Here is a 72,089-nt window from a genome sequence, read left to right as displayed (position 1 = left end):
CTCACTTGTCTATGCCAAACAAAATTTGGAAGACAGCGACCTGGCCAACCAACTGGAAGAGATCTATATTTGTGCCTCTTCCCAAGAAAGTTGATCCCACCAAATATGAAAATTATTGAACAGTATCATTAACATCACAGGAAAGTAAAATTTTGCTGAAGATCATTCAGAAGAGGCTGCAGCTGTATATCGACAGGGAACTGCCAGAAATTCAAGGTGGATTCAGAAGAGGACATGGAACCAGGGATATCATTGCTGATGTCAGATGGATCTTGGCTGAAAGCAGAGAATACCAGAAAAATGTTTACCTGTGTTTTATTGACTATGCTAAGGCATTTGACTGTGTGGATCATAAAAAATTATGGATAACATTGAGAAAAATGGGAATTCCAGGACACTTAATTATGCTCATGAGGAACCTGTATGTGGATCAAGAGGCAGTCATTTAAAGAGAACAAGGGGATACTGCGTGTTTTAAAGTCAGGAAAAGTGTGGGTCAGGGCTGTATCCTTTCACCTTACATATTCAGTCTGTATGCTGAGCAAATAACCCTAGAAGCTGGACTATATGAAGAAGAACAGCTCATCAAGATTGGAGGAAGACTTATTAACAACCTGCTATATACTCGACAGCACTGGGGTTATATGCAGATGACACAGCCTTGCTTGCCAAAAGTGAAGAGCACTTGAAACACATACTGATGAAGATCAAAGACCACAGCCTTCAGTATGGATTGCACCTCAACATAAAGAAAACAAAAATTCTCACGACTGGACCAATAAGCAACAGCATGATAAATGGAGAAAAGATTGAAGTTGTCAAGGATTTCATTTTACTTGTTGATTTCAATCAACACCCATGGAAACAGCAGTTAAGAAATCAAAAGATGCATTGCATTGGGCAAATCTGCTGCAAAAGACCTCTTTAAAGTGTTGAAAAGCAAAGATACCACCTTGAAGACTAAGGTGCGCCTGACCCAAGCCATGGTGTTTTCAATCACCTTCTATGCATGTGAAAGCTGGAGGATGAATAAAGAAGATCAAAGAAGAATTGACACCTTTAAATTGTGGTGTTGGCGAAGAATATTCAGTATACCACGGACTGCCAAAAGAATGAACAAATCTGTCTTGGAAGAAGTACAACCAGAATGCTCCTTAGAAGCAAGGATGGCGAGACTGTGTCTTACATACTTTGGACATGTTGTCAGGAGGGATCAGTCTCTGGAGAAGGACATCATGCTTGGCAAAGTACAGGGTCAGCGGAAAAGAGGAAGACCCTCAATGAGGTGAATTGACAGCGGCTGCAACAATGGGCTCAAGCATAACAATGATTGTGAGAATGGTGCATGACCAGGCAGTGTTTCTTTCTGTTGTACATCGAGTCACTATGAGTCGTAACTGACTTGATGGCACCTAACGACAAGAGAGTTCTGACAATAGGCGTGGTGCGAACAGCATTCAAAAATCAACTGAGATGCATCTGGATAAATGTCCTGGAATCATTGCTACATTGGGAAGGGAAGGGCCATCTCTGCTCTCTAGAAGTCCTGTGGAAAAGAATGGAAAAGCATATTGGATCCCAGGCTTTCTTGCTCCTGGTGTCTTCTGTCTTTGCAGGGGCCACCAGTGTCCTGGAGTAGGTCCAACTGGCAGTCAGGAGATCCTCCGAAGCTATCCTGGGCTTATCTTCTTCTTGGCTGCAGATCTCCCAGCTCCTGCCAGACTTGCATCAGGAGCTGTGGGGAAGTGTCCAAGCTGTTGGATTCCACTCATCAATAGACTACACACCACTGGTAACATCCAACCAGGAAGCAATGAGCTTCTAGGCAATTCTTTCAAGAGACTAGATAGATACCTGGAGCTAAAGTTTTTCAGACTTACTGAAGTCTGACCTGTCAACAGTTCAGTTTTCCAGAATCTTCTGGCTTGTGCTTGCTTAAAAGTAAGACTGCCAAGTCCTGAGTCCAGCTTGGAAATGTTTATCCTCCACCACCTGCTCCAGAACACGAGATGTGTAAGTGACCAAGCCTCCTGGGTATGTGTGGGACTGCCTGACACCCCAGAGTCACGTGACCACACAGGTGGCCATCAGCTCTGCTTTTGGGCTCTTAACTCCTGACAGGCTCCTCTGTCAGGGCTGTGGCTTTGGATGGTTTTGGGGGGCTGTGTGTTTCTTGCACCTGTTGCTACCAGGAAAACCCTATACATTTTGTGCCTACATAATATTGAATTTCCTGGGGCTAAAGTGTATTTACAACGATAAAACCAACTTGAAGTGTGAACAGTTCACCTAAACTCTAAAAAAAAAAAAACTAGTCGACAAAAAATTACTAATGCCTTCTGAATGCAAGTACAGTGGGAAAAGAAAATACAAAGTAGTAAAAGTATATGGTTCCCTCTTTCAGTAGGGGGGGAAAGCGGGGGCGGCAAGACTTGAACATGAACTTCCTGTGTTTCACCTCATCTATGAAGTCCGATGACAACCCTCAATCCGGTCCAAGATATTTAGGGGAATCACAATTTGAGGTGACTTATACAAAATCGCTGTTTTTGCCAGTGAAAAAATGGGTCTTAGTTTCCTAGTGCTACAGTAATAGAAATACCACAAGTGGGTGGCTTTACAGAACAGAAATTTATTTTCTCACAGTTTAGTGGGCTAGAAGTTCAAGTTCAGAGCAATGACTAGAGAGGAAGTCTCTCTGTCAGCTCTGGGGGAAGAGCCAGGTGCCTCAGCTTCTGTAGCCCTGGTGTTCCTCGGTTCCTTGAGGATCTTGTTCCCTCCATTTGTGTTTGCTTTTGTGTCTCATCTGCTCTTTTTATAACTCAGAAGTGATTGGGTTTACGACACACCCTGTGTTGATCTGGCTTTATTAAGATAACAAAGAAAACAAAAAAAGGCAACAGATGCCTCTTAACCCAATGTGGTGGCTCAGAGACATCTTTCCAGAAAGGATGACATGTGGCGTAAGTCTTGAATGATGAAGTGAGGTAAAGCAGAGTTCGCTGCACAAGCAAAGATGTGACAGCTTTACTTGAACTTTACCTTGACTGGACACAGGAATGACCCACATGTAAGTGAAAAGGCAATGACTTCGGACAAAAAATCAGCGTACATATTTGTTCTTAAAAAGTAGATCGTGCCAAGTCTTGATTTCTGATATAACTGTCTTCCCATGAATTCCTCCAACTTCAGCAACACTTATCTCAAACGTTGTGGTTAGATGCCATCAAATCCACTCCATAATGACCCCATGTGACAGAATAGAATTACCCCATAGGATTTTCTTGGCTGTAATCTTGACAGAAGCAGATTGCCAGGTCTTTCCCCTGCCAAGCAGCTGGATGGGTTCGAACCACCAACCTTTTGGTTAGCAGCTGAGGTCTCCTTGGCTCAAACATAGGATCTTTATGAATTGAGATTACTCAGACCAGTTTTATTTCTGGCGCAGAAGGAACAACAGAATTATGGTAAAAAATGTTTCCCTTTGACAAGATATTTTCTTAAAAAATGAATTCTTAAAAATTGTTTCAATTATATATTGCACATACACAAAAGTATTTAACATACAGGCATACAGAGAACAATAAAGTATGTAACCCCCACACGGTCTAATACAAAGAATATAGAATATCCCTGCCACCCTGAAGCCCAAGCACCCTTTCCTGATCCCATTCCCCTCTCTACCCCTAGGGGAGCTTGCTTTTTGTGTTTACACTTATTCATTCAACAAACATGGTACTGGACGCCCCACTATACTCTGGACCAGGCTCTATCCTATAGAGAACAAAACAAAAGCTTTCTCTTCTCTTAAAACACTTTCACATTAGCTACTTCAATTTTATTTGCTGTTCTCCATACCCCAATGAATACACATACTATCATTCTCCCCCACCTTTGCGCAGATGAGGAAGTGGAGGCTCAAAAATGTTGACTTGTCTCAGGTCACATGGCTAAGTGGCAGAACTGGAGCAAGAAGCCAAGCAATTGCCTCCCTTGCAGCTCCTTCTATTGCACCACAGTACTCCTCCCCTCCCTGCCCAGCTGCATGCCAGGGGCTAGATTCACTGCTACCAAACGCCAAGCTTTGCAGCTAAAGCAACTGCGGTGAGAGGGGTGGACCTGAGACTCTAACAGCCCTGCTAGATTCAAGATTAAACCAGCGTGGACAGCTGCAGGGCTCGGGGTGGGTAGGTAGGAGGGTATAGGGTTCTCTGCAGTGAAACAGCAGCTGGACAAGGCACCCTTAACCCCAGACATCTATGTGGGCTCATCTCAAACCCCCATGTTAATGTGTCAGCATATCATACAAACAAAGCCATTTTTTTTTTGCATTTTCCATGATTGAAAAAAAAAATTTTTTTTTATGGATTCTGAAAAATGTTTATTGTATTTTTGGTGAAAATATACGCAGTAAAATATGCTCTCATTCAACAATTTCTACACACAGTGTTCAGTGATACTGGTTACATTCTTCACATTGTGTCAACATTCTCATCATTTCCATTCTAGTTGTTTTATTCCCATTAACTTAGACTCAGTGCCCCCCAAACTTCTCACCTCTGCTTTACAGTAACTGTTGTCTATCTGGTTTCATACAGATAATTTTTTCAAAGAGCACAGGACTCAAGGGTGATGTTTAAAAAAATTATTTTTTGTGGTTGGTTTATTGGTTACTGAAGTTGGATAGACTTGATGCTATTTATTTATGACTCAATTTCTGCTCCACTTGCAGAATTCTTTGGTAAAGATCTCCCCGTAAATAAAAATACTGATGCCTCCGATGGCCCAGATGACAGTAAGACAGCTCTCAAGGCTGCCCACGGGTGAAAAATGGTTTCATTAGCATGGCAGCTCTGATCCTTTTGTGGTGGCTACCTGTAGTGTTGTCTTGAGAAGGCCTGAGTGCCATAGTAGTTTAGCAATCATGGGTACTGAAGAATGAAGTAGGGGCTCTTGTGTCACATATTTATCAGCTGTGACACCCATAGCCTATGATCAACCAACACTGACAAAGCACAGTGGGGGCCTCAGACCAGTCAGGTCCGCGGTGGCCACCAGTGCCTGTCCACAGCCACCTCTCTCAGAGCGTGTGTACTACTGACCGTTGCCTCCAAGAGATGTAAAGATTTGGTCCCTGGTTCTAGACCCATTCAGATGAAGACAGAGCCTGATGAAGGAGTCCCAGTTCCAGAACCGGATGTGACCTCTGCATGGTTCACACACTAACTCCACAAACATTTACTGCATGCTCCTCTGTGCCAGGTGCAGTGCTGGACAGTGGGGATCCAAAGGTGACCACATCAGAGATCCTTTACCCAGGTGCTCACTGTCTACGGGCAAGACAGATATCCAATAAACAGTAACCCTATAATTTAATAGGGGTCTTGGTGGTACAGTGGTTAAGCACTTGGCTGCTAATCGAAAGGTTGGTAGTTAGAACCCACTAGCCAGTCCACGGGATAAAGATGTGACGGTCTGCTTCAGTAAAGATGTACAGCCTTGGAAACCCTGTGGGGCAGTTCTACTCTGTCCTATAGGGTGGCTATGAGTTAGAATTGACTCGATGGCAACAGTGTTTTTTGTTTTGTTTTTAATGACAAGGGAGACATCCCTGGGTGCTGCAAACAGTTAAGTTTTGGTTGCTAACCAAAAGGTTGGCAGTTCAAATATACCCAGAGGTGCCTCAGAAGAAAGGCCTGGAGATCTACTTCCAAAAAGTCAGCCACTGAAAACCCTATGGAGCAGAGTTCTACTCTGATACATGTGGGGTCATGATGAGTTGGAATCTGCTTGACAGCAACTGCTATGATAGGGCAAGTACAGGACCCTTCCAGAGCTTGTTCACATGGGTAATCAGGAAAAATGGCTGCCGTTGGTGTTGGGGGCAGGTACAATTGTACAATGAGCCAAAGAATTCTTATCCCTCCCTAGAATGTTTTGGTGGAGCTGTTTTGTGGCTTCTCTCTACTTGATGATGCTAGGAAAACAGAGGTTGGACTCAGAACCCCTTTGCAATAAGGGGTGAATAGGTACCCCAGGAAGTCACATAAGTTGTGCAGATCATGGCCTACAAAAAGACACAAGATTAAGAGGAAAGGGAAAGACTACTTTTACTAATTTTGTCAAAAACAGAAACCAAACCCATAGCCATTGAGAAGACTCTGACTCATAGGGACCCTATAGGACAGAGCAGAACTGACCCATAAGTCTTCCAAGGAGCAGCTGGTGGATTTGAATTGTCCACCTTTTGGTTAGCAGCCGTGCTCTTAACCGCCGCTCCAATTCTGCCAAAGGGGACATCTTTTTCTAACTTGCCCAAGGTGCTGTATGTGCCAAAAGAGAACCTGGGAGTATTTTACTTTTTCGATTACCCAATGATCATGGAATGCAGGACTGATGGGTTACCTTTCAGCTGCCTTCATGGTGATTACATATCTTGGTATCCCTTTGGATCTAAATGGAGGGCTAATTCTCAAGTCTTCCTTTATTTTGGACATGGAAGTGCTTCCTAATTCATCAGTCTAAGTTGAGTCAGGGAAGCAGAACCAACTGCCTCCTTTGCCATGAGACCAGAACTGGATGGCGCCTGGCTACAATTACCCAAGGTTTTGATCAAAGATTTTAGAGAAGAAACTGATCAAAAGGGGGAGAATGAGGAACAAAGTTTCAAATTTTCATGGAATCCAGACTTTCTGGAACCACTGAGGCTGAAAAAGTGCTCAAAAATATTGCGCTAAGATAATCCTTAAACCTCGAACCTTAAACCAAAAGTGTCCCCTGAAGTCTTCTTTAAGCCAAACAATAGTTTAGCTTAAATAGTGAGGAATATCTGCCTTGAGCACCATACTTATTTATTTATTTATTTATTTTTATTGTACTTTAGGTGAAGGTTTACAGAACAAACTAGTTTCTCATCAAAGAGTTAGTACACACATTTTTCTATGACATTAGTTAACAATCCCATAACATGTCAACACTCTCCCTTCTCAACCTTATTACAAGCTTTCCTGTTCCCTCCTGCCTTCCAGTCCCTGCCCCAGGGGTGGTGCACCCCTTTAGTCTTGTTTTGTTCCATGGGCATGTTCAATCTTTGGCTGAAGGGTGAACCTCAGGAGTGACCTCATTACTGAGCTGAAAGGGTGTCCAGGGTCCATACTCTCATAGTATCTCCAGTGTCTGTCAGACCAGCAAGCCTGATCTTTCTTTTTGAGTTAGAACTTTGTTCTACATTTTTCTCCAGCTCCATCTAGGACCCTCTATTGTGATCCTTGTCAGAGCTGTCAGTGGTGGCAGCCAGGCACCTTCTTGTATTGGACTTAGTCTGGTGGAGGCTGTGGTAGATGTGGTCCATTAGTCCTTTGGACGAATCTTTCCCTTGTATCTTTAGTTTTCTTCATTCTTCCTTGCTCCCGAAGGGGTGAGACCAGTGGAGTATCCTAGATGGCTGCTCACAGGCTTTTAAGACCCCAGATGCTACTCACCAAAGTAGGACGTAGAACATATTCTTTATAAACTATGTTATGCCAATTGAGCTAGATATTCCCCGAGATCATGGTCCCCACAGCCCTCATCCCAGCAATTCGGTCCCTCAGGGAGTTTGGATGTGCCTATGGAGCTACCACGACCTTGCCTTGTACAGGTTGTGAAGGCTTCCCCAGTGTTGTGTACTGTCTTACCCTTCACAAAAGTTTCCACTTATCTATTGTCTATTAAGTGTTTTTCCATCCCCACCCTTCCCCTTCCTCGTAACCATCAAAGATTGTTTCTTTTTGTATGTAAACCTTTTCATCAGTATTTATGATACTGGTCTCATACAATATTTGTCCTTTTGTGATTGACTTATTTCAGTCAGCATAATGCCCTCCAGATTCATCCGTGTTATGAGAGAGCATTGTGCTCTTTTAAAGGACTATCTATATGGAATCAAATAGACAACAGCAACTCGAAAGGTTAGATAAGAAGCTTAGAGGGCAATGAATTTAATGTTAATGAGGGAAGAAGAATTCAGAAAGGGAGGGTGAAAATGGTTGCGGAGCTTGAAGAATATAATCAATGTCACTGAATTGTACATGTAGAAATTGTTGGATTGGTGTATGTTTTGTTGTGTTTATTTTCAACGACAACAAAAATAATAAATTCTTAAAAAAAAAAAAAAAGTATTATAGGAATTAGACCTTACAAAACGGTGGCAGAAACCAGGGCAGTGAAGGACTGGAGGACCAGGAGGAGGCACCAAGCAGTCAGTCTGAGATGCCAAGCTTGCTTGCCACTGTGGAGGGACCATGAAGAGGAAGCTTGTGGGGAGTTTTTCGGGATGCTTTGTCCCTGGGTGGTTCCCTCCTCCATGGATCCCCACCAAGCCTCTGGAGGGAGGGCCTGGGACTGCTGTAAGGCCCAGTGTCAGCAGCAGGAAGAGGAGTGAGAAGAACGAGGTGAGGAGTAGCTGGCACCCACCGGCACCTCTGTGTCCGTCCAACTCTGACCCTGACCGCACCTAACCCTGACCACCTTCAGGGAGTGATGGCTGCTGCTTCACTTTCACTCTTCCAAATCTTGCACAAACTCCTCTTTTGGCCACATCTAACTCAGACCCACACAGGGAAGGGGACCTGGGAAACGATGTTCCATCTTAGCCAAGTTGACAGTGTACAAACCACCACACTTGAAGGAAAGGCAGTGGGGGTGATGGGGTGGGGCACAGAATATTCTGGCTTCAGTAAAGAAACAAACACTTCAGAAATTTTGTGTTCAGAGCACCAGTGGTTCTCAGGCCCATGTGTGTATCTGAATTGCTTGGGGAGCTTGTTGAAAATACAAATTCCCGGGCCTCATCTCTCAAGATTCTAGAGCAGGGTCTGGGTATTTGTTCACTGGTAGGATTCTCACTTGCCATGCGGGAGACCCAGGTTTGATTCCCGGCCAATGCTCCTCATGCACGGCCACCACCTATCTGTCAGTGGAGGTTTGTGTGTTGCTATGATTCTGAATAGGTTTCAGTGGAGCCTCCAGACTAAGACAGACTAAGAGGAAAGTAGGCAATCTACTTCTGAAAAAAAATCAGCCAATGAATGAAAACCCTACGAATGACTGTGGTCCAATCCACAGCTTATCTTGGGGATGGTGCAGGACCAGACAACATTTCTTTCTGCTGTGCACGAGGTCTGTTGTCCAATGGCAGCTAACAACAATAGGTAATACTGATACACATGAAAGTTTGAGAATCACTGTCCACAACCTTACAAGAGAATAAATGGGCTGTCAATCAGTTGGACTTTAATGGTCTGCTCTTGAAAGCCATCTATCAATAACCTACCACTTAGGAACACAGTGACCTCCTCCTGAGCTAGACCTTGGATCCTCCTCCTCCCGGATCCCCTCATGGGCTGTCCTCTCAGGGAACTGGGTGTGGATGGACACCAAGAAGAATCTCACACTGACACTGCCAAGTGGCTAATGAACTGGGAAAGCTGAAGGTATGCCCCACCTTGCAAACTGGGCTTACTGGTAACACACGAAATTGATTTATCTCATTCAGATGATCACTACTAATCAGTACACCTCTAACACCCCAATGTGCGTGGGCATCGGTGTGGTGCACCATATAAAGCAAGTGAAAATGATAGGTACCTGTTGTAGATGACCAGACTTATAGACCCTCTCGAGTTCCTTGTTTGCCTTGCCACTCTCAGGCCCACCCCCTCCCCACCCACCTACCTCCTACCCAGCACCACAAAAACTTTTGACCTAGCAGCCAAAGCTATTCACAGTGCCAGCCTCAAGCTCCTTGGGGAGGCAGGGCAGGAAACTCGGGAAGCCTCAGAGGAGGTGGGGACAGGGCTTGGAGTGGCCCAGTTGAGGTACAAGCCCGAGCCAAGGACAGATCTTCCTGCAGACCTCACAGTGCTGGAATGAAGACCAGCACACACCCTTCTAGATGGTCCTCTTCCCATGCCTTCCTTTGCAAACCACATCGCTGAGGAACTGAAGGACATTAGAATGCCCTTCTCCCTGCCACCTTCTAACATTGGTTAGTTTTAGCAACATTGACCGAGCAAATCAGTAAGCCAGAGGTCCTCACACATTAGTGTGCCTCAATTTGAGAGGCAGAACTGGGCTGAGAGGTACACACCCAGGGAGCTTGTGGGAGATGCAGACTCCTGAGTCCCACCCTCAAAGAATCTGACTCAATAGGTTTGAGTCCCTGGGATTCAGAAAATTTGCATTTTAAACAAGTGCCACCAGGGATTCCCACACAAATGGTCAGGGATAATGTTCTGGAAAACATTGTTCTAAGCAGAATGCTCAGGGCAGGAAGAGGAGGAAAAGAGACAAGAATGAGAAGATGTTCACAGTCTAGCTGGGAAGGCAGATTTCACACAAATGAAAAAGACGTAAGGATAGGCAACATGCATATATCCCTGCAAAGATCCTGGGAGGGGTGAGATTTTACCTAGATCCATTGATTCTGTCTGCTTTGTTCACGGTTGTATCCCCACCACCTAGCAGGGCCAGGACTAGGGGTTAAAATTTTTGTTATGTTTTAATAATTTATTTTATTTTTGTTGTTGTTGATTGAAAATCTACCCAGCAAAACATACACCAATTCAACAATTTCTGCATGTACACTTCAATGACATTGATTACATTCACATTGTGCAATCATTCTCACCTTCCACTTTTAACATGAACTCAGTGCCCCCTAAGCTTGCTCTCTAACCTTTGAAATTGTTGTCATCGATATGATCCCATGTAGATAATTCTTTAAACAAGCACGGTGTTCAAGGCAGACAATTGTTACTAGTTAAACTAAATTATCATTTGACTTAAAGAAGACTTCGGGGGACACTTTTCGTTTAAAGTTTAAATTATCTCTGGACAATAGTGTCAGGGGCTTATCCAGCCTCTATGGCTCCATAAAATCTGTATTCCAAGATAATTAGAAATTCTGTTCTGCATCCCTCCCCCCTCCACCCCTTTTGGTCAGGATTCTTCTACATTTTATCAGAACGTTCAGTAATAGTTGGCACAGTTCGGTTCTTCTGATCTCATGGCAAAGGAGGCAGCTGTTCATGGAGGCAATTAGCCACACATTGCCTAGTGAGTAGTATTTAAGAAGGCACTCACTCTCAGCACCATGCAAGTCCTGGACCAGGACCCGAGGGTGAGAGCCTCCTCCAGTTTTGCCCCCTAGACAGAGTAGCTAGGGCTGGGGTCTACAGACCACGGTTTCAGAGGTCATCTAGGTGAGTTGGCATAACAAGGTTTATTAAGAAAATGTTCCACATTCCACTTTGGTGAGTGGTGTCTGGGATCTTAAAAGCCTGCCAGTGGCCATCTAAGATGTATCAATTGATTCCAACACACTAGGAGCAAAGGAGAATGAAGAACACCGAAGGCACAGTGAAAATATTAGCCCGAGAGACAAAAGGGCCACATAAACCAGAGACTCCGTCAGCCTGAGACCAGAAGAACTAGATGGTGCCTGGCTACCAACAATGACTGCCCTGATAGGGAATAAAACAGGGAGTCCCTGACGGAATAGGAGAAAATTGTGGAGCAGAACTCAAATTCGTGTAAAAAGACTAGACTTAATGGCCTGAATGAGACTGGAGGAACCCCCGAAGCCATGGAGTGGGCATCGGGAATGGTTTTAGTTCTGGTCAACAAAGTGTCTGGGGGCCAGGGTATTCTTTGCTTTCAGCCAGGATCCATCTGACATCAGCAACGATATCCCTGGTTCCATGTCCTTTTCTAAATCCGGCTTGAATTTCTGGCAGTTCCCCGTTGATGTACTGCTGCAGGTGCTTGTGAATGATCTTCATCAAAATTTTACTTGCATGTGATATTAATGATATTGTTCGATAATTACCACATTCAGTTGGATCACCTTTCTTGGGAACAGGCATAAATATGGTTGGCCAGGTGGCTGTCTTCCAAATTTCTTGGCATACACGAGTAAGCACTTCCAGGGCTGCATCCGTTTGTTGAAACATCTCATTTGGTATTCCATCAATTCCTGGAGCCTTGTTTTTCACCAATGCCTTCAGTGCAGCTTGGACTTCTTCCTTCAGTGCCACTGATTCCTGATCATATGTTACCTCCTGAAATGGTTGAACGTTGACCACTTCTTTTTGGTATAGTGACTCTGTGTATTCCTTCCATCTTCTTTTGATGCTTCTTGTGTTGTTTAATATTTTTCCCATAGAAACCTTCAGTGTTGCAACTCAAGGTTTGAATTTTTTCTTCAGTTCTTTCAGGTTGAGAAACGCTGAGTGTGTTCTTCCCTTTTGGTTTTCTATCTCCAGATCTTTGCACACATCATAGTACTTTACTTTGTCTTCTTGAGCTTCCCTTTGAAATCTTCTGTTCATCTCTTTTACTTCATCATTTTTTCCTTTTGCTTCAGCTACTTGATGTTCAAGAGCAAGTTTCAGAGTCTCTTCTGACATCCATTTAGGTCTTTTCTTCTCTCCTGTTTTTTTAATGACCACTTGCTTTCTTCATGTAAGATGTCCTTGATGTCATTCCACAACTCCTCTGGTCTTCGGTCATTAGTGCTCAATGTGTCAAATCTATTCTTGAGATGGTCTCTGAATTTAGGTGGGATATGCTCAAGGTTGTACTTTGGCTCTCATCAACTTTTTCTAATTTTCTTCAGTTCCTATTTGAACTTGCATATGAGTAATTGATGGTCTGATGCTCAGTCGGCCCCTGGCCTTTTTCTGACTGATGATATTGAGCTTTTCAATTGTCTCTTTCCACAGATATAGTCAATTTGATTCCTGTGTATTTCATCTGATGAGGTCCACGGGATAGTTGCCATTTATGTTGGTGAAAAAAGGTATTTGCAATGAAGAAGTCGTTGGCCTTGCAAAATTCAATCATGTGATCTCCAGCATCATTTCTACCACCAAGGCCTTATTTTCCAACTACCGATCCTTCTTCTTTGTTTCTGACTTTCGCATTCCAGTAATCAGTAATTATCAGTGCATACTGATTGTTTGTTCAATCAATTTCAGACTGCAGAAGTTGGTAAAAATCTTCAATTTCTTCATCTTTGGCCTTAATGGTTGGTGCATAAGTTTGAATAATAGTTGTATTAACTGGTCTTCCTTGTAGGCGTATGGATGTTATCCTATCACTGACAGTGTTGTACTTCAGGATAGATTTGAAGTGTTCTTTCTGATGATGAATGCAACGCCATTTCTCTTCAAGTTGTTATTCCCAGTGTAGTAGATGATATGATTTTCAGATTCAAAATGACCAATATCAGTCCATTTCAGCTCACTAATGCCTAGGATATTGATCTTTATGCATTCCATTTCATTTTTGAGGATTTCCAATTTTCCTAGACCATACTTCATACATTCCAGGTTCTGATTATTAATGGATGTTTGCAGCTGTTTCTTCTCATTTGGAGTCATGCCACATCAGCAAATGAAGGTCCCGAAAGCTTGACTCCATCCACGTCCTTACGGTTGACTCTACTTTGAGGAGGCAGCTCTTCCCCAGTTGTATTTTGAGTGCCTTCCAAGCTGAGAGGCTCATCTTCCAGCACTATGTCAGACAAGGTTCTGCTGCTATTTGTAAGGTTTTTGCTGGCTAATTCTTTTCAGAAGTAGACTGCCAGATCCTTCTTCCTGGTCTGTCTTCACCTGGAAGCTCAGCTGAAGCCTGTCTGTCACGGTGACCCTGCTGGTATTTGATCAATATCCCAGGCATTAGTGAGCTGAATTGGACTGGCATTGGTCATTTTGAATCTGACAATCATATCGTCTACTGGTATTTGAATACCAGTGGCATAGATTCTAGCATCACAGCAACACACAAACCCCCACAGTACAACAAACTGACAGACATGTGGGGGAACAGTGGGGTTTAGGAACTTGATTTTGGGGGTAAAGCCAGCCTTACTGATGCTTTCTCTTCTACATAGCCATAACCTCTTCCCACTTTTCTCTTCTTCGGGTCCTTCTGAGTCCTCTTTTAGCACCCTTGGTCTTCCTACCCTGTACCACAGCTGGGGTGACTGGGAAGTTTAGATGGACCCCACAGAGGGGAGAGGCATGTGACTTTAGAAGGTCTGAAGCTATGGGTCCACAGGAGCAAACTCATCAGGCCTTACTTTCCCTCATGAGATGAGGAAGACACAATTTTTCATGCTGCTCCTTCAAGCTGATTCCTTCCCTCAGGTAAATGTTGAGAAAACAGTTGGCCAAAGGAAAGCCCCTAACTCCCAAACTCGGAAACAATGTTCAACTTAAAGAGAAGAAAATTAAAAAGATTATCTCCTCATTTCTGCACACTGTCCACTGTCTACTGCCTGCCTCCCCAGGGGCAGGTTATCCAGTAGGCAATGTAAGCAGGGTGCTTACCTTGCTTTCCAGATCATCTGTAGAGAACAATTCCACATTTTTTACCATACCAAAGGCTCTAGAAAGGTATGGCTGGCATCTGTCTCTCTCCCAATCCCATAGCACCTTCCTACAGAATCAAAGCCTCTTTTCAAATTTACAATCCCTGATAGGGACAGTTTACCCGGTAAACAAGGTAACCATGGGCTTACTTGTGCTTACTTACTCATCTGTAGTGAACAATTTCATGTGAGTTTCATCCCGTCAAAGACGTCAAATTGTTCACTGCAGATGATGTGGTAAGCAAGGTAAGCATCATGCTTACTTTGCCTATTGACTAATCCACCCCTGCGCCTCCCCCATCTGTGCCCAGGGAAATAAAATTCCAGAAAGACTGCTTCTTCAGACTCCTTGTACTCCTAAAAGAGAACAGTCAGCACAGATGGTGGCTACTGAAACTCAAGTCCTCTGTTGAAGAGAACCTCTGCTTTAAAAGAGGTCAGGAACCACCAAACTGTTTTCCACAGCAGCTCCACTACAGTCTCAGTGGACGGGGGAGTGAAATATGGCAGTCACAAAAGGACAAATATTGTGTGATCTTACTTATATGAAATATCTAGAATAGGCAAATACATAGACGTTCATTAGTGGTTACCAGGGGCCTGTGGGAGGAAGGGGGAAAAGGGCAGCCATCACTTAGCTGGCACTAAGCTTCTGTTAAGGACAATGGAGAAATCTGGAAACAGATAGTGGCGACGGTTGTAAAACAGTGTGAATATAATTAATGTCACTGAGTTGTACATGTATAAAAAAAGTTGAAATGACAAATGTTTTGTTATATATACATATTTGCCAAAAAAAAAGGTCAGTTGTCAAAAATGACTAATTCAGAAACACTGTTGGTGAATCTCTGTGAGCAGTCTTGTGAAGAGTGCCTAGATCAGGGCCTGGCACAAGTTTACCTTGTGATTTCTCTGTACCACTTTCTTGTTAGTAGTTTTCAGCCCCTTTTACATAAGCTTCTGGAGGAAAAAATACTCTGTTTTAAAGGATTATGCAAATGCTTTTACAAGTGATTTATTGGCCTGTGTTTAACCTTTATTTAATTGGTCTCCATTTACTTTACTAACCAATATTCAATTCCTAAAAAAGCTCTGGTTCTAGGTTTACAGCCTGCTGGAAAAGTGATTAAGATGTGTAGCCACACAGCAGGAAGATGCTCCCCGAGTTCAGGTGACAACTGTCCTCAAATACCTGAAGGGCATCCACATAGAAGAGGACTTTTATTAGTTTGGAGTAGTAAACCCATGATGGCAGAGCTGGGATTGGTGGGTGGAAGCTACGCGGAGGAAGGCTTTGCCTTAGCATGAGAAACAACTTTTGAACAATTATTTCCGTTGCCAACCAGTCGATTCAACTCGTGGTGACCTCATGGGTTACAGAGTAGAACTGTTTCACAGGGTTTTCTTGGCTGTAATCTTTCTTGCGTGGCACCGCTGGGTGAGTTCAAACCACCAACCTTTAGGTTAGTTGTTGTTGTGTGCTGTCGAGTTAATTCCAACTCCTAGAGACCCTATATGACAGAGTAGAATTACTCCATAGGGTTTTCTAGACTGTAATCTTTATGGGAGAAGATCTCCAGGTCTTTCTCCCACAGCGCAGCTAGGTGGGTTTGAACCACCAACCTTTCAGTTAGCAGCCAAGTGCTGAAGCATCACGCCACCAGATTAGCAGTCGAGCACAAATTGTTTGTGCCACCGAGGGACCTTTTGAAAAATTATAGTTCTTTAAAAATAAAAAGAGGTGCCAGTGGAAGTGGTGAGCTTCTGGGCATGGCAGTATTGAAGCAGGGGACTGAGGGATTGCTCAGTGGGACACTGGGGAGGAGCTGGAGCTGATGCCAGAGGAGGGCCAACCCAGCTCCCAGGTCCTGTGATGAATAATTGGGTTAGAAAGCTACATTTACAGAGTTACCTTCCTGCCCAGGGCCATGGAAGTGCTTTTTCCAACTGGACTAAGGAGAAAGAATCTCTGCATATTACAGAATACTTCAGGTATCTCAACAGGAGTTAACAAAACAGAGCAATGCACACGAAACAGAAGTAGTAGTATGCACCTCATAGGGTTGCTGTGGATATTAGATAAGGCAATTACAGCAATGCACTTAGAATGCAGCCTTGGCTGTTAAAATGTTAAAGATTTTTATTATTATACATTACAAACTAGTTGGCCACTTCCTTTCTGGGGATACAATCATTAGACTGCTGTAGAAATGGGTAGGAATCTATAAAAACTGCCCATGGTAAAGCAGGGAATGGGAGCCTTCTGAGCTTAAAAATTAAAACTTGGTTAACATGTCTACCTACCCAGATACAGGATATAATAACATTGTCTGTAATGTTACATTCAAGTACAAAGTACAGTAACTTCCCTTCGATAACTCTGCTAACACAGAACTTAAACCATTCCCGAAGCCCATTTTTAAGGCAAAGATTAGACAAGCCTATAAAATAAACAATAACACACTCAAGGAACTTGCTTCTTAGTTCAGTCAAATGCAAGACCAAATGGGCAACTCCTGTCCAAGAGCAAGATGAGAAGGCAGGAAGAGAAAGGAGCTGGACAAATGGACACAGGGAACCCAGGGTAGAATGGGGAGTGTGCTGTCACATTACGGGGATTGCAACCAATGTCACAAAAACGATATGTGTATAAATTTTTGAATGAGAAATTAACATGAGCTGTAAACTTTCACCTAAATCACAATTAAAAAAAAAAAAAGTACAGTAACTTGTGTATACTTACTTTACAGTGTACATTTACCTCTTCTTTATATACATGGGGGCCCATGACATAAGTAGGGGTGGGGTGGTTCAGTGGTAAAATTCTCACCTTCCACATGGGAGGCCCAGATTTGATTCCCAGCCAACGCATCTTGTGCATAGCCACCACTCTTCTGTCACTGGAGGCTTGCACGTTGCTATGATGCTGACCAGGTTTCAGCGGAGCTTCCAGAGTAGGACAGACTAGGAAGAATGGCCTGATGATCTACTTCTGAAAATCAGCCAATGAAAACTCTATGGATTGCAACGATCACATCCTCAACCAGACATGGGGATAGAGCAGGACCAGGCCTCATTTTGTTCTGTTGTGCGTGGAGTCGCTAAGAGTTGGGAGCTGACTGGACAGCGGCTAACGACAACAACATGGCATAAGTATTTATGTATATATAATTTAAGCAGCCCTGGTGGCTCTTAGCTAAGTGCCCAGTTGCAAACTGAAAGGTCAGCGGTCGAACCCACCAGCTGCTACCTGGGAGAAAGATGCAGCAGTTTGGTTCTGTAAAGATTACAGCCTTGGAAACCCTATGGGGCAGTTCTCCTCTGTCCTATAGGATCACTATGAGTTGGGCTGGACAGCAACGAGTTTGGCTTTTTACATCACTTAAGTGTTTATTATTATCATGGATTGAATTGGGTCCCCCCCCAAATGTGTGTCAACTCGGCTAGGCCATGATTCATAGCATTGTGTGACTGTCCACCATTTTGTCATCTGATGTCGTTTTCCTATGTGTTGTAAATCCTGTCTACATCATGTTAATGGGGTGGGGGTAGTGGTAGTTATGTGAATGGGGCAGGACTCAATCTACAAGGTCAGTTTGCGTTTTAAGCCAATCTCTTTTGAGATATAAAAGAGAGAATCGAGCACAGAGACGGGGACCTCATACTGCCAAGAAAGCAGTGCTGGGAGCAGAGCACATCCTTTGGACCCAGGGTTCCTGCACTGACAAGCTCCTCAACTAGGGGAAGACTGATGACAAAAGACCTTTCTCCAGAGCCAGTAGAGAGAAAGGCTTCCCCTAGAGCTGGCACCAGGAATTTGGATTTCCAGTGTCCTAAAGTGTGAGCGAATAAACTTCTGTTTGTTAAAGCCATCCACTTGTAGTATTTCTGTTGTAGCAGCAATAGATAACTAAGACAATTATTCAACTTTCCAAAATTAGGAAACTGAGCAGTGAGGATATTCACTGATAAATTGTTCCCTGCTAATAAAATTACCAGTAGCAGTTGCCATGATCCCAACTCATGGAGACCTCAGGCTCCATAGGAGTTTTCAACAGCTGATTTTCAGAAGTAGATCACACGGCCTTTCTTCCAAGGCACCTCTGGGTGGATTCAAACCTCCAATCTTTTGGTTAGAAGCTGAGTGTGTTAACTGTTTGCACCACCCAGAGACTTCTTCGTGCTACATGTTGGGTGCTGTCGAGTTGATTCTGACTTATAGTGACCTCATGTGACAGAGTAGAAGTGTCCTATACAGGTTTCTTGGCTGTTATCTTTATGGAAGCAGATCACCAGGTCTTTCTCCCAAGGGGCCGCTTGGTGGGTTCAAGCTGTCAACCTTTCGGTGAGCAGCCAGGCACTTAACTGTTGTGCCACTAGGGCACTACCCAGAGACTCCTCAGTAGCATATTAAAAAAAAATATATAGATCCTTCAAAATAGAACAACCTAAATATCAATGGATCAAGAGCGGCTTTTGGGAAAACTGATAAACACTTATTTTGCAAAAATAAAACAAACAGTCCTATCTTTTCTATGACAGGGCTTTAAAAGTCCAAGTAAAGTGAAAGGCAAGTTATAATAGGCAATTCTGTCAGGAAATGTATGCTGTGAAAAGTAATACATAATTCATTAAGAATTATTGCATAGTTGAAACTATAATGTAAATTTCTTTAAACATATTTTAATATTTTTTAGTTTCATTTTTCAGTAAGAAGTTCCAGTCAACCTTTCCCCTGCTGATTATAAAACAGTGATTCTCTTTTTGAGGGGACTCATATTCAACACTCTTGCCTGGTAGCAATTATGCTCCGATGGAGGAAGAGACAGAGAGGAAGGAAGAGGAAGTACAAGAGACCTTTTTCAGCAGTTGCTCAGATCTTTCAGCTAACTAGCAATAAGAGACAAAGACAAAAAGACCCACTCCCTTTTCCTTAAAATCTCATGAAATGGGGAGAAAAAGATGTTTGTTCCCACTAGAAAAGGCTCTAGGAAGTTGTGTGGTTGATTCCAACTCATAATGACCCTATAGGATAGAGTAGAACTGCCCCATGGGGTTTCCTAGGCTGTAATCTTTAAGGGAGCAGATCTCCAGGTCTTGTCTCCCTGGTAGCTAGGGTTTGAACTGCCGATCTTTTGGTTAGCAGCGGAGCAGTTCAACCATTCCACCCTGCAGAGGCCGAACTAGAGGGGGCAGCCTGCAGGTAGGGCTCCTGCCCTGGGCACCACTTGAGGCCTGGTGCCAATTAGCACTTTCTATTGGTCTTCACCGTTTTTTTATTGGTCTTCACCGTTTCCATCACCAACTGTGACAGATCATTCAGCAATTTAACACTGATTGCCCTAGGTGCTGTTTTCCATAGTTAGGCCCCTGGCCAGTAGGGCACCCTTCTAGGAATTTAACCGAAAAAACTGTTGTTGACAATTCCAACTCATAGCGATGCCATAGGACCCAGTAGAACTGCCCCATAGAGAGTTCAAGAGCAGCTGGTAGATTCAATCTGACCCAGAGCTCTTTTACTAAAGTTTTGCTGGCAGGGTTTGTGGAGTGAGGTTGAAGAAGTTGAGAGCAACCCTCAAATCAGATACTTAGGACACTTCTGAGTTCAAACCTCAACTGGACTTTCAATCACCATTTGAATGGATTCTTAGAATTTCAGGGGTAGGAAGCCATCTTAGAAAATGGCCCATGGGGTCAGCATTATATTGCTTTTGGTCAAATACATCTGCAAGACAATCCCTCATTTTATAGGTAAAGAAACTAAAGAGAAAGGATACATGATTTGCCTGAAGTCACACTAGTTATGAACGGCTTGGCTGGAATCAGGACCTAAGTCTCCCAAATGGAGATCATGGTTATCAACCTTGACTGCACGTTGGAATTGCTTGGGGAGCTTTAGAAGTTACTGGCGCCGAGGACCCGTCCCGGAGATGTTGTTTTCGCTGGTCTTGGGTGCAGTTGAACACTGGTAATTTTAAGAGCTCCCAGGTGATTCTAACATGCATTAAGGTTGAGATCCACTGATCTGTCTCAGTTTTTGCTCTTGCAAAAGGACCTATAATACCTTCCATTACAGCCGTTCTTCCCATCTTTCCACTTTTTCCTTCCAAATTAATCCGCTTCCCCACCATTGTTTATGTATTTCAATAACTATGAAAGCCCAGTGACCAAAAACGCAGCAGCTCGTGGGTGGAGGAGGATGGGTGGGCTGGGACCTGGAGGGTGTGGGGAGGAGGGCCTAAAACCACAGAGCACAGCAGACACCAAGTTCTCAGGCCTGCTGATGACTGGCCAGATGGTGGACTTCAAAGCAGAATGCACCAGGGGAACCAAGGCCACTCCAGCAGCACCAGCAGCACCAGCACTAGCACCAGCACCAGCACCAGCACCACCAGCACCAGCAGCACCAGCACCAGCAGCACCACCACCAGCACCAGCAGCACCAGCACCAGCACCACCAGCACCAGCACCAGCACCACCAGCAGCAGCAGCAGCAGCACCAGCACCTGCACCAGCACCACCACCAGCAGCAGCAGCACCAGCACCTGCACCAGCAGCACCAGCAGCAGCAGCAGCACCAGCACCAGCACCTGCACCAGCAGCACCAGCAGCACCAGCAGCACCAGCAGCACCAGCACCAGCAGCACCAGCAGCACCAGCACCAGCACCAGCAGCACCAGCAGCACCAGCACCAGCAGCACCAGCACCAGCAGCAGCAGCACCAGCACCAGCACCAGCAGCAGCAGCACCAGCAGCACCAGCACCAGCACCAGCAGCAGCACCAGCACCAGCAGCAGCACCAGCAGCAGCAGCACCAGCACCAGCAGCACCAGCAGCAGCAGCACCAGCACCTGCACCAGCAGCACCAGCAGCACCAGCAGCACCAGCACCAGCACCAGCAGCACCAGCAGCAGCACCAGCAGCACCAGCACCAGCACCAGCACCAGCAGCACCAGCAGCAGCACCAGCACCAGCAATACACTCGACATTTACATTTAAATATGCTTGGGTTTTGGATTCTATCCGGGAGCAGCAGCCAGCAGAAGCTAACAGCCCCAAGTCCCAGCAGGCAGCAAATGGCTTTTGGGGCTGAAAAACTGGGCTAACGGGACCTTGAAACCAGGCCCTAGACCAACTCATTTCACCACTGAATTACTCGTCCCTTGGTTGTGAGAGAGGCTTTCCATTTGACTTAGTTGGATGAGTAAAGTGCATGCTGAATCCTGTCTGAGAAGGGCAGTGGTAAAAAAAATGAAATAAAAAATTACCTTTCCTGACAAGTGTGGTATGATCCCACTTATGCAAAATGTCTAGAGTAAGGCAAATGTGTAGAAGCAAGAGTTTATTAGTGACTGTCAGAGTCAGGGGAGGGAAAAACGGGGAGTTTATTACTTCTATGGGTACTGAGTTTCTGTTTGGGGTGATGGAAAAATTTGGAAATGTATGGTGGTGACGGTTGCACAAGAGGATGACTGTAATTAATGTTGCTGAATTGTACTTGTGAAAAATGGTGAAATGGCAAATGTTTTGTAACATATATTTTTACCAAAATTTAAAAAAAAGAAAGTTGTTAGTGGTTTCCAGGCAATGGAGGGATGTGGGAATGGGGAGTTATGGTTTCTCTTTGGGGTGATGAAAAACTTTTGGAAATGGATAGTGGTGAAAATAACACATGCTTAAAATAATGCATTTTTTGTTATATGTTTTACCAGAATTAAAAATAAATAACTAGCTTCTCCCTTTGAGAAAAGTGATCAATACGAGAAAAGTCTGTTCCAGAAGTCTAAGACCTTTACAAAAAGGACTTTGTCAGCAGAGGAAGAAAGAGATGCAGGAATCAGAGAAGGAAATGGACTGCAGGTCCAGTTGCCTCTATGAACTACTACCTCCTTTGCCATGAGATCAGAAGAAGTGGATGGTGCATAGCTACCATTACTGAACATTTTGATCAAAGAACCAATAGATGGATTCTGATCAAAAGGAGGGAAATCAAGGAAGAGAATTTCAAATTCATAGGGAAACCAGACTTACTGGATCCATTGAGACTGGGGGAACACCAAAATCCATTGCCCCAAAATAATAATCTTTGAACCTTGAACCGAAACTATCCCATGAAGCCGTCAAGCTAAACAACAGTTTAACTCAGTTAATAAAGAATGTTTGCTTTGAGCATTGCGCTCTTACGAGAAGTATCTCTATGAGTTCAAATTGACAACAGTTAATCTAAAGCACAGATGAGAACTTCAGTGGGCAGAGAGTCTAACTAATGGTGATGAAAAAATATGGTAGAGAGTGAGAATGGTGACACAAGATGAAGTGGGCAACCAATGTCATTGAATTGTACAGGTAGAAATTGAGAATGGATGTATGTTTGGTTATGCACATGTCCACCAAAAATAAATTCTTAATATTTTAAAAATAAAAAATTAAGTGCTTTGTGCCCACATTGGTGTTACTGGAGAGTGCCATCTCCCCAGAAGGAGCTGCAGGCGAGGCCAGCCAAAGCCACACCTCCGGGCTTTCAGATCTCCTGGCTCTGACCTCGTCTCCTGGGAAAATGCACCAATCAGGAGGGACCACTTATAGGCAGAGGCTAGCAGATTCCCATGATGCTCTGCCACACAGTGGGGAGATCCTGAGAAGATGGGTTCAGGTCACTGTTACCTGTTTCCCACCCTTCCAAAAGCCAAAGAGGTGCAGGTTTTCCCATGAACAACCAACCAGGCAAATATCTGATCCTGCTGGTAATGTGCATGCCAGGTCTGACTACATAGACAGTAAGTAGCTTCGATTTTTCTGAAAGATGTGAGGCTCCAGTGATGACTACTGACTGCTTTCCTGCAGCTGGCTTTTACCTGCAGAGTTTCTCAGCATTCTGCTTTCCAGCCCTCACCATGAGAATCCCAGAGTTGAGCACTTTAATGATATCCAAATTCTCTTTTTAGTTTCATCCAATTATTTCTGGAGCATACATTCCACAGTTTCTTGAAGGAAAGGAAAATAGAGATGGTACTTTATGCCTCAGGGCACAAAAACTTGAGCAACAGTCTCCTTGATATATATTACTTTTGTGGTGTATTCTAGGGCCATAATAGAAAGCGCTTTGAAACTACTACCAATTACAGCTTTAAATTCTATGTGTAAGCTAGTTAGGGATCAGGTTGCTCCACCATCTGGTCCTTGGGTGGTGCAAATGGTCTGTGCTTGGCATTGAATATCCTACAGAGTACAGCTCTACCCTGACACACATGTGGCTGCCATAAGTCAGAATCAACTCCAGTTGCTCCACTCTCTGATTTAGGGCCTGGGGATGCACTTATTCATTTCTCAAACATTATTATTGAGGGGCCTCCTGTGTGATTAATTCTGTGCTGAGCAGTGGACACAGAGGCAAATTAGCTTATACTGTAATGGAGGGTAGAGATACCTGAATATAGGTGACTGTGCTGTATTGTTTGTGCTAGGGTAGAAAGAAGCATAATTATACAACTTCCTAAGGATAGCTGTCGAATCAATGGTGCTGCCAAGATTGGGAAAAACTAACTCCCTAATCTACATCAGGCTAAAATGTCCTAGCACATTTTTTGGCTAAAGTTGTCCATATTTCACTGGGGCCAGGCCCCAGCCTGGTAGAGACCTATTGAAGGTAAAGGTAGTAAGAAGCCAAGATGAAAAGAAGTTGACTGCAGCTAAAAAAAATGTTAAAGTGAGGAAATCCATGGCCTGTTGTGAGGCAACAGTGAGGAAGATGGTACCTGAAATGGGGAGTAACTTTGAGTTAGGTCACGTAGGGCTGAATTATGAAGGCCTTTGTAAGTATGATAGAATAGGGGCTTGGGGGGTTTGTTTTGCTTTTATCTTTTGGGGGGGCCTTGGGTGAAGAAATTTAAGTTAAAAACTCAGATTTTAGGTACTTCACCAACAGTCCATGCAAGGTTCTTCTCTTACGTCATGGAATGAATTGTGTCCCCCCAAAATACGCGTCAGCTTGGTTAGGCCATGATTCCCAGCATTGTGTGGTTGTCCTCCATTTTGTGATTGTAATTTTATATTAAAGAGGATTAGCGTGGGATTGTAACACCCTTACTAAGGTCACATCCCTGATTCAGTGGAAAGGGAGTTTCCCTGGAGTGTGGCCTACACCACCTTTTATCATATAAGAGATAAAAGGAAAAAAAAGCAAGCAGAGAGTGGGGGGCCTCATACCACCAAGAAAGCAGCACTGGGAGCAGAGTGTGTCCTTTTGACCCAGGGTCCCTGCTCCTGAGAAACTCCTTGACCAGGGGAAGATGGAGGACAAGGACCTTCCTCCAGAGCCAACAGAGAGAGAAAGCCTTCCCCTGGAGGTGATGCCCTGAATTTGAACTTGTAGCCTACTAGACTATGAGAGAATAAATTTCACTTTGTTAAAGCCATCCACTTGTGGTTTTCTGTTTTAGCAGCACTAGATGACTAAGACATTTTACTTTTTATTTTTCCTTTTCTTTCCCAACCCTCAATTCCCTTTGCCCCCAGAGCCCCGCTCTACTGTGTTTAACGTCTTTAGATGTACGTGCATTCTTGTAAAACAGATGGGATTTATGTGAACGTGTCTTTAATTTACACACATGATAATATGCTATAGATCGTGCTTTGTTTCTTATGTTTTTCCCTTTACACTAGGTTTTTAGGAGCCCTGGTGGTGTCCTGGTTAAGGGCTATAGCTGCTAACCAAAAGGTCGGTAGTTCAAATCCACCAGCTACTCCTTGGAAACCCTATGGGGCAGTTCTACTCTATCCTATAGGGTGGCTATGAATCGGAATAGACTTGACAGCAACGGGCAATGAGCCAGGTTTTTAAGATCCATCAATATTGTTATATATATATATGTGGTTGGTGGTTTCCTTCTGCCACTTAGTATTCTGCAGTGCACATCTGTCACATTTTCCAATCTCTTCCCCTAGCAATAAGCATCTAGGCTGCCTCCAAGATCCTCTAGAAACCCCAAGCAATGCTGTGATGAACATCCTTATGGACCTGGAGGAGAATTTCTTTATATATACATATATATACACATCTAAAAGAGTTTGTCACAGGTCATAGGGTGTATTTGTGCTTAATTTCAACAGAAAAGCTGCCAGATGGCTTTTCTGAGTGGTGGCACCAGTTTACACTCCCTCTAGCAGTGCCCAAAAGTTCCATCTTCCACATTCTCAGCTGCACTGACTATTATCTCTTTTCTGATATTGGTCATTCTAAGAGAGGAGCTTGGAGCCCTGGTAGTGCAATGGTTAAGTGCTTGGCTGCTAACAGAAAAGTTGGTGGTTCAAACCCACCCAGCAGCTTCATGGGAGAAAGACCTGGTGATTTGCTCCCATAAAGATTACAGCCTAACAAGCCTCATGGGGCTGTTCTGCTCTGTCACATGGGGTCGTTATGAATTGGAATGGACTTGAGGGAGCCTGACAACAACAACAGAGAGGAGCCTGGACTAGATGCAATAGGGCACCTCACAAATGCCATGAGAAAAGGGATGCTTTAGAAGAATTGTGCAGGAATGATCTGACTTGCAACACCAAAAGATGCAACATATATGTATTCTCTGAAGTTAGTGAGATATTTAGCATTACAAATGCAAGATGTTTTCCACAGGTACTTCTTTTTTGCACAAGTACCCCATTCAATTTTTGTTCCCACTCCCCATGTTAGTTTGTACTGACTTGGCCTGAAACATCATCTGACTTATCTGTGGCAGCCTTCACATGGTTTATAGAGGCAGGCAGGGAAGGAAGGTGGGGCTGCAAGATCAGAGCGTCCTGCTAAGCAGAAGCTCACAGCCTCACTAGATGTGCTGAGCCTCCCTCCCTGCCTTCCACAATCATCCTCGGTGGGTCATTTTTGTGGGATATTAAAGAGACAATAAGCAATCACAATTAATATTTGTAGAGTGCTTTTAGATAGATAGAGACAGATGCTGCTGAGTGGATTCCAACTCATGGCGACCTTACGTTCCAACAGAACAAAATGTTATCCTCATGATCACCTGCATGTTCGAGTCCATCATTGCAGCTATTGTGCCAATCCATCTCATCGAGGGTCTCCCTTGCCCTCACTGGTCCTCTACCTTACCAAACATGATTCTTCCTCCAGCGATTGACTCCTCCAGATATCGTGTCCAAAGCAAGTGAGTTTTACAATGTTCTGTTGTGATCCATAAAGTTTTCATTGTCTAATTTTCAAAACTAGATCCCCAGGCTTTTCTTCCTATTCTGTCTTATCCTGAAAGCTCCACTGCAATCTGTCCACTATGGGTGATCCTGCTGGTATTTGAAATACCACTGGCAAAGCTCCCAGTATCATAGCAACACATAAGCCACCACAACACTACAAACCGGCAGATGTGTGCTGAGTAAAGTACTTCAGGCCTTTGCTACTCAAAGTGTGGTCCTCAGACCAACAGCTTAGGTATCAGCTGGGATGGTGTTTGTTAGAAATGGGGAAATTTACAGCCCATCCCAGACCTGAAGGAGAATCTGCCTTTAACAACATTCTCCAAGGAAGTCTACACACATTAAGCTTTGAGAAGCACTGCTTCAGCCTTTGCCAGTTTCCCACAGATTGTTTTATTTAAACTCTTCCCATCACTGGTTTTCTTGGGCATGGTTATTATGGTCACTCCCACCTTACATGGGGAAGCTGAAGTGGAGTAGGTTAAGGTGACTAGCCCATGAGTCCCCAGGACAGGCTTGTACAAACAGATCTCTAGTCTCTGCAGTTGCCTTGAAAGGTCATATTTTGTTTACATCCTCTTTTCCCCATGCTCCACTTTTCCTCATGCCAAAAGAAAAACACCCAGGTGGAGCTCATTCCTGAGCCAATCTGGAGGTGAGGCCTCTCAGCCTCGTGCTCCTCAGGAATATAAATTGCCTGCTTGAGACCAAGAAGCACTCACGGCCATTCAGCCTCAACCCCTCTCCCTCAGCTTCTCTGCTCCTTTGAGTTAGGTTGCTTTTGGGTGCCAAGTGCCATGTTGACGCCTGTGACAGAGCAGAGCTGCCCCATAGGGTTTTCTAGGCTGTAATCTTTAGGAGAGCAGATCCCCAGATCTTTCAGGTGGGTTCTAACCACCAAACTTCTGGTTAGTAGCTGAGCATTCTTTCCTGAATGTGGGATGGGAAGAGATACTAGCGAGTCCCTCCCTTGTGTGAAGTTTATTAGGGTCCATTTTTCTACTTAAAAGCAGGTTAAGCGGGTAGCTCAAGAGGTTTGTGGAGAAAATTCAGGGGGTCTGGAACTTGGATAGGAAAAAACATCTTTATTTTTACTAACCTATAAACAAACCTTAGCATTTCCTTCATTATAATTATAGGAAGCAAACCACAGTAGTATTGAAAGCACCTATGACTTTGTCATTAATAGAAATCACGGATCCTTCCATACTATAACTTGCATATCTTGAAATCTTCAATATTACTTTCATTATTAGACCCATGCTAGATCTTAATATTTAGTGTATTAAAAAAGTTGCTATATTACAATTTTATTTTTTAATATGTTGATAATTGTAAATCAATAGAATGATTTCCTTTGTAATCTTGGTGGTAGAGTGGCTAAGTGTTTGGCTGCTATCCAAAAGGTCAGCAGTTCAAATCCACCAGCCACTCCTTGGAAACCCTACGAGGCAGTTCTACTCTGTCCTATAGAGTCATTATGAGTCAAAATCGACTCAATGGCAATGGGTTTGGTTTTAGTTTGGTTTGTAATCTAAGAATTTTATGAATTTAAAAACATTATTCCGAGAAAAAGGAGCCCTGGTGGCACAGCAGTTAAAGCGCTTAACCAAAAGTTTGGTGGTTTGAACCCACCAGCCACTTCACGGGAGAAAGCTATGGCAATCTGCTCCTGTAAAGAGCATAGCCTAGGAAGCACTACAGGGCAGTTCTACTCTGTCCTACAGGGTTGGTATGAGTAGGAACTGACTTGATGGCAGTGGGTTTTATCATTAGACAGAGTTCATAGTCTTCAATTGTAAAAGGACCATGTCAGATTCTGGTCCTCTGCAAGACTCCAACTAGCAGTTGGAATGCTCCAGTCTGTTTTTGGTTGTTTGGTTTCATTCTCATCGCCCCCCCTCCCCCGACCCATATTTGTTTTATATCTGTAATTTTTGGCAAAATTACATATATTTGTCTTCGGGGCAAAACAAAGGGTTTCCTGAGAAGAATGCACCCCCTTGTACAGAACGAACCCCAAAGGACAACACGCATGACCCTTGCCATTTTTCTAGATCTCAACATTCAGAAGATTTCAATTAAAAATGCCATGTGCTGGACAGGGGACCATCAACCATAGCTTTCCCTTGTTACTCACCTTTCTGCAGGTTAATGTTACAATCTCAATTATAATCCACAAAGAAGCAGGAAGATGTTCAGCCTTAGAAAAGGAATACTCCTCCTTCTCATGCCAGGATCCTGAATCTGAAAGGGTACAGATTAGGAACCTAGACTATCCAGAGAAAATGGAAGCTCATACTTCTAAGCAAGCTGTAAGAGCTCTGCCTTTATAATTATTGATGTGCAGAGAAAAATCTAGATAGAGTAGGTGCAAAAAAGCAGGATACAAAATAAACCCAACCCAACTCATGGTGACCCTATAGGACAGAGTAGAACTGCTCCAAGGCTACAAATTTTTATGGGAGCAGGCTGCCACATCTTTCCCCCCGCAGAGCCACTGGGTGGGTTTGAACCGCTGACCTTTTGATTAGCAGCCAAGTGCTTAACTACTGCACCACCAGGATTCCTCTGATACAAAATAGGGTATATTATTACAGAGAGAAGGAGCAGGTAAGGGGGTGAGGCAGAGAAAAAAATCTGAGCATATATGGATCAAAATAATGTTGACTAATTCTAGGTAGTAGGATTATAGGGAATTTTCATTTTTGTATTCCTTATTCTAAAGTTTTTTTTTGTTTGTTTTTTGCTATGAATGTGTATTGCTTTTCTTGTTAAAAAAAATAAGGCAATGCAGCTATTTTCATTTGTAAAAATCAAAATGTTAAGCGGCAATATTTCCTTGGAACCTTGCAGAGCCCTTTGACCACTTAGCTATGTTCTCACCTCTTGGGGAAGAGAATAAAGAGCAGAATGAAGAGTGGAGACATTTCATTTCTTTTCCCAAAAAGTCCTAATTCAAAGTGTTATACGATGGCCTTCATACAGTGGGTCAAATTGGGGCCTCCATTTTCTTAGTGAACCAGGCAACAGCCTGTGCATAGCTGTGATCAGTCAAGGTGAACTCCCTTCCTTCCTTCCTATTACACATTTATTCCATCTCAAATGGGTCAGCAGAGGACTTGGTGGTGGTGGTGGTGGGAAATTTTTCTTCCAGGTCTCCATACCTCCCCCTTCACATTAAAAAAAATTTTTTTTTCTCTTACTATCCCCCATTTTTCTTCATTTTCTATTTTATCAGTGTCCTCAATTCCCCTTCCTGTGGCTTTCTCTCAGGTGTTTTAGATTCTTTAATAAAAAAAAAAAAAAGTGCTCTTAAAATGAGTATTTTACTACAAGGGAGGGGAGGGGTGGGAATAAAAAAATAAATAAAACAAAATGAGTATTTTGAAAACTGTGGCTGTCTACGCCAGAGCTGAAACAAACACACATCCAAAGTTCTGGTTATTTTTGCGGCATGGTAAACCACCCCAAAACCTAGGAAGCCTGCAGGGAGGGACACAGAAGCAGGAGTAAGGAGCTGTGGGGCGCTGAGGAGGTAGGCGCCTAGGCTGTTCTTCCATTTTGCACGATTCTGTGCCTCAGATGAGTAGGGATGGCTCATCTCTCCTCCAGCTGGTTTGAGCTGGGCCCGCTTGGCTAGCTGGAGGGTCTGAGACAGCCCCACCCAATCCTGGCTGTTGGTTGGGAGGCTTTGGTTCTCCTCCAGTGGTCTGTCTGTCTCCACGTGTTCTCTCATTATTCAGTAACTCCTCTGCCCAGTGGCTAGTTTCCAAGCAGGTAAAAAATGGAAGTTTCAAGACTTCTTAAGGCCTAGGCACAAAGTCACGCAACACCACCTCCGCCTCATTCTATTGGTCAAAGCAAGTCACAGAGCCAGCCAAGAATCAAAGGGAGGGGAAGCAGATGTCACCTCTTGATGCCAGGGTGGCAAAATCACATTAGAAAAGGCTATGTGGGGTGGGAGGGATAAACTGTGGCCATCTTTAGAAGCAATGCCACACCCAATCTGCAGAATTCAAGACTAAAAAAAAAAAACCATGGTAGTTGGTATTAGCGAAAATAATAATATTCACCAGCCAGAAGGGATAATTTTTTTCTTATCTGCCTGACACTTTCACTTTCTGAATCAGCTCTTGTTTGCCTCTCATTTCCACTTTACATCACACTAGGCCAGAAAATCACAAGAGTGTGGCCCAATGAAAGAAGTCTTCGCATCACCCTTTGCCAGTATTTCAACCGTGGGGCTGCTCTCTCTGTCTCCGTCTTCCTGTGTTTGCGTTAAGAAGCAGTGTTCCCATAGGCTTACCCTCAGTTCTCTTTTCTCTGGTTTCGCACTCTTCCGGGGGATTTTACTCACTCCCTTGGCTTCAACTGCCATCTACACCCTGATGACTCCCATTTTAATCCTCAGCCCAGGGCTTTCTCTCCTGGGCTCCAGGCCTGAAATTCCAACTGCCTCTTGGACATCTCTATTTGGATGTTCCACAGGTAACCTCATCTTTACATGGCCTAAACGAAATTTGGCATTTTCTTCCTCTTTTTCAAAATCTACTCCCTTCTTATATTCCCTTCAGGTGCCCTGTCCATCTAGTGAATTGAGCCAGGAACTTGGTGGTCCTCCTTGACACTAACCTCTTCCTTATGCCCAACATCCAAATCACTCACCAAATCCTGCTAGCTCTTTATATCTCTACTCCATCCTCTCCATGCCTCTCACCATTTCCTTAGTTTAGGACAACATCATCTTTGCTGCCTGGATTACTATGAAAGCTGTCTAAGTGGTGTTAGACCCCTGCCCTCTGGTCCATTCTCCACACTGGCGTAGAATGAGTTTTCTAAACCATCATCCCTTGCTTAAAACTTGTCAGTAGTTTCTCATGTCCTCAGCATAAAAGTTCCATTCCTTAGCATGGCATACAAAGTCCCTTTAAGGTTCTGGGCTGCTTTCCTTAACAGGGTGAGCTCCTCATCTCACCTCTCAAATCTGTGATCTGGACAATTCAGACCATCCTGAATCCCTATGCTGTACTTCCTGCCTCCATCCCTTCATTTCCTCAGCTAAGGAATCAACCTGGGAAAGCTTTCCTTCACCCCTTGCTAGGTCCTCTCAGGACAATCTGGACACACTCTTAGCATTTACCAGACTCTTATTGTAATGGTGGAGTTTCTGGGTGGTGCAAGTAGTTAAGCACTGGGCTGCTTACAGGAAGGTTAACATTTGAGCCCACCCAGAGGTGCCTCAGTATAAAAGCCTGACAATCTACTTCTGAAAAACTTTCGAAAACCCTATGGAGCACAGTTCTACTCTGACATACATGAGGTCATCATGGGTTGGAATGGACTGGACAGCAAGTGGGGGGATTGTAATAGCCCTCACTGATTTGTTTCTCTCACTATCCTGGAAGCTTCTTGAGGACAAGGACTGTGTCTTTTATTATGGTTGTTTCCCAGGGTCTGGCCAGTGCTTGGCATATGGTGGGGCAATGAATGAATGAATGGTGATGATACCCATTGACTGTAATGAGCAAAGAGATAATGACTGGCAGGTGCAATGTCCTTTAATGTCCAAAACTGAACTGAGGGTCCCTTACATGTGAACTCCCTCTCCACTTCCTTCATTATTCCCATCTAAGGAGAAACTCTATGGGGGCAGTTCTACTCTGTCCTATAGGGTCGCTATGAGTCAGAATCGACTCGACGGCACCGGGTTACTGGGTTAAGGAGAAATCAGCACCATCAGCAAGAAGGGCCAGCATCCATCCGAGGTACTGCTCATTCTGCCCAAGGACTTTATTTTACTCATGCCCAAGATGACAGTTTTCCATGTGTGACCCAGAAATGTCTCTCCTTCTTCAACTTCCATTTCTACTCCTCAAATGTTGCTCTAGGTCAGGCTGTCATCAACTCTTGCTGGGATAAAAAATCTGTAGTCCCCCCCCCAGAAAGGTATAGAAGGAGCCACACTTGTGCCTGGGTATTTGTCTATATTCAGGCTCTAGCTCCTGTGGGTCTTCAGAGACAACCTACTTTATTTCCTCCATTCCAAAAATCTTAAGTGTCTAATATAGAACAGACATTGGATCATAAAAAATGATTATGATATAGCCACCATCCTGAAGAGTATAGGCAGTATTGTAAAATACTACTTAGAATAAGACGTGGTGAGTGCTCCCCTCCCAGTATGGAGGTGTGGCAAAGTGGTATGGGAGCAGAGGAGCACAATCAATTCATCCTGGGGTTCTCAGGGTAAGTTTCAACAAGATGACAGTGAAACAAAGACCTTGAAAGCAAGGAAGGCAAAGGCGCCCTTCAAGGATAAAAATGTACCAAGCTACCGTGGCCTCCTGTAGCACTTTAAAGAAAATTCAGATCTCATACCATGGCCTGGAAACTCCTTCTGCCTCACTCACTCTGCAACTTTGTCACCTCCCGCTTTCCCCAAACCAAAACCAAATGAACAAAAGCATGAGCAACACGATGTTTACTGAGTGAGGAAGTGGCATAGAGACATGAAAATGCACATATTTGAGGAACAGCAAGTTGTTCGCTATAGCTGTGGGCAAGGGTTATGTCTGGGTAGGAGATGAGACTGGGAGGGTTCGGTGTGGGGGGGCGACTGTGAAGCTGTAACTGGAACGGCCTTTAATCTCCTAGGCAACTGGGCGTCATGGATCACTTTTATGCAGGGGCTGTCATGATAGGATTACGACTTTTAATAACTCATCCTGGTGGTAGAGTGGAGTTTGGACACTGGAAGGTATCTGGGGGCACCAGTGGTGGTTGGGGTGGCGGGGGGGACTGCAGATTTTTTATCCCAGCAAGAGTTGATGACAGCCTGACTTAGAGCAACATTTGAAGAGTAGAAATGAAGTTGAGGAAAGAGAGACATTTCTGAAGCAAAACTGCTGGGATTTGGGGACCAATGGATGCAGGGCTTTGAAGGAGAGGGTGAAGGCTGAATGGGAGAGGGGAGAGAGAAGTCCATACGGAAAGAGTAGAAAGAACAATTTTAGTTTTGGTTATGCTGAGTCTCAGGTATCTGAGGAACATCTTTCTCTGAATCTCCAGGAATTGTGCCACCACCACACTGTTCCTCCTACCCCTTTTCTCTTTTTTCTTCCCTGTTTTGAATCACTCCCACAAGTCATAAATGCTTACTGCTTCTCAGCATGCTGGGGCGCCATGCCAGCAAAGCCCCACATTCCTGAGGAAGGGATTGGGTTCAGGCCTGGAGGGACTGTGGCTACCCCAGGGCGGCAGCCCTCTGACAGGAAGGAAGGCAGGCCTGCTGGCTGGGCACAGATGGGAGCTTCCTCTGCTGCAGCAGGTGCTGAGGGCCAGCTGCTCCAGTCCCTCAGGCTCCGATCAACAGGATGGGACAGCCTGGGCGGAAGGAAGCCTGCAGGGCGGGACACCCCTGCAGACAGAAGAGGGGGTAGGGGAAGGTGGGAGGCAGGAAGAGCTGCTTGGACTGCTGAGCTGGCACCCCTCCAGCTGATCAGGAGAGGCAGTGACAGGAGGCCATTCAGTCCGCTTCCCCTCTGGCCTACTATTATTATTACTAGTATTGTCGTTGTCTAGCCTGGGCCTTTAGATATACTAGAAAGATTCATCCAAAGATGTTTATAGACTTGGCAGTTTCCAAAAATATTCATTCCCTTTCTAAACTCACCTTGTGGTTATTGGGAGAAAAAGGAAACTTGCATTATTTTTCCAGTTACACAGAGAGGTCAGACAGCTCCCTCGAGGGGCTGTAATTTGTCTGGTGTTTAGCCTGCCCAAAAGAGGCGGTAAAATCTCTGGCTTGCTTTAAGCTCTGTAACCACTAACCCCTCTCCAACAACAGCTGCTGTGAGCAGGCACCAAAAGGGGACAAAAAAGGAACCAAAGCAGAGCCATGAGCTCCCGATCAGGAGGCCCCAGCTCTGGGCACAGCCGCAGCACCGACGAGGAAGGATTCCGTCAAGAAGGGCAGCCTGAATCCGACCGGCCTGGGAGGGGCTCTCTGTAGGCCTTGGCCGGGGGAGAGGTGGATCTACCTTTAAAACAGTTTGTAGACTGCAATTTTAACTTTCTCTACACCAAGGTCAAAACTCGATTCTGCAGCCCAGCGTCGAAGACAGGAAGGCTAAAGACTCGAGTCAACGGCTCCCCACACCCTATCGGTCCATTTCTCCAGACTTCATGCCTCCCCATCCTCTCGGTTGCCTGGGAGGAAGGCTGGGCTACGCGGGCAGGGGCGGGTACTGAGGCCCGCGCTGCAGATTGGGCGGGAGGGGGGGAGTGCGCACCGGCGCGTGGGCGGGGAATGTAGGAGCAGGTGTCGCGCCCCAGTGACAGGGGCGCCCCCCGCCATTATGCTCCCCATGACTCCGCGAGGCAAAACCCGGCAAATGTTACAGAAATGGAGTTCGGTCGGTCACCAGGCTCTGCTTCTTCTCCAGACGTGCGGGACGGCACTTGCAAATGCAAATCCGTTGGCCTAAGTCCTTCGTGTTGCAGCCACCGCCTCCCTCACCCGTCGGCGTCCCGCCCACCTCGCAGCTGGCAGAGGTGGGGCCCGCGCCGAGGGCCGGGGCGGTGCCGGCACCCCTCCCCATCCCCCACGTGGGACCTGCCCTCAGCAGGGCTGGGCGCGCCGTCGCCTCGCCTCTCCGCTCGGCTTCCGCCCGCGGGCGGTACCCCGAGGCCGAGAGGGGGAGCGAGCGGCGGCAGTGGGTGGGCGAGGGGCGGGGGAGTTACTGAGTCAGGTGGCGGCGGGAGTTCCCCCTGACAAGGCCGAGAGAAAATGCTGCCGGGGATTGTGTACACGCTCCACTGACACAGGCTTCACGCTGCCGGGCAGCCGCTGATCACGCGTGGCCCCGCGAGCCCATTGGCCGGAGCCTCACACACCTTTGCTGCTGATTGGCCGGCCGCAGGCTCCGCCCCCGCCCCCGCCCGCGGCGCGAGGCAGGCGGAGTGGCTACCTGAATGGGGAGGGGGCAGACCGCGCGGAGCGCGGCGGCGGCGGGAGCGACGTCGAGTGTCTCTGGGCGCACGTCTGTGCCAGGCAGCCAAGCAGCCTAGCAGCTAGTCAGCACGCCGGCGGCGGCCAGGCAGCCAACCATGCTCAACTTCGGTGCCTCTTTCCAGCAGGCTGCGGTAAGTCACCTCGGGATGCCCCTGCGTCGCCGTGACTGCGGGGGCCAGTGGGGACACGAACCCCGAGTCCCTGACATCAGCCACGCCTGAGAACGGGGCTGCAGCGGAGTCGTGGGGAGGGAAGGAGGTTCCTGCTTGCAGACTGTAGGGATTGGTGAGGCCGTGTGTGTTAGAGAGCGGGTCAGAAAAGGAGGACTGGGATCTGGAAATAAGAGAGGTCTTGCTCAGGGTGTAGTGAAGAGGAGAAGGGCAGCTCCGCAGGGACACCTAAGGAGACAGGTGACGAGGAGGATGACTGGAGGGGATGGAAGAGTGGGCAGGGGGCTGCTGCCCTGGCAGCGAGGATGGGGGAAGGTGTGAAAGTGGAGTCGGGAGTGGGGACGGAAGGAGGCCAGCCTGCTCGTGGCACAGGTGAGAGTTGCCCCCGCCTGGATCAGGAATGCGGGGTCTGGGTGGGAGGGGGCTGCTCGCGAGCATTTGAGGGGCGGGGTGTCCACGGAGAGGAGGGAGGGGGCTGCCCCTCTGGAGGGTCCGGACGGAGCTTGCAGGACAGGGGCTGTCCAGCTGTGTACCGCGGAGAGGGGCTGCTGAGCAGAGTTGGGATGGGGGCGGGGGTGCCGGCGTGGGCGCTGGGGATGGCACGCGGAACCGGGGACTGCCAAGGGAAGACGGGGAGTGGCCTCCCTCAGACGTGGGGAGGGGACTCCCCATCCCCGGCGGGGCAGGTGGCTGCCTTCAGAGTACCCCCTCGGAGGGGGCTGGAAGGTGGGAGGATGACCCCTTCGGCCGGGGGAGCTAGGGCTGCGAGACGCGGGGGCCGCGTGTCGAGGCGGGAGCCGCAGGCAATGAGGGCCACGCGTCTGGAGCCGGGCCTGTGGGGGCTGCACGTCTGGGAACCCGTGGAGACGCGCGGCGGGCGGGGGCCGGAGCTGCCGGAAACGGCGGGGAGGGGGCGTCGCGTCTGCGGGAGAGAAGGGGTGGGCCCAGGTCCCGCGGGCTGGCGGCTGGCGTGGGCGGGAAGGGCTGAGGGCTCGACCGGGTCCCCGGGGGCTGCGGCCGGAACGAGGGCGGGGGCCGGGTTTCCGCGGGGACCCGGCTCCTCCTCCGGCAGCTGTGGCGGAGGCTGGGGGTGGGCTCGGAGCGGGTGCGCCGGGGGAGCTTCTCGTCCCCGAATGACCCAGCCCCAGCCTCCGCCAGGAGCGGGAGCGAAGCCCGGCCCCGCTGTCGGTTCCTAAGGGAACGGCGGCTCGCAGGGAGCTGGAAGGGGCGGGCGCCTCCCGGAGCCGGGCGGCCGCGGCCCCGCCCCTCCCCGAGAGTTCCAGCGCGCACTCCCGGGCGGTTGGCGGCGGCGCCCGCGGCCCCTCCCCGGGGCCGGCGCGAGGGCGGGGGCCGGCGGGCTCAGGAAGTAGGTGAAAGGTGACGGCGCGGCAATTCCCACTTCACGTTTCCAGCGCCGCCCGGAGCAGTCGCTGATCACGCTTTGTTCACATGCCTCGCCCCCTTCTCCCTCGCGCCGCCGCCCTTCGCGGGCCAGCCAATCCGGGCGCGGGCCGCCGGGCGGGCTGGCCAATGGCAGGGGCAGGGGCGTGGGGACGTGCGAGTGGCGAGGAATGTTCCCAGTGACTCACCCGCCAGCCTCTTTGAGGTTAGGGCGGCCCTATCCGTCAGTCCCCGCCAGCGAGGATCTCCCCCGCCGTCCGCCCCCGCCCCTCGTCTGCCTCCCGCGCCCGCGCCTCCACTTCCCTTTCCTGCCTCGCGCCCCACTCCCTTTCCTCCCCTCCCTGTTTCTCTTCCTGCCCTTCACGGCTCACACTCCCCTTCCCTCCTGCCTTTCTCTTTTTTTTCCTTTCTTTGCCTGGGCGTCTAGTGGAGGCTTTTACACATAGATGCGTTGTCCGTTGCCGCTTACATAAAGGCCTGCGCGGTTATGCAATTGCGCTGATTTTTCAAGAGCAGTGGCTCGTTTTCTTGGGATTTCAACATAAAATGATTATGCATATTTTAAAACAAACATTGAGAGTGGTACCTTCCAAAGTAAAGAGTTTTTTTCGGTATTTTTACACAATCTCTACGTTGACCAAAATAATCAACATTTTTTTAAATGGAAAATGGAAGGGGTGGTGGGTAGTACCATCTTTTAAAAATGCAATTTAAAGAGCTTTGATATAAAGTTATTAAATACTTGATAGAGGAGTTGTACAAATAATAACAAAGCATATGCTGTTATTTTTGTAATCAGTTTTTTTAAAAAAATGAAATAGATTGTCTTGAATGTTGCAGACTCCTTACAAGTCAGGGTTTTTAAAAATTACAAGTAGGATATTAAATGTTCTGATTATCCAGGTTTTTGGTATTGCATTCAGCTGGTTATAGTTAATGCATCGCAAACCACCGTATGAAGTAGAGCCAGTGGAAGGGAACACAAACATGAAGAGGCTGAAACTTGAGTAAAATAAAAATTGGGGATTTTTTTTAAAAACTCATTTGGCCTCCATTTAGCATAGATTAATCGAGTTATCGAATCATTTTAGATTTCAAATAACCTAATATAACTTTAATATAACTTTAATTTGAAAGAAACCCTGAAGATCTTTTATTCTGTTGATTTTATCCCAGAGTGCAAAGTGACTTTCCAAAGGTCATATGTAAGTCAACATGCCAGAGCCCTGTCTCGTACACTTTGCCTTTATAAGAAAGTTTTGAACTTTTTTTTTCTATTAGGAATTCATATTTAAAAGACCTGTTGTGCCTGTAGCATTGAAAAAGAACTTTTTTGCAGAGCCCTTCCCTTGTTAGTTTGTCACACCCCTGCTGCAGGTAGCTAGCTACTCTAGAAAGAAGATAAAGCACTTTTTTCTTTCTAAACCAAGTGCTTCTCTCTTTTGGATCACAAATGCAAGTTCCATGTATTGAAAATTTGGTCCTTTGTCTTCTTACTAGTAATAAGGTGTTGCTGTATATAAAGGATATCCGTGTTCAAGCCCAAAAATGAGGACGATTTCAATACCACTGCCATGAAGTCTGAGTCACCTGACAAGTATAGCCGAACTTTTGTCACTTTTAAAGTTTCAGAGTAGGGGTGAGAGAAGAAAATTGTCCTTTCAAATATTGACTTGGAAAGTTGAACAAATTATAAAAAAAGAAAATATGTATCCATTCTTCTGCGTCATTTGGATGAAAAGAAATATGTGTATAAGCTTTACTGTTTGTTTATATAGGAGGAAAGAATGGAAATGATTGCTGAAAGGTCAAAAGAACACGTGTATTCCTGGAACAAAACTGCAGAGAAGAGTGATTTTGAAGCTGTGGAAGCACTTATGTCAATGAGCTGCAGTTGGAAATCCGATTTTAAGAAATACATTGAAAACAGACCCGTGACACCAGTGTCTGATATGTCAGAGGAAGAGAATCTGCTTCCGGGTACACCCGATTTTCATACAATCCCAGTTTTTGTAAGTATTATTGTTTTTCAGATGAATGTAAATTACAGAATTTCTAGTAATTTACACAGTGCATGCTACTTCAAATTTCTCTTGCTGATGCCTGTTTCTCTTCTCTTTAGTGTTTGACTCCACCTTACAGTCCTTCCGATTTTGAACCCTCTCAAATGTCAACTCTGATGGCGCCAGCGCCATCTACTGGACACTTCAAGTCATTCTCTGATACTTCCAAGCCTCACATTGCTGCACCTTTCAAAGAGGAAGAGAAGAGCCCAATACCAGCCCCAAAACTCCCTAAGGCTCAGGCAACAAGTGTGATTCGTCATACAGCTGATGCCCAGCTATGTAACCACCGGTCCTGCCCTGTGAAAGCAGCTGGCATCCTCAACTATCAGGACAATTCTTTTAGAAGAAGAACCCACCTAAATGTTGAAGCTGCAAGAAAAAATGTACCTTGCGCAGCTGTGTCACCAAACAGATCCAAATGTGAGCGAAACACTGTGGCAGATGTTGATGAGAAAGCACGCCCTGCACTTTATGACTTTTCTGTGCCTTCCTCAGAGACAGTCATCTGTAGATCTCAGCCAGCTCCTGTATCCCCACAGCAGAAGTCGGTGTTGGTCTCTCCACCTGCAGTTTCAACAGGGGGAGTACCTCCTATGCCGGTTATCTGCCAAATGGTCCCCCTCCCTGCAAATAACCCTGTTGTGACAACAGTCGTTCCCAGCACTCCACCCAGTCAGCCTCCAGCCGTCTGCCCACCTGTTGTGTTCATGGGCACTCAGGTGCCCAAAGGTGCTGTCATGTTTGTTGTTCCCCAGCCCGTTGTCCAGAACCCAAAGCCTCCAATGGTGAGCCCAAATGGCACCAGACTTTCTCCCATTGCCCCTGCTCCAGGCTTTTCCCCTTCTGCAGCGAAAGTCACTCCTCAGATTGACTCACTGAGGATAAGAAGTCATATCTGTAGCCACCCAGGATGTGGCAAGACGTACTTTAAAAGTTCTCATCTGAAGGCCCACATGAGAACGCATACAGGTACCAACTTTTTCTTATTTATGTCTTAGAAACTTAGATGAAGATTATTTGGCTTATGATCACAAATGTAAACCAGGCATGTTAAGGAAGAACTTGCCTTCTGAGCCAATTCAGTGGGTGATACTTACCAGTGCAAGATCCTCTAACCTCTCAAACGGTGATTCTCTGGATGTCTCACTAGTTACTTTAGTAATAAAGTGCCTTTGAGACCTTTGAACCATAATTGAAGTCAGAAAACTTTTTGGTTTTCGCTTTTTTTATTAAGAAAAGATTTTTGTAAATGCGATAGGGTAAAAGTTGAGAAAATTGAGCAATATGTATCTACCTAATACTTATTTGACAGTTTATTAATTTATTAGCTTTTATTGTTTTAAAATGCATGTTTTCTTATACGTTTAGGTATAACTGAACACAAATGCACAATAACGATGATCTGAATTTCTTTGTTTCAGGAGAAAAACCTTTTAGCTGTAGCTGGAAAGGTTGTGAAAGGAGGTTTGCCCGTTCTGATGAACTGTCCAGACACAGACGAACCCACACAGGTGAAAAGAAATTTGCCTGTCCAATGTGTGATCGGCGGTTCATGAGGAGTGACCATTTGACCAAGCATGCCCGGCGCCATCTGTCAGCCAAGAAGCTACCAAACTGGCAAATGGAAGTGAGCAAGTTAAATGACATTGCTCTACCGCCAGCCTCTGCCCCCACGCAGTGACGGATCAGAAGGTGAAGAATCAAAATTAACTTTGGTCACAGCCAGAGGCCAGTGGCGATATAAAAAATGCTTCCACTGCAAGTCTGTGGCCCTCTAGTGTGGGCTGAAAGCAGAAGCCCCAGAGGCCCAGCCTGAATTAGATGACAGGAAGTGCTGAGGCCACAGGCAGGTCACAGAATGGCAGATTTCATTTCTTATCACATAAGAGAGATGGGAAAGTTTTATTCTTTTGAATATTTTTTGAAGGTTTCAGATGAGGTCAACACAGGTAGCACAGATTTTGAATTTGTGTGCACAATTTGTTACTTTACTTTTGCTGTTAATACTTCAGACCAACTTTTCAATGTGATTCTTCTAAAGCACTGGTTTCAAGAGTGTAGAGATTGGAAGTAAACCTTACGGTACAGAGATGGGAATGGAAAATTGGTTTGTATTATTACAAATATTGTCATCCTCTCCTAGAGTTATCTTGTTTACTATTCCTAGTCAATTTTGTGGACAGTGGTTAAAAATATCTAGAACTAGCATTTTTACACTATCACTGATATTTGGAATTGAGTGGCTGTATATTGCAAAAGAGGGCCCAAAGAATTGGAATCCTCATTAATTTAATTGCTTTGAGATGTAGCTACTTTTTTTTTTTTGCATTTTTGTTTTGAAAGTTTAACAAATGACTATATCTAGGCATTTTATTATGCTTTGAACTTTAGTTTGCCTGCAGTTTACTGTGTAGATTTGAAAATTGTATGCCAATATGTTTCTGTAGACTAAAATACAGTGCACTTTGTTTAGGAAAAAAAAAATCTGAATATGAAAATATATATTGTAAAAAAGGAATATCAAGAATGTTAGATAACTCCTTGAAAAAGATGACTTATGGGTAAAGTATCCTTATGTTACGAGGATATAACATGTGCTTAATTAGAAACTTTGTGAGCTTTATTCACAAATGGATAAAGGTTGTCTTGTTAATTTATAGGAGTTTGAAAGGGATGTGGAACTAGCTGAGTCGAAAAATTACTAGAGCATTCACTTTTGTTAACAGTATTTCTGTTATATTCTGTTGTATAGTGGATGATACACACAGAGGTAAAACAAGAGTAAATTGTTTAAAATATATGGTGAAAAATGTCACTCTGTCTTCCCGTTTAATGTTTTTCTGTATATCGGGTTTAGATTTTCTGACATCAGAACTTTTACCCTTGGAAAACAAAAAAGAGTTTCTGCTTAATTAAAAAAAATCCTTGTGACTCTTAACAATTTTGCACAATATTTCTTTTGTTGTACTTTATATCTTGTTTACAATAAAGAATTCCATTTGGTATATATAATTGGTTGGTTGCATTTATTGAAGAGTCACTCTAACCTTGACATCAGTCACTTCAGGTACTGTCCAATGACTTAGCGTTTGAATTTGTCTAAGGGCCTCATTCAAATTTAGAATGTCAGGAGTGTGTGTTTAACATGTATCTATACATTTATTGGGATAATATGGGAGCCAGCCAGTTCTAAGAAGCCAATACATTTAAATTTTTAAAAATAATTTTTACCTTTTGGTGATTTGGGGTTGATATACAGCTCTGGCTCTCAGCAATACCTTGTTAAGTAACATTTAAGTTAAATGGGAGCACCACAGTGAGTAACTACAATGAATGAGACTGCTGTGGCAAATGAGAAGCCAGACCCATTACGTTGAGAATTAATTGCTCACCTCTAGAAGTTAAATTAACTCAGACCATTAAGAGACGCTTTAAATACGATAAACATACTGGCACTTAGGCTGCGTGAAAGGTAATCCATCTCTGAAGAGAAACACTTGCTAGCCACTCCAGGAAGAACTAGGAGGGACGAGTCCCTGAAGAGAACATCGTGCTTGGTGAAGTAGAAGGTCAGCGAAAAAGAGAAAGACTTCATCGAGTGGCTGCAACAATAGGCTCAAGCATAACAGCAGTGGCGAGGGTGGCACAGGACCGGGAAATGTTGGGGTCGCTATGAGTCAGAACCAACTCGGTGGCACGTAACAACAACTAGGAAGAACTAGGATCTGTAGGTGCTACTAGTTGTGTGGAATATGATTTTGTAGATTACTATTATAGTTTGTTTTGAAGGCCCCTTGTCATGACAGAACATTTTCCACAGTGCCCAAGCTTAACCTTTGATCCAGGGCTGGCTCCCTGTTAAACACCGGTAAGAGGCCGTGTACTCACTTGGCCCCACATGTAGGACCAGCATCCTGAGTCATTCTGTGCATCTGTTGCTACTTTTCTTGGAAACCTAACACCACCTAAGTATGACACGGCTGCTGGAGAAGGGGGGCCTTTCTATGCTCCTTGAGCATTGGGAACCTGCATCATCCTAATCTCCCCCAGGGTTCCTCTTGGTGGCAAGTCCCCAGAAGTGGGAATAGAGGAAGATGGCTGAGGTGTTCTCTCCCTGTCCCAATGCTCATTCCCCTGTAATGACAGGGCCAATGGAACTGTGCTGTCCCCTGCTGTGCTCTTCCCACTCCTAGTTGGCACCTGAGACTTTTCTGTAGCAATCTTATAAATCAGATAAAGGAAAAAGTTGCCTCAAAACGAGTAAACTTGCAGTATGTTAACAGGGTGTTAATGTAGCTTTAGCACTTTTAGTTGTCTGGTTTTATATTGAGTTGAACTATATGAAATTGCTGATATTCAACTGTCTTAACAGTGAAAATTTTTAAAATTTTTTATTGTGCTGTAAGTGAAAGTTTACAAGTCAAGTCAGTCACACAAAAACATATATACCTTGTTACATACTCCCAGTTGATCTCCCCCTAATGAGACAGCCCGCTCCTTCCTTCCACTCTCTCTTTTTGTGTCCATTTTGCCAGCTTCTAACCCCCTCTACCCTCTCATCTAACCTCCAGGCAGGAGATGCCAACTTAGTCTCAAGTGTCCACCTAATCCAAGAAGCTCACTCCTCACCAGCATCCCTCTCCATCCCATTGTCCAGTCCAATCCCTGTCTGAACAGTTGGCTTTGGGAATGATTCCTGTCCTGGGCCAACAGAAGGTCTGGGGGCCATGACCACTTGGGTCCTTCTAGTCTCAGTCAGACCCTTAAGTCTGGTCTTTTTACAACAGTTTGAGCTCTGCATCCCACTGCTGTCCTGCTCCTTCAGGGGTTCTCTGTTGTGTTCCCTGTCGGGGCAGTCATCAGTTGTAGTCAGGCACCATCTAGTTCTTCTGGTCTCAGGCTGATGTAGTTTCTGGTTTATGTGGCCCTTTCTGTCTCTTGGGCTCGTAATTACCTTGTGTCCTTGGTGTTCTTCATTCTCCTTTGACCCAGGTGGGTTGAGACCAATTGATGCATCATAGATGGCCGCTTGCTAGCGTTTACGTTAACAGTGAAATTTTTAAAGATACTTTTATATTTAGAGAAAGTTGCAATATAGTAAAGTTCTCACATGTCGGGCGACAGCCCCAGCAAGGAAATACCCTCACTGTTCGTGCCGGCAGATAATCCAAAGAACTGACACGTAGCCCTTTCCAGATTCATACGTTCAGGGAAACTTACTGACACAGGCAGCCAGCTGCTGTCCAGTGGTGGCTGGCTGTAGTATTTTCCACAACCACCCAGCAAGGGACCCAAGATTATGTACCATTCCAGCTGGGACCAAGGCTCATCGTTTTCTCCCACGTCCTTGGGCAGTCAGTGTTCTCAGGGACTTCACGTCCAGGCCTAGTGTTTTCCTTCTTGTTGCTAAGGCATTCTTCAGGCTTGGCCACTGGCCCAGTCGTGCCCCTCCTGGCCTTGTACCTTAGCCCAAGTCCATCCCAAATTCATCCCCAGCATGCCTCGGGGAAGAGCAAAGCTGATTCCATTAGGGAGGGGATGCATATAGCTGAATAGCATTACCCCACACCACATACCCTTCATTGAGCTTCTCCTTATGATAGAATGTAACTAGAGAACATTTATCAAAACTAAGAAATTAACCTGGTAAAATACTATTTAGGAAGGGTGGTGCAAAGGGTTAAGCGCTTTACCACTAGGCAAAAGGTTGGTGGTTCGAACCCACCCAAGGCGCCTTGGAAGATAGGCCTGGTGATCTGCTTCCAGAAGGCCACAGCCTTGGAAACCCTGTGGAGCAGTTCTACTCTGCACACATGTGGTTGGCATCAGTCATCACTGATTCGACAGCAACTAGAAACAGTACTATTAAGTAAAGCACTTACTCGGATTTCACCAGTTTTTCTACTAATTTTTTCTATTCCAGGAGCCAATCTAGTATCTCACATTGCACCTAGTTGCCATGTCTCCATAGTCTCCTCCAATCTCTGATAGTTCCTCAGTTTTCCTTTGTCTTACTTTTGAAGAGTACTGGCCGGTTATTTTGTAGAATGCCGCTCAATTTGGATTTGTTTGAGGTTTTCTCATGATTAGATTGAGGTTACGCGTTATTGAGAAAGAGACCATGGAGGCGATATGCCTTTTCCAGTGCATCGTGTTAGGGAATGTTTAACAGAGGCATAACTAAGGTATGGCAGGTACTGCATGTGCCCTGGGTGTGCTTGAGGAGGGGTGCTAATGAACAGTTTCTATTGGCCATCGTGGTTTCCATCGCCAGCTGTGAGAGATCATTCAACAATTTAAAACTAATTCCCATAGGCACTATTTTCCATAGACAGACCCCTGAGAATACATGATGTTGATCAGTATTACTGGCCATGTTAACCGTGATCACTGGGCTAAGGGGACGTCTGCTCAAATTCTCCACTGTAAATGTAGCATTTTTCCCTTTATAACTTAAGTATTTGAAGGGAGATATTTTAAGACCACGCAAATCACCTGTTTTTGCTTAAACTTTTGTCCACTCATTTCAGTGTCTGTTAGTGGATATTCCTGTAACAATTCTTACTGTGATGTGCTAATGGTAATTTCCTATTTTCCTCATTCTTATTACATTTATTTCCATAAGAAAGAGTTGTCACTTCTCCCCCATTTATTTATTCAGCTATTTATTTACGTCATTATGGACTCGGGTATTTATGCCATCCTTTGGGCCTTTAGTGGCTCTTTCTGTATTCAACCATTTTTGATCAACAAAGATGGCAATTTCATGTGGTTCATCCTATCATTTCTCACAGGAATGGGGGCTGTTTGGTATTAGTGATTCAGCTTTTAAGAAGTTCTCTTTACCCTTGCTACCACTCCATCTAATCCATCATCTCTCACCTGAATCACTGCAACTTCTCCCTAATTGGTCTCCTCACCACTAGTCTCACCATTCTACCACCCAGTCTACTCATCATAGTGTTTTGAAAATGCAAATCTGATCATGTCCCTTCCCTGTTTAAAACACGTCGAAAGCTTCCTGATGCTCTCAGGATAAAGTCTAGATTCCTTCGCAGTGTCTAGAATAGTGCTGTCTAATAGAAATACAATTGAGGTACATATGTATCTTGGAATTTTCTAGTAGCCACATAAAAAAAGTAAAAAAAAAAAGCAAAATTAATTTTCACTTTTTTTTTACTTAACTCAGTATATCCAAAATATTATCATTTTAACATATAATTGATATAAAATTGTTAATGAGATCTTACATCTCTTTTGCACTAATCTTAGAACTCCAGTATGTAATATGGACTTAAGGAGCCCTGGTAAATCAGTGATTAAGCACCTGGCTGCTAATCAAAAGGTCATAAGTTGGAACCCACCAGCTGCTGGAGCAAGATGTGGCAATCTGCTTCCATTCCATAAAGATTAAAAAACTCATTGTCATCACAACAGAGTGCCCCCAGAGAGAGCTGGAGAAAAATGTAGAACAAAATTCTAACTCACAAAAACAGACCAGACTTACTGGCCTGACAGAGACCGGAGAAACCCTGAGAGTATGGCCCCCGGACATCCTTTTAGCTCAGTAATGAAGTCAATCCTGAGGTTCACACTTCACCAAAGATTAGTCAGGGCCATAAAACAAAACAAGACTAGAGGAGCACACCAGCCCAGGGGCAAGGACTAGAAAGCAGGAGGGGACAGGAAAGCTGGTAATAGGGAAACCAAGCCAAGAAGGGAGAGCGTTGACATGTTGTGGGGTTGTTAACCAATGTCATAAAGCAATATGTATACTGTTTAATGAGAAACTAGTTTGTTCTGTAAACCTTCCTCTAAAGTACAATAAAAAAAATAAAAAAAAAAAACCGTTACCATCGAGTTGATTCTGACTCATAACGACCCTACAGGAGAGAGTGGAACTGCCCCAGAGGGTTTCCAAGGCTGTAAATCTTTATGAAAGCAGACTGCCACATCTTTCTCCTGTAGAGCAGCTGGTGGATTTGAACTGCCAGACTTTCAGTCAGCAACCAAGTGCTTAACCACTGCACCATCAGGGCACTCCTCTGAAGATATTACAGCCTTGGAAACCCAATGGGGTGGTTCTACCCTGTCCTGTAGGGTCACTATGAGTCAGAATCGACGGGACAGCAACTGGGTTTGGGTTTTTTATTTTTGTTTGCTTGTTTGTAATATATACTTACAGTATATCTCAATTGGGACTAGCCACATTCCAAGTGCTCAGTAGCCACATGTGGGTAGTGGCCACCGTAGGGGACTGAGCAGGTCTGAAAGGCCCTGTACCGTTATGCTTCTACCAGCCTCCCACACCACTTTCATCTTATTCTCTATATTGCTTCCAAGCTCTAAGCCTTCACACATGCTATTTCTTCTGCTAGGAATGTTTCCCTTGCCCTTTTACCTTGACATTTATGCAATCATAATAATCATTACCCTTTACCGAAATTGCTTAATGTCTGTCCTTTTTTCCTTGACTGTAAAAGTCCATGAGGACAAGGAACCGGTGGGTTTGGCTGACTGCCATATCACCAGCATCTAGCACAGTGCCCGCCGCGTAGTAGAGGCTCAACAAATATTGCCAAACAGAAAATCAAACCAAGAGGAAGTCTGTGAAATTTTAGGGAGGGAGAATAATTAGGACATTGTTACATAACATGCAGGATTCAGACAAAGGCTATGAAAAGCTAAAGACTGCCTTTGTCTTATGCCCATCATTCTTTGCTGGCTGTGGAAGGACAATTTACCTCATCTTCCAAACGCAAAGTCTCAGGGCATTTAGGTCCTCTTGAATTCATTTTTAACAGGGCAGAGAAGAGATCGAAACAAGATGGACATACACAAGGCTCACCAAGGCCCTCCATGTGGATCTAACTCCTCAGCCTGGGATGGCTGAGAAGGATCGCCTCAGCTATCATCCTCCCTTTCTGTTGGGAGGGCATTGAGTGTGAAGCAGCGGAGACTTACATCAAGAACACTGGACAGTCAGCAAAGCATAGGAGTTAGAGAAATCTTTTGAGAGATGACATCAAGAGATACCTTAAGGAAAGTCTTTATCTGAAATAGAGCTGTCTCACTGATTTTGTTGTGCTGCCGTAATCCAGTCCTGGTATTTCTCTAGCCAACTTAAGTCGAGTGTTAAGAAGAGAAACGACTTAGATTTGGTTCTCAAGCAGCACCATCTTGGATTTTCTACATAGCTAACTGTGCCCTGGAGAAGGTGTCAGAAAAGGTGAGGAAAAGAGCACTGATCAAATGAAAAGACCTGGGTTACACTGATAAACTAGTTTATTCCTTGGGAAAATTCCTTTATCATTCAGGGCCTCTGCATCCACCTTTAAAAATGGGGCTAAACACACTTCCCCTATTCAGCTCATAGAGCTGCTTACAAGCTCAAATATGCTGATGTATACAAAAGCCCTCGGAAAGCATAATAGTCTGCATTTGTTGGCACTGTAATAGTACCCACGTCTGGGAATATACACATGGTGGTGAGTAGACTGGAATCCCTACCTAGGGTGGCAACCCACTTGGGTAAAGGAAAGCCACTTAGAGCTGGGATAATTAGAGAATTTTGATGACTAGTGTTCCCACACTTCTACCTACATATCAAATCATTTGAGTGACCCATTTACAGTAAATCCCATTGCAATGAAGCCAATCTAATGGGAAGGAAAGCACAGAGCATAAAGTCACGGCCTTGTGCTGAACATGGCTAAAGCATGGACACTCATCGTTTGGATACAAAGTACAAGTTTGGGCAGAATTATTATAGAAATATTCAACATATGACTGACTGAATTTGTCAGTTTACTGAGTTCCCTTTGATCTCTTTGTAATGATCCTGGCTCGAGTGAATTCTCCAAGCCAACTCATGATAATCCATGATAAAATGCCGCATATTAAATATTCTATGAGGCATGGGCTAAAAATAGTATTCAGGTACCTCCAGAGCTCTCCGAGTCAGAATCCCAGGGGAACAAGGGTCAGCATGAGTGAGAAGAACATCTTTCCCCCCGGGAAATTATCAGGCCATACCTGGGTCTGTCCAGATAATGCAGTCTCCTCATATTGACAAACACGGAATTCCAAAGAAGCATAACTCTCTCAACTTTGGTTTCTTGTTCCAGCAGAAGAAATGAAACTCGTTTTAAACTCCTCCTGCCAATTGGCATTCTAACCTTGACGGAAATTCAGAAATTCATGGTTGTCTACTCGACAGATGCCAACAATCCTGGTTTGACCTTGACTGCCTGCCTTTACAGTGAGGTACTGAAAGACAGAAAATAACCCCAAAATACAAAAAAGATGATACCTTTTTTAAAATTTGCTTAGGATAATTTAATTTTTAATTCTCCATTGGTCAATGGAGGCATAGTCTAGATCTGGAGAAACCTAGATGAGATTCTGGGATGAAAATGAGAAGTAAAGAAATAACATGAGTGAGAAGTTAGGAAATAACATGAGTGCTCACTTCGGCAGCACATATACTAAAACTGGAATGGTACAGAGAAGATTAGCACTGCCCCTGCACAAGGATGACACAAAAATTCGTGAACCATTCCATATTTTTTTTAACTTGAGCTGTAAACTTTCACCTAAAGCACAATAAAAATAAAAAGAGTGAAAGAAAGAACATGAAGTGAAGAAGGATGACCCAGTGGTAGGCTTTGAGAGAAGTAGTTTTCTATTTCTCTGATTAAATTATCTAAGCCTTAAATATTGGTTTTAGAAAGGACCCTTCTAGTTTTCACAGTCTCACTGAAAAGATAAATGCAAGCATTGAATGTTTATCACCATGAGACAAAGTAAAACAGTGTGGCCTTGTGAAAGAAAACTTTTCCTGGGGTCATGGGACCTGTGTGCTGGGATAATCTCTATGTTGATAGACTGTAACCTGAGCAAAGTATTTATGGCCCTGTTTAATTATTTACAAAATGGGGATTATAATATTCATCCGATCTGCTTCCCAAGATTTAAATTTAGATTTAAAAACTAAAAGAAGTGCTATGAGGGCTACTTAGATACCAGTGGTAGGTATTGCATTGTTACAACTCAAATCAATCATTAAAATAGAAACAGCCCCCATAGGTGGGGCCAGCAATCTGATGTCATAGAAATTGACACATTGTGGTCCACGTTAGAAGGAAGGTCAAATTCCAAATGGTCACAGGATTGGGATGGAGCAATGTCTCCAAAATGGCCCCCAATGATTTTTGGTCCCTGGTATTCTTGCTCTTGTGTAATCTCCTCCCACACTGAGTAGGGCAGATCTGTGTAACCAATAGGATATTGCAGAAGTGACAGTGTGTGACTTCCAAGACTAGGTTATAAGAGACATTGTGGCTTCCAACCTGCTCTCTCCTGGATCACTTGCTCTGGGGGAAGCGAGCTGCCTTGTGAGGACACTCAAGCAGCGTTATGGGGAGAGCCACCTAATGAGAAACTAAGGCCATTTGCCGAGATGTTGACTGAGTGCAGGCAAGACCAGCCCTCAGTGTTGTTTTGTTTTGTTTGTGAAGAGGAGTCTGTTTTTCAGCTTTAAAGTGCTGACGATAGGACTTTTTTTTTCTTCATAAATGGTCAGTGTCTCAAGTGACAGAATAGAATTTATAAATTCTTCAAGACTGTTGTGCAAGCCAGAATGACAATTTATTACTTTATGGGGTGGGGGTAATTAGTTAAAATAAATTAACCACTGCAACAGGTAAATACAGAAAACAGAGGTTTACTATAACTAACACTGCTTCTCCTTCACCGATGTTCCTCAGAGCAGTGATTCAGGAATCTGGGCTTATTCCATCTTGTGGCTCCAGGGTTGGTTCCTTCTGGAGTCTCTGAAGGAGAATCCATTCCACGCCTCTCTCCGAGCTTCAGGTGGCTGCAAGTGATTCTTGGCACCCCTGGGCTTGTAGATGTGTTATTTCAGCCTCTGCTTCTGTCTTACATGGTTTTCTCCCCTGTGTATCTTCCTGTGTCTTCTTTTCTATCTCCTATAAGGACACTCTTTATTGGATTTAGGGCCTACCCTAATCCAGGATGATCTCATCTCAAGATCCTGACTTTTTTATATCTGCAATTTTTCATCTGCAAAAATAAGGCCACATTCTGAGGTTCTGAGCGGACATGAATTTGGGGGGGGGGCTCTAACTACTACAGGGGCATACCTGCACGCGTTGCACTACTTGTGCCCATTTTCCACCGCCCAGACCTGAGTCACTCGGACACACCTAATTTAGAAATGTAATCTAGCCCAGAAGGACCAGGAAACAGGTTTACAGAACAGCTGCCAACCTCTCCCACATGGGGGAGGGTCCTTGTTCAGACCAGGAAGCTCAGGGTGATTTTTCCTTAGGCAAGACAAGATATACACTGACAACATCCTATGTCTGTTCCCCATTCTCTTTGGCAAACATTGGCTGACCTGCCCACACATAAACCTGCTGCCAAGCTCATTGCTGTTGAGTTGATTTCGACTCATGGCAACACCACGTGTTTCAGAGTAGAACTGTGCTCCATAAGGTTTTCAATGGCTGTAATCTTAAGGAAGAAGATCCCCAGGCCTTTTTTCCATAGCTCCATAATTCCCCAACACCTTTGATACAGTTCTCTTGACTTCATACTATCATTGGTGGAATGTGTACTTGCTTTTCCAGGGCTATGCATACTATCTGACACATAGCGGGCATTCGTGTTTGTTAAATGAATGGATGAAAACTAAAAAAGTAATACAAATACAAAGAAATATCACATCTTAAAAGAAAAGGGGAACTACAGAAATTGGACATTAAAAATACCTAGTTTTCTGGAACACAATTTGGCAATATTTATTAAGTGCCTGGAAAATGTTCATGTATTTAATTCAGGAATGTCTAGGTCTAGAAATTTATCCTAAGGAAATACATAAATGTGTGAAGGGGTTGCGTCCAAGAATGTTGGCCACACATTATTTAAAATGGAAAATGTTGAAAACAACCTAAATCATCACTCAGGGCTTTTTGTTACCAGCAACAGAAACTATGAGGCAATTGAAAACACCGTGGCTTGGGTCAGGTGCACCTTAGTCCTCAGGGTGACATCTTTCCTTTTCAACACTTTATAGAGGTCCTTTGCAGCAGATTTGCTCAATGCAATGTGTCTTTTGATTTCTTGACTGCTGCTTCCCTGGGTGTTGATTGTAGATCCAAGTAAAACGAAATCCTTGACAACTTCGATCTTTTCTCCATTTATTACGACGTGGCTTATTGGTCCAGTTGTGAGGATTTTTATAATTAGAAAACAAGTTATGCAGAGACTCTCCAGAGACTAAAAGTGAGCAAATCAGTAATGTGAAGTGAGACACTTTAATAACAAGCTCTTTGGGAGTGCCCAGAGCTTCACTGAAGGAGAGAACTGATGGCTCTTCAGATGGTGAGCATCTCCCTAAATCTTAAAGAGCTGAGGAGATGCGGGTCAGAGCTAACTTAGATTTTCCTATGTTCTCCATGCACATCACCTTGTCAACCTCACACTGAGGAGGGATGTTAGGTAGGAACAGACCTGAGGGGTAGTGTAGGCTTGTGTGTTATTAGTTACTGTCTAGTTGATTCCGACTCCTGGTGACCCCATGCGTGCAGGGTAGAACTGCTCCATGGGGTTTTCAAGGCTGTGACCTATCAAAAGCAGATCACCAGGCTTGTCTTCTGAGGTGTCTTTGGGTGCGTTTGAACCACGATGCTTTCAGCTAGTAGTTGAGCGTTTAACCATGTGTGCCACACAGGGAATCCTCATTTAATACAGGACACACCGTAAATATCAATACCTGGGGTGGCCTTGGTGGTGAGGTTGCACGGCCAGTTTGAGAGCTAAGGTTTTGATGTAGGAATGGGGGTGAATAAACTAATTGCTCCAATATAAGTCCCAGGCATTTTCCAAACCAATCCAGAGGGATGGGCCCCTGTCTAGGGAGCCTTTGGTATGAGCAAAAAAGGCTGAGCTTTCAGGAAACAGAGTTTAAAAGACACAAAACAAACAAAAAACAGCTAAAAGCAAAAAACGAGGCAAAATTAAAAGTAGCATAAGGACATGTAGCCAAAGGCTATGGACCTTAAAATTAAAGAAGAGGAAAGAAACACTTGTTGAACTCTACAATGTGCCAGACACTGGGCTAAGCATTTTAAAAAAAAAAAGTCGTGTTTATCTCCTTTTAGAAGGTGGCCACAATGCAGTTCAGGCCCTTGGCATGAGGGATTCCCCAAACAAATACCCACTTAGCAAAACTTTCCTTTCTAAGGGCTTCTGAATTCTGACCAATACAATTAATTATTTTTGTCAGATTACAAAACTGGTGAGGTCTCCAGAAGGAGTATGTGAAACATAATTGCTCTGTTCACATCAATCAGAGCTGCTTACTCAAAAATGCAGATTTCGAAGGTCAGCTCAACTGGACTGGACCAAAAACAAAGAAGTTTCCTGAATAAACTGAATGCTTCGAAGGTTGGCAGAGCAAGGGCAGGGGTTTGGGGACTATGGCTTCAGGGGACATCTAAATCAATTGGCAAAATAAATTCTATTAAGAAAACATTCTGCATCCCACTTTGAAGTGTGGCGTCTGGGATCTTAAATGCTAACAAGTGGCCATCTAAGATGCATCAATTGGTCTCAACCCACCTGGGTCAAAGGAGAATGAAGAACACCAAGGCCACAAGATAATTATGAGCCCAAGAGACAGAAAGGACCACATGAACTAGAGACTTAAGTCACCCTGAGACCAGAGAAACTAGATGGTGCCCGGCCACAATCGATGACTGCCCTGACAGGGAGCACAACAGAGAACCCCTGAGGGAGCAGGAGAACAGTTGGATGCAGACCCCAAATTCTCATAAAAAGACCAGACTCAATGGTCTGGCTGAGACTAGAAGAATCCTGGCGGTCATGGTCCCCAAACCTTCTGTTGGCCCAGGATAGGAAACATTCCCAAAGACAACTCATCAGACATGGAATGGACTGGACAATGGGTTGGAGAGAGATGCTGATGAGGAGTGAGCTACTTGTATCAGGTGGACACTTGAGACTGTGTTGGCATCTCCTGTCTGAAAGGGAGATGAGAGGTTAGAGAAGATTAGAAACTGGCAAAACGGTCACGAAAGGAGAGACTGGAAGGAGGGAGCGGGCTGACCCATTAGGGGAAGAGTAATTGGGAGTATGTAGTAAGGTGTATATAAGTTTATAAGTGAGAGACTGACTTGATTTGTAAACTTTCACTTAAAGCACAATAAAAATTATTTTAAAAAAATGCAGATTTCTAGGTGTACTAAATCCACTAAATGCTCTGGGAGTGGGCCTAGGGGTCTGCTTTGTAAGTCACTCCCTGGGTGAGTCTTAAGCACAGTCAGGTTTGAGAACCAGGTGGCCAGCTGCCTTCTCCCACATCTGTCAGGTACAGCCAGAGCAAAGGCGATGACTCAGACGACCTTGGCCCTGGCCTAGTTCAGCCACTCAGTAAGCATGTGGCCTTGAGCACCCGATCCGCCTCTTTGCACTGTGGACAGGTGAACAAAACCCCTGTACTTCCCTGCAAGGTTGTAGGGAGGACAAATGAGATAACAGAGATACGGAAATGAAGGCATGATGAAAATCAACCACTCGCTGCAAATGTGAGGCAGTGTGACCGCATTGGATAACTTCATTGGTCAGGAAGGCTCAGAACCCCACTTCCTGAGGGGAACTGGGTGAGTTTTGTGGGGAAATGTAGGGAAGGCCAGGGAGCATGAGGGGAGGTGGCCAGAGGCTGTACTGCTTTAACAGACGAGAGCCAATCCAGGAAGGGTGAATGGTTTCTCCTGGCAAGGATGGATGGCGGCATTGTGTGGTTTCATCAGGGTGAAACCACCGAGAGTTCCTGTGGCCTTTCTTGAGGCTGACCCCGGCACCACCCTCCTGGCACAGGGTGGTGGGACTGTCTGCAAGAGCTGAGGTTGGTTCCTATCCCTGTCAAATTCCGGTCCTGAGAGCCAAACCTGGTTGTTCTGGCAGTGTGTTGGAGAGAAAAGTGACTACAGGGTGGTCCTGCTAGGCTTTGGGCCAGTGCTGGGAAAGCGGGGTGGAGGGACTGCTTAAATGTGGCTGAGCCATAGTGCAGGGCAAAGGGAGGTAGGTGAAAGGAGTGAACGGCGAGATGCAGGCCTCAAGCAATTGAGTCCAGGAGGCCTTGCCCTGGTCTAGGCAAGCCTGAGCCCTCCAGGAGACCCTTCCTCTTCAACCTAGCTCGTCACCCCACCCCAAATGATGATGAAGTTGTTATTGTGTGCCGTTGAATTGTTTCTGATTCATAGCAACCCTATAGAACAGAGTAGAACAGTCCCATAGGGTTTCCTAGGCTGTAAATATTTACAGAGCAGATCGCCAGGTCTTTTCTCCCACAGAGCCACTGATGGGTTCGAACCTTGACCTTGGTTAGCAGCCCTGTGCTTAACCATTGCATCACTAGGGCTCCTTGATGGCGAAGAAGCCTTTGGTATTCACTCTCCCACCCACCCATCCACCCATCCACCCATCCATCCATTAAATAATTACTGAGCACTTACCAGTCATAGACCCTGAGCCAGGCTCCAGCAAGACAGCAGTGAACAACACACCTTTCTTGTTTGGTGGCAAAATGGTTAAGCACTCAGCAGCTAACCTAAAGGCTGGCAATTTGAACCCACCCAGCAGCTCTGCAGAAGAAAGACCTGATGATTGCTTCTGTAAAGATTATAATAGAAAGCTCTGTGGAGGCAGTTCTACTCTGTCACATGGGGTGGCTATGAGTTGCAATCAACTCAATGGCACCTAACAACAACGCAGGCTAGTAATTCTTACCTTTTAGTTTGTATCTAAATCCCTGAGGAGCTTGTTAAAAATGCTGATTCCTGAGCCCCAGCCACATTGATTCTGGTTCAGTAGGGCTGGAATGGGGAGGAGGAATCTGCATGTTAACAAGCATCTCAGTGGATCTTCCACCCACGTGTGGCAAAACACTGCTCTGGTCTCAAACCCTTTTGAGAAGAACATGGTGAAATGCAAACTTTGAGAATGTCACTAGTTTCCTGCTGACCACCTGGGGAGTCAGCTTTGGAGCAGGAAAGAAAGGGTTAACCCTGGTGAATGAGGGTGGTTGTAGGAAGTTGCAGAAGTGTTTTCTTGTTGTCGGAAAACTCATTTTGTTCCAGGAGGGCTCCTTTGCCAGCCAGCCCTCCCTCTTCCTTGGGTGTGCTGATTCTCAGCACCCTGTGAGGTGAGATGTTTTGCCTGGCACCATGGCTCACATGGGCTGGATTTCCCTGTGCTTTGTAACTGTCTGCAGCTGGCCCTGACTAGTGCCTGTGGTTTTTTTTCCTGGACATCTTGTTCCTTGATGATTTTCTGTTCTGGTTTATGGCAAACTGTGAGACTGAGCAATTTTGCAATTCCCACCCATTCTAGAATTTTAAGCCTATCTCTTTTCAGACTCAAAAAACTATTGTGATTAATCCTACCCACCCTCAAAACCATTTTAAGGTAGGGTCTAGATCAGGAAGGTTATTAAAATACACACAATACAATCAGGACTCTATTTCCCCCAGGTTTTATAATTTCAAATAAAAATTAATTATTTAAATGGAAAAAAAAACAGTTTTTCTTCCGAGTCTGGAGGAAAATAGATTTATCAAGTTCTTGAGTCTTGTGCGCAGAATAAATTTGGATATGATTTTTACTGTGTCTGGGCAAAAGTCTCCAAGCACTTCAGTTATTTTTAAGAGTTTTTCTAATACTTGAAAAAAAATGGGTGGTCTCCACCCAAGTTCATTGTAGCATTGTTCACAATAGCAAAAAGATGGAAACAACCTAGGTGCCCATCAACAGATGAATGGATAAAGGATAAACAAACTGTGGTACATACACACGATGGAGTTCTATGCAATGATGTTACCAGACCTCCAGGTCTCGCTTGGCCTCACCCTGAGGCATGACCTGTGGGGTGAAAGAGAAAGAAGAAAACCTTTATTTGATTGGCCAAGCAAAGGAACTCTTCATGAACTGCATTGCCAAGATGGCTCTCTGGTCGGCAAACACAGGGGTTTATACATGGAGAGGAAACAGACTAGGGGTGGGCTCTTCTTCAGGGCATGTCCAGGGGCGTGGTTCATCAGGATTGGTGAATAGCTCCTGTAATGCTGCTGATACCATCGAGTTGGCGCAGTTGCACTGGGGCCATGATGGAGGGGAAATGGCGGCTTAGCTCCATCCAACGACCATTCAGCAGTTTCCCACCTCCCCTGCCATCTGGTGGTTTCCCGCCTCACTACCCCCTTTTCTTTTCAGGATTTGGATTCTGTATAAGGTCCAAATCCTGGGCCAGATGGGGACTTGGGCCAAGGTCATTCTTCTGTAACTACTTCATGCTGGCTAGGGGCACTGGCGTAGAACTGGGCTCTGGCTGTAGCCATTTCAGGGGAGATGGGGCGATATCCCTGTTGTAACATCATCTGAAGATGGAACCTGGAAGAAACAAACTGTATTAAAAGGTTAAACAAACAAGGCCCGAATACAAGCAACAGGATGACTGTGATCAAGGATCCTAGAAGGGGAAGAAACCATGTTAAGCTTGGAATTGCAGCCTTTACTGTATGCCAGATATCTTCTGAAGTTGGGCCTTGGTTGCTGACAGGCAGTCATTGAGCCCAGCAAGAAACTAGCACCAAGTCATACAAAACCAGGAAATAACTGCCAGTAAGGCTAAAACAACCTGCACAGCCACCAAGGGATGGCAATCAACTGGCACAATTGCCTACGTTACCTGTTTTCTCTTAAACAGCCACTTTAAATCCTCTAGAGGCCGAGTCTCCCAACTATCACTGCCCTTCCGGTTCTTACTGTTTTGCAGGGTTTGTTGGTCGATATTGGGAATGGGAGCGGTTTGATGCAAGAGTGGTAGACCCACGCTCCCTTTCTGGTGATCTTGACTGCAGTGGGAGGTTGACATCAACAGCTCAAAAGGTCTCTTCCATTTTTCTGCCAGGTCTGCAGTGTTCCAGGTCTTGACATATGTCCAGCTACCAGGCTTTGAAACGTGGAAAAGGACTTTGGGTTGTGGAAGAATCTGCCATGTTGAGTACCTTAAGTTGGGTTCGAAGTGCAACTCTAATCCTGAACAGAGCCAAAGGAAGAGCCTTAACCCACATAAATTTGGTCTCCTGGCTAAGTTTGGCCAGATGGGTTTTAATAGTCCAGTTCATTCTTTCTACTTTTCCACTGGATTGGGGTCTCCATGCACTGTGAAGACGCCACTTAACCCCAGCTGTCAGGCTACAGGTTGTGTGACCTGGGCAGTAAAGTGTGTTCCATTGTCACTCCTGATGGTTTGAGGAAGGCCAAACCTGGGGGTGATGTCTTTCAGCAGTCTTTTGGCAACTTCTGTGGCTTTTTCTGTCCTGAAGGGGAATGCTTCGACCCAATTGGAAAAGGTGTCTACAAACACCAGCAGATGCCTGTAATTACCTGGAGCCCGGGGCATCTCAGCGAAGTCTATCTGCCCATCTTCTCCTGAAATCTATCCTTCCTACTGGGTCCCCTCTGGCGCTGCTGAAAAGGTCTTGGGGTTGTTTTTCTGATAGGTGACACATTGTCTAGTAACGTCTCTGATAATAGCCTGCAAATTCCGGCCAACAAAATGCACTTTGCCCAAGCATACATCGCTTCCCGCCCGTAGGTGGCCTCATGTAGGTGCTTTAGGATGCCAGGGATCCTGTGTTGTAGGATGACTAGCCTCCCATCCCTTGTGCAGAATCACTTATCCTTTTTCTGGAGCTGCCACTGATCAGCCACATAAAGGTCTTTTTCACTGTAACCAGGGTCTTCCATGACTTGTGGCAAGCTAGGGTGTGGAAAGAGGGCGGCAACTACCACTGGGGTCATTGTTCTTGCCTCCCGCTTGGCCTCTAAGGTGGCCCTTTGGTTTCCCTGGGCCCACACTGTATCTTCCTGCTGATGTTCCTTGCAGTGTAAGACAGCCAGAGCGGCAGGGAGTAACACCACTTCAAGAAGTTGTCAAATCCGTTGGCCGTGTTTGATTTCTTTACCCGCCAAATTCAAAAGCCCCCTCTGTTTCCACAAAGCCCTGTGGGCATGTAAAACTGAAAATATGTACTTCGAGTCTGTGTAAATGGTCACTCGCTTGGACTCGGGCCAGTCACCCAGCCTGGATCATCACAACCAGCTCAGCCTTTTGGGCCAAGGTTCTGCTGCGGAGAGCATTCACTTTGAGGACGTCGGTGCAGCTGACAATTGTGTAGCCAACCCTCCATTGCCCACCGTTTATGAAGGTGCTCCCATCCATGAAGATCTCTAAGTCAGTGTCTTCTAGAGGTTGATCTTGTAGGTCTGGGCGGCTGACATAGACCAGGCCCACCGTCTGGACACGGTCATGGTGGACGAGGTCTCCCAGGGGCAGAGTGGGGAGAAGGGTGGCCGAATTTAGAGCAACAGCAGATTGGACCAGCATGTTGGGATTATCGATCAGAGGTGCCTGGTATTGAGTTAGTCAGCTTTGGGATAGCCAGCATTTCCCCCTCTGTTCTGGTATAGTGAATACAGAATGAGGGACATGAACTCAAATAGTTTGGCCGAAGGTTAGCTTTCTGTCTGCCTTCAGGATCTGTACATTGGCTGCTACCGCTTTAAGGCATGCTGGCCACCCATGGGTGACTGGGTCCATTGTCTTGGAGAAGTAAGCTACTGGTTGCCTCCAGGAGCCCAAATTTTGGATGAGGACTGAATGTGTAGCTCCAGTATCAACTAAAAATTGAGTAGGTTTTCCCTTCACATTCATTATAATCAGAGGTTCAGGTGGAGGTCCTGCCCCTGGTCCACCCTAGTCAGTCTTCTTCCAGAGGGAGGACTGGCATTTGAGTTATTCCTTGCCTGCTGTTTTTCTTGGGACACTCTCTTTTCTAGCGGCCTCTTCCTTACAATATGCACACTGGTTCCTTTCCAGTGGGAGCCAGGGTTGGGCTTTTCTAGGGCCCATGGGTCTTCTCTTTTGGGGGGACTAGCCTGTACTGCTGCTGCTAGTATGGCAACCCGCTTCTTTCTGTCTTTGTCTTCTCTGTTGTTATAGGCCTTGAATGCCATCTCGACTAGGCATCCGCTATTCATAGTTACTGTCCCCTCTATCTTATGAACTTTTTTCCCAAAGTCTGGGGCACATTGTCCTATAAAAATACTATTGACCATCTGAGCGTTTGCTGGGTCCACTGGATCCTGATCAGTGTATTGTCTAAAGACTCTATAAATCCTTTTGAGGAACACTGAAGGATCCTTATCTTTATGCTGTTTAATTTCATATACGTTATTCCAATTTAAGAGCTTAGGTACTCCATTTTTAAGACCCACTGTCCCGACAGCTGGCGAGTGTACTGTACTCTGCTGTGCGATTGTGATCCCAGTGGGAGTCTCGAAGGGGGAAGGTGTCATCAACTGCATCTCTGGTTGGCTGAACATCATGTTGTCTCTGGGCCTCCTCTCCATCCCTGTCTAGGACCATCTACCTCTCCTCTGGGGAGAGGGGGTGCTTAAGAGAGATTGACAGTCTGCCCATGAGGGATCAAAAGAGTTAAGGATCATAGCAAACATTTCATACATTTTTATGGAGTCTTTGAGATATCCTGGGGTGTAATTCTTCCAGTTACTCAGGTCCACTGTACTGAAGGGAACATGAACCCAAACTAGGCCCCTGTCCACTACTGGGGCTTGGTGGAGGGGATGCTGGCTAGAGGCTGGCCCTCCCTGTTGGCTCTGTCTGGACTTCACAGCATCCTGGGCCATATTTGTCCCTTGATAGAGTGACCCGCCCATGTTTGTGGTGGTGACAGGGGAAGATCTCCAAGACGTTTGGAAGGCCCTACTTTACTATTCAGGTCTCCACACCTCCACCCCCGACTCCTCCCAGGTTCCGGGAAAGGACGGTCGCTGAGAAGGGGGGGCAGGAGTGCACTCCCCTGTACCCCCTGCCAGCCTCCTTCCGCTCCCCTGGTTACCCCTTCCCCACCAGGTGCAGATCCAGAAGGGTGGCCATGCGCAATGCTGGAGGATGTCGCAGCAGCTGGGACAAGAGCAGGAAAAGGACGGTAAGGTGGAGGAGGCCCGTGGTGGCTCCAGGGGGTCAAAAGGGTGGTCAGCCACTAGCACTGGCGGCGGCATGGCAGGCTTTTCTTTTTCTTTTGTACATAGATTTTACAAGACTTCTGACTTTGCTTATCATTATACAATGACATGAAGCCTTCCACATAATGGTTTTCATCCCACTGGCTCGCCAAAATATGTTACCGGACTTTCAGGTCTGCTAAGCCAGACACTGAGGCTCCAACCAGACAAAACCGAAGGAAGAAAAACTTCTTTTGGTTGGTCAAGCAAAGAAGCTCATCGGGACCTGCGTGACCAAGGTGGCTCTCTGATCGGCAGGCACGGAGGTTTATATACGGGGAGAAAACAGACTAGGGGCGGGCTCTTCTTCAGGCATGTTTCAGGGGGGTGGTCCATCAGGATTGGTGAGCAGTTCCTGTGACGATGCCGACATCATCATCATCATGTAGGCGCAGTGGTGCTAGGGCCCTGACGGAGGGTAAATAGCCGAGCTGCCCTCAGGCTGTTTCCCGTCTCCCTTGCCAGTGGTTTCCTGCCTCAGTGATTAAAGAACAGTGATGAATCAGCTAGGCATCTCACAACATGGATGAATCTGGAGGGCATTATACTGAGTGAAATGTCAATCACAAAAGGACAAATAATGTATGAGACCACTGCTTTAAAAACTCATGAAAAGGTTTACACACAAAAAGAAACGATCTTTGATGGTTACAGGTAGGGAAGGGGTGAAGATGGAAAAACACTAAATAAACAATAGATAAGTGGTAACTTTGGTGAAGGGTAAGACAGTACACAATACTGGGGAAGCCTGCACAACTTGTCCAAGACAAGGTTATGGAAGCTCTGTAGACACATCCAAACTCCCTGAGGAACCGAATTACTGGGCTGAGGGCTGTGGGACCGTGGTGTCAGGGAACATCTAGCTCAATTGGCATAACATAATTTATAAAGAAAATGTTCTACATTCTACTTTGGTGAGTAGTGTCTAGGATCTTAAAATCTTGTGAGCAGCCATCTATGATACCCCACTGGTCTCACCCTGTCTGGAGCAAGGGAAAATGAAGAAAACCAAATACACAAGAGATAGATTAGTCCAAAGGACTAATGACCCACAACTACCACAGCCTCCACCAGACTGAGTCCAGCACGACTAGATAGTGCATGGCTACCACCACTGACTGCTCTGACAGGGATCACAATAGAGGGTCCCAGACACAGCTGGAGAAAAATGTAGAACAGAGTTCTAACTCACAAAAAAAGACCACATTTTCGGGCCTGACAGAGACTGGAGAAGCACTGAGAGTATGGCCCCCCAGACACCCTTTTAGCTCAGTAATGAAGTCACTACCTGAAGTTCACCCTTAAAAAGGCCCAAAAAACAAAACAAGACTAAAGGGGCACACCAGCCCAGGGGCAAGGACTACAAGGCAGGAGGGGACAGGAAAGTTGGTAATAGGGAACCCAAGGTCAAGAAGTAGAGACTGTTGACATGTTGTGGGGTTGTTAACCAATGTCACAAAACAATATGTGTACTAATTGTTTAATGAGAATCTAGTTTGTTCTGCAAACCTTCATCTAAAGTACAACTAAAAAGAATGTTTATAAGGAGATACTTTATACTTTGAACTAGGTAAGCACTTAGAGCCTCCCGCCTGTTGGCCTGTCCTATAGATTCCAGACATACCAACCCCAACAATTGCATAAACCAATTCCTTGAAATACACACATGTATACAAAGAGAGGAAAAAAAAAAAAAAAAAAAAGGTGGTCTCTGAAAAGGTTTGGAAAAAAAAAAAGTGAAGCTCCTATATTCTAGAATGGCTCAGATAATTTGTTGAGTCCTGGGAAAAACAGCACTGGCATAGTTTGCAATAGTTTGAAACAACTGGAAATAAATCAGAGTAGTTCAATGTTCAGGCCCTGCCCTCAGGCTGCCTGGGCTCCCCTGAGGCTCCACCACTTATTGTGTGGCTGTGGGCAAGCTTTCTAATTTCTGAAATACTGTTTCCTGATCAGTAAAATGGGGGTAGGAGGACCACCTTATAGGTCCATTGTAGTTGTTGTTTTTGACTCATAGCAACCTCATGTGGTAGAGTGGAACCACCCCATATGATTTTCTAGGCTGTAACCTTTACTGAAGCAAATTGCCACATTTTTCTCCTATGGAGCTGCTGGGTAGGTTCCAACCGCCAACTTTTTGGTTACCAGCTGAGCTCTTAACTGTTGTACCACCAGGGCTCCTCTATAGCTCCATTAATGAAAATGAAATGAGATAATCTGTGTAAAGAGTTTAGCACAGTGCCTGACACAGAGAGGTACCAAATAAATGCTGTCCATAATCATCATTGTCATCATCATCACCTCTCAATGTTAGGGAGCCCACCCAGGGGCAGATTATCCAATAGGCAAGGTAAGCATGGGATTACTTGTGCTTACTTTCTAATTTGTGCTGAACAATTTCACAATTTTTCACCACATTGAAAATTCTGCTTCTAGGTATGGCTGGCATCTGTCTCTCTCCCAACCCCACAGCGTCTTCCTACAGAATCAAAACCTCTTTTCAAATTTACAATCCCTGACAGGGGTAGGTAACCCAGTAAGCAAGGTGCACACTGGCTTACTTGTGTTTATTTAATAATCTGTGGTGAAACCCATGTGAAATTGTTCACTACAGATTAGTAAGCAAGCACAAGAAAGCTAATGTGTACTTTGCTTTTTGGATAATCTGCCCCTGACCACCTGTTTTGTTTCCATAGTAAAATGTGGCTACTTGAAGGAATATGGTCTTTTCTCATACTTAAAAATGGTATAACCCCTTCAGTTCCATCATTTAGAAAAGATTTGTGGGATTTTTTTAAAATTATCACTTATTGAGTAGATATTATATGCCAAGCTCTGAACTAAGCACTTTACACGTGATATCTCTTTTAATTCTTTCAAAAATTCTACAAGATTAAGTTATCTGATCTTTAAAATTTAATGCAGATGAGGAAACTGAGCCAGAAAGTGGTTAAATAACTTATCAAGTTCACACAACTATTAGGCGGCAAACCAGCTCTTGAATTAAGGTCTTGAAAAAAAATATATATATATATATTTTTTTCCATCACTTTACTTGGGTAAAATACTTCAATATTCTGAGCTTTGATGTCCTCATCTATATAGAAAAATATAGGGTAGTTGCTAAGGATAAATAAACACTCAATACATATTAATGGTTACCATTATTTTTATCAATTTCATCTTGAAAATGATGATACAATGCCAGATTGTTATGAGATTTAAATGAGAAAGCACATTTTTATAAAGCACTTGTTGTTGTTAGGTGCCATCGAATCAGATCCGACTTATAGCCACCCTACGTACAACACAACAAAACACTGCCAGTCCTCCACCATCCTCACAGTTGTTGTTATGCTTGATCCCATTGTTGCATCCATTGTGTCAATCCATCTCGTTGAGGGTCTTCTTCTTTTGGGATAACCCTCTACTTTACCAAGCATGTTGTCCTTCTCCAGGGACTGATCCCTGCTGATAACATGCCCAAAGTATGAGAGATGTAGTCTCGCCATCCTTGCCTCTGAGAAGCATTCTAGTTGTATGTCTTCCAAGATAGAGTTGTTCATTCTTTTGGCAGTTCATGGTATATTCAATATTCTTCACCAACACCACAATTCAAAGGTGTTGATTTTTCTTCAGTCATCCTTATTTATTGTCAGTTTTCACATGCATATGAGGCTATTGAAAACACCATGGCTTGGATCAGGTGCACCTTAGCCTTCACATGACATCTTTGCTTTTCAACACTTTAAAGAGGTCTTTTGCAGCAGATTTGCCTAATACAATGCATCTTCTGATTTCTTGACTGCTGCTTCCATGGGTGTTGATTGAAATCAGCAAGTAAAATGAGATCCTTGACAACTTCAATCTTTTCTCCATTTATCATGATGTTGCTTATTGGTCCAGTTGTGAGGATTTTTTGTTTTCTTCATCTCGAGGTGTAATCCGAACTGAAGGTGGTGGTCTTTGATCTTCACCAGGAAGTGCTTCAAGTCCTCTTCACTTTCAGTAAGTGTGATTGTGTCATCTACATGTTGCAGGCTATTAATGAGTCTTCCTCCAATGCTGATGCTACATTTCTTCTTCATATAGTCCAGCTTCTTGGATTATTTGTTCAGCATACAGATTGAATAAGTATGGTGAAAGGGTACAACCCTGACACACACCTTTCCTAACTTTAAACCAGGCAGTATCCCCTTGCTCTCTTTAAATGACTGCCTCTTGATCTATGTTAAGTTTCCTCAGGAGCACAGTTAAGTGTTCTGGAATTCCCATTCTTTGTGATGTTATCTATAGTTTGTTTTGATCCACACAGTGGAATGCCTTTGCATAGTCAATAAAATGCAGGTAAACATCTTTCTGGTATTCTTTGCTTTCAGCCAGGATCCACCTGACATCAGCTATTACATCCCTGGTTCCATATCCTCTACCGAATCTGGCTTGAATTTCTGGCAGTTCCCTGTCCATATACTGCTGTAGCCGTTTTTGAATGATTGTCAGCAAAATTTTACTTGCGTGTTATATTAACGATATTGTTTAAGAATTTCCACATTCGGTTGGACCCCTTTCTTGGGAATAGGCATAAAAATGGATCTCCTCCGGTCGCTAGGCCAGGTAGCTATTTTTCAAATTTCTTGGCATAGATGAGTAAGCACTGTCAGCACTGCACATAGTATTCTATAAACCAACCAAACCCATTGCTGCTGAATTGATTCCAGCTCATGGCAGCCCTATGGCACAGAGTTAACTGCTCCACAGCGTTTCCAAGGCTGTAAACCTTTATCGGAGCAGACTGCCACATCTTTCTCCGGCAGAGTGGCTAGTGGCTTCAAACTGCCAACATTTTGCTTAGCCTAGCTACACATTAGAATCGTGTGAAGAGCTTTTAGAGAATTCCGTTGCCTGGGTGGGCCAACTAAAATTGGATCTCTACGGTAAGGTAGGGGAGAGGCTGGCATTTCTATTTTTTAAAGCTCCCTGAGGAATTTTTAATGTGCAGCTAGGGTTGAGAACCACTGCTGTGGTAGTCAGCCTCCAGGATGGCTACCAATGATTCTTGGCACCTGGTATTTATGCTCTTGTATAATCTCCTACTACAGTGAACAGGGCTGACCTGCAATATTATGGAAGTGGCAGTTTGTGACTTCTGAGACCAGGTCATCAAAAACATTGCAACCTGCAGCTTGATCACTTGCTCTGGAGGAACCTTGGTATGAGATGCTCAGATAATATGGAAATACACAGAAGTGGCCATTTCCCTTTACAGCATTAAATCATTTTAGCAGTTGTCTTCCTTGCTGAAACTACTACCAATGGCACACTAGTCAACTCTGTTCCTTGGCAACATGCCCCTGGGTCTATGTGGCTTCTTCCTACTTTGTAAGATTTCTTTTTTGCTTTTTGTTTTTGGTAAGGATAATATTTATTAATAGCCTAATATCCTTATTTAGGTCCCTGGGCGGTGCAAATGGTTTACACACAACTATGAACCTAAAGGCTGGTGGTTTGAGCCCACCCAGGAGCACCACAAAGGAAAAACCTGATGATTTACTTCCATTAAAATTACAGCCAAGAAAACCCTATGGGGCAGCTCTACTCTGTAACACATGGGGTCGCCATGAGTCAGAATCAACTTGGTGGCAACAGGTAAAAGTAATATCCTTATTTAAGTGTAAGCCAAAAGCATTTCCTTAAAAATCTTCCAAAGCACCCACACCTTGTTCTTCCCAAATGAGTAGTGTAATTTGTATGACCAAACACAGCAATTTAATAAAAGGGGACTTTGGACTTCATCTTGATATTTCTGATGTTTGGAGCACACATTAAACATGAAAACAGATGGTCTGATTAATGTCCAACATTACGTCTTATAGATTCTGAAGTATAACAGATTCTAATACAATTTTCCAGTGTGGCTTCCTATAGCATCCTCATCTTTCCCTTCATGGCGCTCAGTTATTATTACACCTAAATGATGCTACTGACCTCCTCCGCCATTAAAAGGAAGTTGCCTTCCCTATCCCCCAAGAGTAACAATGAATTTGCATTGACCCATGTATGTCTATCTCATGCTTGGATGCAATGCATTCATTTTTCAGATTGGGACTGTAGTGGGTATTTGTTGTTTTTGCTTGCTCTGTATTCATTCGAACTTTTAAAAATAAAAGCATCTGATTTTCCTTGGGGAACCACTTTTTCCCTAGTCTCAGTGCACAGGGTTTGAGTGACCAAATCCACACAGCCATCCCCACCACTCCCTTCTTGCCACTCTGTGGGAAGCCATGTAAGCCAAGCCTTGCCAGGCTGTAGCATCCACCCCCAGTCACAGGGATGGCACAGGAATGGGTACTTGCTCTAGATGGTCCAATTAGTGCAGGAATGTTTATGAGAACATTTGTGAAGAGAAGCCCTCTTCCGACAGGGTGACTGAGGGACTGGAATGTGAACCCAGAATGGCTGGTGGCCATTTTACCCCCAAGTGGGGGGTGCCTGCTTGAATGGTGTCAACACAGAAAAAGCAGAGTCCAGGGGACAGAAATGAAGAGAGATCTGAAGACAGCACTGGAGACCTAAAGATCTTCTTCTGGACTTTTTGATTATGTGCACTAATAACTGAACCTTATCTTAAGGTGAGTTAGGTTCCTGTCCCTTTCAACTGAAAAAGTCCTGATTAATACAGATGGTCAGAGTTAAGAAGCATCATCAATGACTCTAGAATGGGACAAAGTGAACTGATTCATACAAGGATTCACATCACACTCGTAACCGAAGGACCATCTTCTTTTTGCCAAGACTCAACTCAAGTGACGCCTTCTTGACAGACTTCTCTGACTCTCTCCCCTTGGAGGTAGACTTGCTCATTTCTCCTTCTGTGTTCCCCTTGAGGACCTGAACAAATTTCTTTACTAGCATCAGTGAACACCTCACTCCAGCTATTTGTTTACATACCTGGCTCCCCTCCCAGCACATATACCCCTTGTGAGCAGAAATCTTGTCTATTCCGTTTTTTAATCCCTTGCACATGCCTGGTATAGCATACATGCTCTGTTAAGTGTTTGTTGAATAAGTAAATGGATGAATGCATGAACCTGGCCACATACCAACAAAACCTAAGAAGACCTTTAATAATCTCAATCAACTTCTCTACTGGGGCGTGGTAGAGCAACCTCCTGCTATTGAATGATAGTGAGTCATCCATATGTGTGGCAGTCATTGTTAGTTGCCTGCCCATCTGCCAACCCTCCTGACCCCCTTTCTCCCCATTCCTTGTTAACAGGGCAGCCTTGTGGGAGCCTGCAGGATAGCTCATAATCGATATCTAGTGTGTCTCAATACATCGTAGATGGGAATGTAAAATGGTGCAGCCACCCTGGAAGACTGTTTGGTAATTCCTCAATAAGTTAAATATAGAATTATTATATGACCTAGCAATTCTATTCCTAGGTATATACCCGAAGAATTGAAAACAGATGTTCAAACAAAAATGTGTACACAAGTATTCATAGTAACATGATTCACAATAGCCAAAAGGTGGAACAACCCAAATGTCCATTTACAGATAATGGATAAACAAAATCTGCTATATACATACAATGGAATATTATTCAGCCACATAAAGAAATGACGTACTGATATATGTTACAGCACAGGTGACTCTTTAAAACACTGCACTAAGTGAAAGAAACTAGGTACAAATGGCCACGTATTGTATAAATTGCATTTATACGTGATCTCCAGAACTGGCAAATCTGTAGAATTAGAAAGCAGAGTAGTGGTTGCCAGGAGGTGGGGGAGGGGAGCATGGGGAGTGACTGCTTAATGGATATGGGGTTTCCTTGTGGAGTGATAAAATATTCAGGAGCTAGATAGGGGTGAAGGAGTGCTGGTGGCACTATGGTTAAGTACTTGGCTGCTAAGTGAAACGTTGGCAGTTCAAATCTACCAGCCACTCCGCGGAAGAAAAATATGGTGGTCTGCTTCCGTAAAGATTTACAGCCTTGGAAACCCTATGGAGCAGTTCTGCTCTGTCCTATAGGGTTTCTGTGAGTTGATTCCCCGTCTACACAATGTGGACCATAACTTCACAGGGTATGTGTGGGTCAAATAAAATAAGGTTTGCAAAGTGCCCCCATGCCATTCCTGGTACATAGTGAATAGGCAATAAATGTGAGTGTAGAAGATTTGTATTGAAGGGATGCCTTGTTACTATCCTGCACCTTTTTATCACTGGGGATCTCTCTCCTGAAACATTAAGTCTTTGTTTTGAAGACAGCCTCAGCAGTTTAGTCCCGAGGTGAGTTCAAAATTGTTTTGTAACCTCAAAATTACTTCCATAGCAATCTTGTTTGTCTATCATTAATCCTGTTTTTAAGTAGTTTCCTCTAGTGATTAAAAAAAAAAAAAAGTGATGCAAGGGCAAATTGGAAAACACATGCCGCACAGAAAAAACTGTTTTGAGGTATAATGTTTGCCTCTTTAAAATTATTTTATGATTCATTTCATAATAAGTAGAGATGATCATTGGGTTATACTAATATAAAAAAAATGCATTTGTATGTTTATAAAAGTAGATTCACCATAATCTAGATCTGTACAATGTCCACAACAAATTCATTTAGAACCTAAAAATAGAAATATTTAGAAGGTTATTTTTTTTTTATTTTATTACCTGCTTGAATTTTTCCCTAATTTTTAATTAATCTGTAAAACCTGAATTTTATTTTAGCTTTACCTTGTTTAAAATGTATTTTAAGATGCCACAGATGTTTAAAATTTATATTTTGGGGCTTAAGATGAAAGTCATTCCTGTGATTGCATTCATTATTCAGGAAATAGCTTTATTATACCTTGGCATTTTCTAGGGCTACTAACTTAAATCAGTAGTTGATATCCATGTTGCACGAACCAGTATATTACTTGTAGTTACTTTGCCTTTTACTCAAAATATTTAACTTTTATACAAAGGAAAAAAATTGTTCAGGAAACAAAACCTCTTCTTTAGCGTTACATAATAGCCATTAATATCTAATTACATCTCTAGATAGAGAAATCAACCCCTTCTCCCCAAATGCTAAGGAAGGTAGATACTATCTCTCAGAAGAGAAAGAGTCTAACTGATTTCAACTGTAGCTCTGTACTTTTCCCATGGGGGAGGCATTTTTGTTTCCTATAGAAACAACTGCCCAGTGGCCTCTTGGGGCCTTCGCCTTGTTGATGTCCCTCCCATTACCTTCCTCTGTTGCCCTTGCTGCCACTACCACAACTGCTCACCATCTACAAGACAACCTAACTTTTTCTTTCCCTAAGTGCTGGGCCAAAGAGAGCTGCTAGGAAGCTGGTGGACACATGCCTAAAGCCCATGTCCTTTTCCCCATTGATAAGATATAGAAAGACCAGCCACCAAAGCTGAATATTACAACCAGGTCCTATCAGACTCCCCGCTGGGTCTGTGTCCTACTCGGAGACATGTGGGGACTTAGACATGTAGAGCCACAGAGCAGGCAGGCATGTGCAAGGACTGTACCTGTGGAAGGGCTTCACCTTGGACTGCTTTTGTATGTTTCCTGTGAATGTCCTTTCCGTCTGTTCTTTCACTGCTCCTCAAGGGTCCTTTTCCTCTCCTCCAACGCACTCCAAAATAGGAATAAAGATTTTTAAAAACCTCTGACCTGAGTGTGAGACAGATATATTCAGATGCATGCTTGCTGAGTGAGCTTTCCAGCTCTCGAAGGATGGCGAAGACTAGGGCTGTGGGAAAGAGACGAAAGGATGGAAGGGCTGGTGCTATCGAGGTGGGGGTGGGTGGGAAGGTGCCTCCAGGACCAGGGTGGTGAGAAAATGATCTCAGAGCTGAACTATCCTCAACTGTGTTTCCCTCAGCGATCCATCTCTAGTGAACAACAGAAATACTTACGTCAATGCTCGCTGCTTTTACAAATAAACCACAAAATTTCAGTGAACACGGTAGTTTATTCTTTGCTCATATAATAGTTCCATGCTGTGTTCCTGATTAGTGGACAGCTTTGCTCCGTGTGGTGATTTAGGGACCTAGGCTCCTCCTATCTTGTGACTCCACCATTCTCCAAGACCTTAGAGTCCTAGAGACAGGAGACAGACAGGAAAACAGTCACTCTAGAGGCTCCAAACTTGGAGAAGACACTTCGGCTTCTTAGCAACTGCAGCCTGGAATAAATACACGTCATTCCTACTTACATTCTATTGGGAGGACTTGTAATATGACTGTGCCTGGATACAGGGGGCACTGGTAAATATTGTCACTCTGTGCTATGGAAGGGGGAACAAAGAATTTTAGTGGGTAGCTAGTCATTTCTGCCAGGGCAACCTTATAAATGGATACTTAAGACCTTCTGAGCAGCAAATGGGGACACTTGAGGAATAGGGCATGAAGAATCTCACCTTCTGACCGCAGAAATATTGACAAGGGGAACCAGTGTTGATTGTGGGCCTACTTTGTGTTTGGCACAATGTCAGCGATTTCAGACGAGGGTTCTCATCTAGTACTTTAGGTGCTTATGACTGGAACATGGAGGAGCACTGGTTACACAATGGTTAAGTGCTCAGCTGCTAACTCAAAGATTGGCAGTTCAAATCTA

The 72,089-nt window shown here is 44.7% G+C and overlaps 1 protein-coding gene and 1 non-coding gene across 2 annotated transcripts; both read left to right on the top strand.

The window, feature by feature from the left end:
* Nucleotides 1-35,620: 35,620 nt before the first annotated feature.
* Nucleotides 35,621-43,488, top strand: KLF10 (KLF transcription factor 10). Its single transcript, XM_003408423.4, has 4 exons — nt 35,621-35,773; nt 38,992-39,225; nt 39,336-40,248; nt 40,701-43,488. Exons 1-4 carry the CDS (start codon nt 35,738-35,740, stop codon nt 40,958-40,960), a joined length of 1,443 nt encoding a protein of 480 aa, XP_003408471.1. The 5' UTR covers nt 35,621-35,737; the 3' UTR covers nt 40,961-43,488.
* Nucleotides 43,489-49,742: 6,254 nt separating this feature from the next.
* On the top strand, nt 49,743-49,849 carry LOC111750108 (U6 spliceosomal RNA). The gene has a single exon (XR_002785265.1). It is a non-coding gene; the product is annotated as a U6 spliceosomal RNA (small nuclear RNA).
* Nucleotides 49,850-72,089: the final 22,240 nt, after the last annotated feature.

This window comes from Loxodonta africana, chromosome 14 (genome assembly GCF_030014295.1).
Source record: "Loxodonta africana isolate mLoxAfr1 chromosome 14, mLoxAfr1.hap2, whole genome shotgun sequence".
In the NCBI taxonomy this organism is placed as follows: domain Eukaryota; kingdom Metazoa; phylum Chordata; class Mammalia; order Proboscidea; family Elephantidae; genus Loxodonta; species Loxodonta africana.
Note: the sequence above shows the minus strand (reverse complement) of the source record. Positions and strands in the feature narration are given on the sequence as shown.

Excerpts from the sequence above, each read along its gene's own strand:
- KLF10 (XM_003408423.4), top strand. The coding sequence starts at position 35,738 with ATGCTCAACTTCGGTGCCTCTTTCCAGCAGGCTGCG. Across the intron at positions 35,774-38,991 it reads CCTCTTTCCAGCAGGCTGCG|GAGGAAAGAATGGAAATGAT; the intron begins GTAAGTCACCTC and ends TTGTTTATATAG. Across the intron at positions 39,226-39,335 it reads TTCATACAATCCCAGTTTTT|TGTTTGACTCCACCTTACAG; the intron begins GTAAGTATTATT and ends TCTTCTCTTTAG.